At 38.2% G+C, this 72,089-nt stretch overlaps 1 protein-coding gene and 2 pseudogenes across 2 annotated transcripts; 2 read left to right on the top strand and 1 right to left on the bottom strand.

Moving 5' to 3' along the window:
* The first annotated feature begins 23,976 nt into the window (after nucleotides 1-23,976).
* Nucleotides 23,977-34,277, top strand: LOC149211641 (uncharacterized). Its single transcript, XM_089391556.1, is given in 4 exon segments — nucleotides 23,977-24,740; nucleotides 24,879-26,007; nucleotides 26,100-26,444; nucleotides 26,596-34,277. Coding segments are annotated over 4 exon segments (7,329 nt in total). The 5' UTR covers nucleotides 23,977-24,228; the 3' UTR covers nucleotides 31,939-34,277.
* Nucleotides 34,278-34,290: 13 nt separating this feature from the next.
* Nucleotides 34,291-40,163, top strand: LOC149211640 (ACT domain-containing protein ACR4-like; annotated as a pseudogene). The gene is made up of 6 exons (XR_016250003.1): nucleotides 34,291-34,437; nucleotides 34,567-34,632; nucleotides 34,679-35,334; nucleotides 35,530-35,634; nucleotides 35,776-36,890; nucleotides 39,824-40,163. The product of XR_016250003.1 is annotated as an ACT domain-containing protein ACR4-like (transcript).
* A 2,861-nt stretch (nucleotides 40,164-43,024) lies between these two features.
* LOC149211639 (ACT domain-containing protein ACR4-like) lies at nucleotides 43,025-68,879 on the bottom strand (annotated as a pseudogene).
* Nucleotides 68,880-72,089: the final 3,210 nt, after the last annotated feature.

Here is a 72,089-nt window from a genome sequence, read left to right as displayed (position 1 = left end):
ACTGTAGATGTTGATTTATGATTTGACGTAATTGGATGTATGATGGTACATTAATTTTAAAGTGACTGGATTAACGTTGTGTATTGATTTTAGTGTCAACGTTGTTTTCTAATCTTATTTGATTGCTTACATTAGATGCATTGATTTTAGTGATGTTGATTTATGATTTGATGTAATTGGATGTATGATGGCACATTAATTTTAAAGTGACTGGATTAATGTTGTGTATTGATTTTAGTGTAAGCACAATAAATTATTGACAATGTACATTGATTTTTGTGTTATAATTATTCAACCTATTAAGATTGAAGAGCAAGAGAGGCAAGGTATGATGCTTACTACAACAACTTGAGCTAAATATTTAAATTGTTTACGATTTCAACTGTCCTTTTCATATAATCAATATGAAAATATGACAAAAGTAACAAGGGTGACAATAAGAATAGTAGAAGAAAATAGTTTGAGATTAATCACAATGAAGGCTGTTTGTAATTGGCTACATTCTTATTATTCACATTTTCCATCATTCAACACTATTACATTGTCATTTTGCATTCAAAATTTGTATTTCATCATTAAAGTTATTAACAATATTTATCATCTCAACACACTGAGGTAACTAAGAAAATTTAAAATTAAAATGACCAGATTAATCGCAGACATATTTAGCATATTTAAAATGATTATATTAATATTAGATGTATTTACATATTATTGATAAAATTAATCATATCCTCAATCGATTTTCCTTGGTTAGACACGAATGAAACCAACTTAGATCCATCTTAACTCTAGATCTATCAAGTGTTGAAAGGGATCAAATCTCTCGAGGTGAAAACCTTCCTCAAGTTTTACACTCAAAAAAGAAGTTTACCTCAAGAGATTTGATCCCTCTCGGCGCTTGATAGAGCTGAAGTTATGGTGGATCTAGGATTGTTAGATAAGCCATGTTATTGGCCCATGATATTGTAACAAAGCATATTTACATAATAAAAATCTTCATTATAAAGTGAGGTGAATCTCCATAATCAAGAATCTTGTTACATGGTTTTTTTATAAAATGTATATATATGATTAAGTTATAATTTTATTTTACGATTTTTTGCTAAGTTGCGTGAGTCTTGAGATCACTGCAAGCTTAACTCCTCGCTTGAGAAACTGTGACCATGGGGCAACTACGCTGTCACCCAACCTAGGCCACACCAACCCTTAACATGGATAGAATTTTTCCCACAGAGTTTCGAACCAGTTACCTTAACATTATAGAGTGCCTTAATAGTACACCCTATCACCATTTATTGTAGGCCCCTAGGATCTTTTTTTTATGATTAATAATAATAATAATTTTATTACTATTATTCCCTGAAATGACAGACTTAGCTTGTATTGATTAGGCTCAAAGAGTAGGCAGCCCTAGGGAGTTTTCATTCTATCCGTGGTCAATATAGGAGGTCTCTACTCTTTCTTAGTCATTGGGTCATTATTATTAAATAATAATAATTATTATTATTATTATTTTAAATAAATTTATTCATAATGTTTATTGCCGCCCCTACGTCAATCAATGTGTTTGGAATTTCAATCCCATTTATATGTGTCTTGACAATTGGGCTACCTGGATCCACATATTTCTGCATGGCAATCTTTCCCATCATTATATCTGTTATTTTTCCTACCAGGTGAATTCTTTTTGTTTCTCTTGGTTTTCTCCCTGGTCTTTTGATGCTCAACTCCTTTATTGTTTTAGCTAGAATAGGAATTTCTCTAATGGCTTGTAACAAAGGTATTTTGATACAAACATTCTTTAATTCATATAGAAAATCATAATTGGGCAACAAGATCTACTTTGCTACTCCTCTATCAATTTGTAATCTCTCAGGTAAAGGAGGTGTAGAAGTAGATGTTGGTTGCTCAATGATAGGAGTTGTGTTTATTGATTCTTTTTGTTTTTCTTTTTGAATGTTTTGGTTTTGGAGGGATGTTCCCTCAAAACTATTGACTTTTAGAGAGTCTTCCTCAGAGTTATCTTGTTCTTGAATGACTATAGAAAGTTTTCCCTTTTCTAATATCCTACTAGATCTAAGCTGAACATCGTTAATATCTAGAGGAGTAATAATGTAAGTTGGAAATTGTTGTCCTTCTGCCATATAAGAATTCTGAAGGTTTTTATTATTGGGGTTTGGCAATGGTTGGGCAGGTAGCTGATTTGGTTTTTGTTGAAATGGAAGTAAGGGTTGAGGATTTTGACCTTGTTGTGGAGGTTGTTATGGAAATGGCAATGAGAGTTGAGGGTTTTGATTTGGAAATTGCTATTGGTTTTGTCACTGATTTTGTGAGGGAGGATAGCTCTGATAAGATGGAGGATATTGATAATATTGAGCAAATCTCCCATAAGGATTTTGTACCCCTTGTGCCCACGGTTGAGATTGATACTGAGATTGAGGTTGAGGCCAAGGTTGCTGCCAAGAATTCCAGTTTGGTGGGGGCTGAAAGTACATTGGATTGTTAAATCCTTGATTTTGTGGCCCCTGCCAAGGTCTTCTTGCAACAAAACAAAGAGGTTCTGCAGGATTTGGGACTGTTTCCTCTTGAAAGACAACCTTAAGACCTGGGATTGAAGGACAACCCTTGGTCTCATGACTTTTTGAACAAATCATACAAGTTTCTACAATTTTTGCATCTAAAGGACATTCCCTTAGAGCATGTTTCTTTCTACATTTTGGACAAAAGATGGCTAAAGCATCAACCTCTGTTTTCTTCTTGTTTTGAATTTTAAGGGTGTCTAGTTGCTCACTAAGGCTCCCTAAAATGTCAGTTTTAAACTCATCAAGCATATTGCCAATTTCTGCCCTACTTACAGATCCAGTTGCAGATTTGTTTGGTCCTTTCCCAGTTTTAGATTTCCCTCTTGAGAGATGAACACATAGTTCTGCTATGTCACTTAATGGAAGTTGAGAGATATCTCCCTTCCCCATCATGTTAAGGATATCTATCCATTCATCTCTAATGGCCTTTAACAAAAGAGCTTTCAAAGTTTCTTCATCTAGATTGTTCATTTTTGCTCTTTTCAAATTATAGTTGAATCTCTCAAGCAAATCCTCTAAGTTTTCATCTTCCTTTTGTATCATTTTGAACACCTCATCTTTATGATTGGTAGGCATACAATAATCCAAGTATCTATCCAAAAATGCATGTTTCATGTCATTCCAAGTTCTAATGGATTGAGTGACTAACCCCATAAACCATTTCAAAGTAGCCCCTTTAGTGTTGAAGGGAACAATTTGAGTTTTTGAGAGTCTTCTAGATAGTCATAGGTTCTACATAAGACTTCAAACTTAAACAAAAATGTTTCAGGATCCTCACTTCTCAACCCATAAAAGTTTGGGAGGTGTTGAAGCCCCGAAAATCAGGTCGACAACAAGGGGGATACCCACCCGGTCTGGACCTTGGTTGGCAGCTCCTTATCCGTTTGGTATAGCGGGTCCGACTGGGGATATTGGGACCAGTTTCCCAATCTAAGGGTGTGTGTGTGCAGAGTTGGATTATGCTGATCTAAGAGTTCTGATTTAAGCTACTTTAATCTAATTCTATGCTATTGCAATCTAATAAAAACAACACATCTAATCTATGCTAACCCGGGGTGTATTTCTTCTATTATGCGATCTAAAGAGATTTCAAACAATAACTGGTAATAAAGATCATTCAGCTATCATAAGAATAGAAATCAATTAAGATGAACCACTTTGCATAAAAAGTTAGGCAAAACAGTTGTGAACAACATATCGCATAAAAAGTTATTCATATATCAAACATAAATAAATGACTCCACCGTACAAAAGTGCCAAATGATAACTCACACATTCATGCAATAACATATAAACAACTAAAAACTGTATATCACTTCAAGAATATAAGCAGAAATGGCCAAGAGATAAAAGTACCATTTATGACTGGTCCTACTCATAAGCTTCAAGCAAAAATGATTTATCTCTACTTGTTCTAACATCTACTAAGAGTACAAAAGTGCAACATCAGTAGCAGACATCAAATGCAAACATTAATAAACCTCGATCCATCCATTCATCAAAACCTCCTCTGAGGGTGCAGAAGTGCATGTTCTGAGGACAAGTTTTTGACAAATTTCTGGACCCTTCTCCAAATGCATGAGAAGGGTTTAAATACTGCTAACTAAATAACTTAATTACATAAATTTCGGATACGGTTTTAAAATGACTTCCCTTTATCTAAGAAAACTTATTTCTAAAAATTGAATCTAATTTCTAACTAATTTTGCATTTGCTCCTTAGTGCTGTGAGTATGCAACATTTGCCTGGGAAGAGTCGGCTGGTCGTCTTCTGCTTTTGTTTGAGCTACGAAAATAGAAATGACAAGTGCTGGCACCTCTTTTTAGTAAACTGGAAGATATTTTTGAGAATTATCTCCTGGTTGAGCGAATTTACTGCGCGTATGCTTGGTAACAACCCAGATTCCTCCTAGCTGCCTCTGCTTTTGCTATCTAGGCTTCCGGACTCGTGGATGACTAAGCAAGTTAGGGACTTTTCTTTCTGAACAATTTTCTTAGCGATGCGCGATTAGCGATCAAAAACTGCCTCTGTTCTTTGATCCAAGCCTTTCTGGTGCGTTTTCCGCCTTTAGCGCTTTTTCCTTTACTGGTCATGAGCTTCAGAATTTTGTAAACATGCTGCTTTTGTGAGTTTCTTGACCTTGAGCATTGAATCGCCTATTGGTATCAGTATCTGTTCAATAACACTCTGAAATCTGCGTTTCTGTTGTATGCGGCATCCGTGTATGAGAGCATCTCTTCCCTGTTCTCCGAGCATTGGCGCTTTCCCCTTTTTCCTTAGATGTTTCCTGCAGTTCACGCAAAGGAAAAAGTAATGATAATAAATTTCGACATGAAAGCTTCAAGTTCTACGAACGTGTAAAATCATGACACCCACAGTGAACTGACTCTTTGAAAAACACAAAATTGTCCTTCATGAATACCTTGACGTACATTCATTAATTTTCTTTAAGCCGTGCGCTCAATTTTTGGTTTAGGGACAGCTTTTCTTGGGTGCTGGGCCGAGGAAAATTTGCGATGGGTTATTTCTGTGACTCGCATAGATCGCAGATCGTAGATCGCATATCGCAGTTATCGCATAGATCGCAGTATTGCGGCATCGCAGATCGCAGATATCGCAGCAATTCGTCAAGTTATTCGTGTGCTGCTTATGCGATGTTGCGATATGCGATATCGCATATCGGCCATCGGAGATTTTCTTAAGATTAGTCATTTATGGGCGCTTTTCAATGTATACGATGTGACGAATTTCGCGCCGCTTCTTCACAGTTGTTTTAATGTGCTCATAAAGGAATGCTTGACTCTTCTTCGTGCGATGCATTTTTTAGGAGTATAATACAAAAATTTTATAAAATCTTTTTGGATTTTTTATTACTAAGGGTCCCCACTTATTTAGCGTTATTGCTAATACTAAAAAAGAAGAAGTAGGGGGTTGTTGGTGGCCACAACAGGAGGACAGATGGTGAAATGTTTTTCATTGTGGTATGTGTTTCCTCATCCACTATAGGGAATCCAAATGAGTTATCCACTTCCCTATTTCCTCTGCCTCCTCCATTATTACCTCTACCTCCTCCGTTGTTTCCTCAACCTCTCCCTCTACCCCCTCCTCCAAACAGTGAGAATTCTCCATCTTGTTCTTCTTCTACCATTATAGTTTCTTCAAATTCAGTATAGGGCTCAACCTACAAGGTTATTCTCTCTTCCTTTGGTTCTTCTATTAATGGACTATGAGAGGGAGTTCCTACTTTTTCTTCCTCACTGGGTATTCCTAGTTCTTCAACTATAATAGGCTCCCCTGTGGAGGTGGAAAAGATCTTCTCTCCTAGGACCATTTTGGTGGATGATGTAGGAGAATCTCCTGATTGAGTTTCTACCCCTTGAATTCCAGGAATCCTATGGCTGAGAGTATGAGTTTGGGATGGAGGTCTGTCTTTTCTAATTCTTGGTGGAGTAGGTGGAGTTGTGGGAATTGAACTCCTGCCCCTAGGTATAAATCTACCCCTAGAATCTATTTCTCCATGTATGTCATTGTTTTGTTGTTGTTTTTTTTTATGAATGTAAGAGATAAGGCTACCTAGTTACACTTCCCCAGCAATAGCGCCAAAATGTTTGGTCAATTTAGTGTCCTAAATTTCTCTACATAAATTATCAATCCGGATATCATAAACTAATGAAGTGTAGTGCACTATATGTGCTATATGGCCCTCCCTACTTCAGTGTTTTTGAGTTTTAAGTTGTTTTGGGGTTTTGATCTTTTAATTCCTAACAAAATCTTAAATCTACTACTGCTAAGAAAATGAAATGAGAGCTAAAAGTGCTTTAAGCCAGATTTGGAAGTAAAGTTTTAACTAAGAAAGTGAAAACAGAGTTTCTCTTCTTGCTATTATGATTGTTTCCAAAACATAGACTGAAAAGGACTTAAGAGCAATCAATTACAAAACCAAAGCTTAAATGAGATATTAAAACTGAAAATAAGATTGCAACTATCTATGAAATACTAGAAAGGAGATTACAACTACTGTCTAGTCTATTGCAGAATTAAAACTTAATGAACAACTGAAAATGGAATTACAATTAAATGAAAAACTATGAAAAGCTATGATTGAAAATGAAATTGCAATTAATCTAGCATAAAAACTAAATGAAGTGTTGCATCACTCTGCTATACAATTTTGGGAGAACTACCTCCTTGTGATAGCATTTGGAGGGATTCAATACTTCATTGTTCTAAAACTAAAAATGAAATTGCAACAAAATTAAATGAAAGACTAAGATTGAAAGTGAGATTGCAACTAATCTACTATAACAGCTAAATGAAGTGTTTTATCACTCTGCTATACAATTTTGGGAACACTACCTCCTTGTGATAGCATTTGGAGGGATCCAATACTTCATTGTTCTAAGAAAAAATAGACATAAAATGCAGAGAAAGACTCATTCATAAATGAAATATTTCACCACTTAGTTTTAAGATGTACCATCAACCGAAAGGGCTTTCGGAAATATTCATTTACAACATGAGTTATCTAACTAACAACAAAAGGGCATTGATCAGTCAAATTCAAAATCTAAAGATTAATGAAAGTAAATGAAAGAAACTAGACTAATGATCAACGAATCTAAGTTACTTTATGCTACTAACATCAACTTCAAGCTGCTGATAAGAAACTAGAAAGTAATGAAACAAAAGAGCTATTCTGTGCTAATGAGAAGATGACACAAGCTGCATTATAAACAGAGTTATAAAATGGTTATGAACATCATGAAAAGAACATAATGAATTTACAGTTAATCACAAAAGACAAAACATAAATAAAATATAACCTTGACCAACGCAAGGGCCCTCTGCAAAGGTCTCGGATTCTCAGCACTTAATCAACACTTCAACAGCGCTTCAGGTATCCATTGAAACAGAGTTTTTTATATTAAACAGAGAACGAGTTCTTCAAACTACAGGGTGTAAATCTTAACTTAATACCTAAGAGAAACTGAACTTGTTCTACGTTCTCCACGCTGGTATTTATAGGAAATTATACAACTATTTTAAAGAGAGAAACAAGCTACAACAAAACACGTAGACAGGCAAGTATGCAGAATTCTTGTCCTCGGTTGCTTGGAAACATAAATCTTATGGTAATGGATGTTGGATTCTGTTTGTGTAGGTGGAAGATGAAGTCCGTGGCCTCAAGAAACTGCTTCGGATCCCTATCTCTGAGAAACGTGTGCAAAACAGAGTCCTGTTTACCATAGGTTTCTATGTTTGACTTTCCTTTGACCGGGGTCTTCTTCGTCGATCTAGGCCAGATGAATAGGATATGATCCATGCCCTGATGTTTTCCAAGCTACCCATGTAGTCCTTTTCCTCTCTTGACACGTGGAACCTGCAAAAGCGTGAAAGTAGCTGCAGAACAACCGATTAGTTGCAGAATGTGGCTGCATTTCGTAGCTAAAAGACAAAAACTTATTCAAATAGAAAACATAAAAGTATAACCTGTAAATCACTGAAATATACTCCTTGAGGCAATATGTAATGGTTTTTGATAATAAGGATGCATTTTTCATGGAAAAATAGAGAAGGAAGGATGAGAAAAGTAGCTAAGGGAAAGATAGTTTTGGAACTCAACAGAAGGATGAGGAAAAGGCCCCATGAGATCATTATGGATCAAATCTAGAGGAGAGGATGCTCTGTGAGTCTTGCCGGTGTCAAACTTTTCTCTAGGATGTTTGCCAAGGACACACCCTTCACAAACTCCTTTGGAGAAATTGATATTTGGCAAGCCTTCCACCATCTCATGATTGCTTAGCTAATGCATATACCTGTAATTTAAGTGACCAAACCTCTCGTGCCAAAGCCTACTACTATCATCAGCATGTGTAAGCAATAAGGAGGATTCAGATTCAATAAATTCAGAAAATGTATACAATCTAGCTCCATTGTTTACCTCACCGGTTGCAATTTTGGAGCTCTTATGTAGGTCATATATGTTCACTACATTTGGAGTGAATTCCACTCTCTTTCCAGTGCCAGAATGAGTGATCTGATAAACTGAAAGTAGGTTTACCGAAAGTTTTGGAACATGAAGCACATCTTCAAAGTTTCCGTGTAAAAGTTCCACTCTACCTTTTCTGGTGACCTCAATAGGTGAGTCATCTCCCATGAGGATGGGAGGTCCTTTGCATGCATCCAAAGAGGAATAGTCTTCCTTTGCAGCAGCCATATGATGTGATGCGCTAGAATCTATAATCCATGCATTAGGGGAAGAGTTAATTGCAACTAAAGCATGAAAATTTTTACCTTTCCTGTGTGGCGGATCCTCATTTTTCTTCTTGGCGCCCTGAGGGATGTGGTCCCCAAGGTTGTGCTTCTGAAGGATTTCTGCCATTTGGTCAATTTGTTTCTTCATGCAAGAGGATTCCGGATGGAATCCTCGGTGACAGTAGGTGCATTTGTCTCCTTTCTTACCTTTCTCATTTCTGGAGCCGGAGGAGTCATTGAAGGGCTTGGTGTACCCTTCCTTCTTTGGATGGGAATTAAATGTCATACCCTCTTCTCCTCTTCCAAATAGTGTATTATCCAAGGCTACTAGAGGATCAGGTAGGCCACCATCTGATAAGGTAGATGCTACTGATGCTGTTTTAATTGGGGATAGGTCAAATTCTCATATTCCTCCTTTTCTCTTGACTTATGAGATCTACAATAGAAATTTGCATAACTGCTTGATAGATTCAGGGGCTTCATCAAATATAATGCCAGCCTCAGTTTTCTCCAAGTTAAATATTGAGCCCCATAAGTCTGCAGTCCATATTGTTCAATTAGATTGAACTAAGGTACAAGTTTTAGGAGAGATAAATTCAGTTACTATCAGATTATCAGCTGATCCCAGGGTTGTCCAAAGAATTGATATATTAATTGCTGACATCCCTGAGTTTTATGGTTTGATCCTTAGCAGAGATTGGTCCGAAAAACTTCACGGTTATATTTCGACGGATTGGCCTCACATGTGGCTTCCCTATAATGGGAAACCAAATCAAATCGGAATAGACCGTGAAAAACATTTGACTCATACAGTGATTGAGTTTGAACAAGAAAATCAACCTGTAGCCTTCAATAATAACATTTTCAGAAACTATTCGGCTGAATCATTTTTTGGGAATTTTAATACTCATCAATCTCCTTTTCCTGTTAATAGTGTCATATCGCAAATCGAAAATTTCTCCCATACTGATACCTCAAAGTGTGTTAGTGTTGCAAAAGAACTTGTAAATAAGCTTGTAAATAAGCCTTTGTTTTTCTCTTTGTATTTTGATTGATCAAAATCTAATGACGGTGCAGGAGCAAGATGTATTTTAGTTAGTCCAGAAGGAGAAAAAATGATGTTATCATGTAGATTAGAATTTGAGTGTACCAATAACACTATGGAATATGAGGCATTGATTCAAGGGCTCTATAAAGCAATAGGCCTGGATATCCAATATCTGAAAGTATTTGGTGATTCTGAAATTGTCATTAAACAAGTGAGAAATACTATCCATTGTCTCTCGGGTCATCTCAAGCATTATCAATCACTTGTTCAAGATCTCATAACTCATTTTCTGGCATTTGACATTTGTCCTATTCCTATATCACATAATGCAGCAGTCGATATTTTGGCTAATGTTGCTTCTAAACTCCTTCCATCCAAGGATTATAGTCCAGATAGATTTTCTATTGAATTAATTTTTTGGCCATCTGTCCCAGATAATGTCACCAATTGGCGTGTATTTAATCATGATGAGGATATCTTAAATTTCTTGACTTCTGAAGGATCTTATGATGATCAAATTATCAATGAAAGCGATCATGATATTCAATTAAAACAAAGACTCAATGAAAATCCTATTCCTAAATTTGTGGTCAAGCTAGAAGACCTTTATGATATTAAGGATAGATTCAAAAGGGTCACTAATGTAAAACTTCAAAGTTCTACTTTAAGGTTTGAATTAGTAAATCTCAGCACTGAGGCCAAACCACAAAATGTCAATCTAGAACTTGGACTTTCATCAGATGAAAGATTTGCTTTCATCAAATTATTAAAGAAATACAAAATTGTTTTCTCTTGGAATTACGAAGATCTGAAAACTTATGATACCTATATCATTCAACACACAATTCCAATGATTTCTGATGAGAAACCTGTACAACAGAAGCTAAGGAAAATTCACGCAAATCTTGAAATTCAAATCAAAGTAGAGTTGAATAAACTCCTTAAATCCAAAATAATCTTTCCTACCAAACATTCTAAATGGGTCTCAAACTTAGTACCTATAAGGAAAAAGAATGGTGATATTAGGATTTTCATAGATTTTAGAAATCTCAACAAAGCATGTCAGAAAGATAATTTCCCATTACCAACGATGGAACAGATACTTCAATCAGTAGCTAGCTTAGAGTTAATGTCTTTTCTTGATGATTTTTCAGGATACAATCAGATACTAGTACATCCATATGATAGATTGAAGACTACATTCAGAACTAAATGGGGAACATATGCTTATCAGAAAATTCCTTTTGGTTTGATAAATGTTGGAACTACTTTCCAACGAGCCATGGATATAGCCTTCAAAGGTTTGATCAATAGGACAATCGTTGTTTACTTAGATGACATAACTATCTATTCTAAGAAAAGGAGCAATCATCTGCATGATTTAAAACAGATCTTTGAACGTTGTAAAAGATATGGGATTTCTTTAAATCCCAAGAAATCATTCTTTGCTCTTAATGAAGGTAAACTCTTAGGGTTCATTGTATCCAAAGATGGCATATACATTGATCTTGATAGAATAAAAGAGATTTATGATATCCCTTTGCCACATAATAATAAATCCATGCAATCATTTTTGGGACAGATAAATTTCATGAAGAGATTTAATCCTGATTTTTCTCATATACTTTTGCCCTTATAAACCATGATTAAGAAAAATTCAGTTTTCAAATGGGGACATAATGAAAAAGAGGCTTTTGACTCGAACAAACAAGCAATCATTAATGCTCCTGCATTGAATAATCTGATTTTTTCTAGTCATTTTATTTTGTATACTTTGGCCAATGAAACATCTTACACTGTTGTTTTAACACATATCAATGCCAGCGAGTAGAAGCACCCATATCTTTCTTTAGTTCTAATTTGAAGGGTGTTGAGCTCAACTATTCCAAAGTTGAAAAACAAGCTTTTTCTATATTTAAGTCTATCAAAAACTTTAGAACATTCCTGCTAAAAACACACACTAAAGTAATAGTCCCATTCTCTGCAGTGAGACAATTGCTAGTTCAAAGGGAAGTAGGAGATAAGAGAGCTAACTAGGTAACAACTTTACAAGAGTATGATATTGATATTAAACTAGCGAAAATTGTTAGAGGGCAAGGTTTTTCCAGGTTATTGGCAGGAGCTTCCAATATTCTAGACCATGAAGATTCAAATATCACTGCACAAGTAAATGAGATAAGTATCATTAATTCTGAATCTCAATATGCTAATCTGATCTTTTAATTGAAAAATGGATATTCTCCCCCTGAATTCAGTTACAAAAACAAACGTGCCTTAAGATTAAAATCCAAATAGTTTGAAATCATTGATAATGTGTTATTCAGGAGAAATTATGATTCAATTTTATTAAGATGCCTTGAAAAAAATGAAGCACGAACGGTTTTGCAGGAATTGCATGATGGCCCAACAGGTGGACATTTTGGAGGAGACACTACAGCTCACAAAATACTACATGTTGGATATTATTATTGACTTTGTTTAAAGATGCCCATGACTATGTAAGGAAATGTAAGATATCCCAACTGCTAGCGGAAGACAAAGGAAACTAGCCTTTCCTTTACAACCAGTAAACATTGAGAAACCATTTGAACAGTGGGGGCTTGATATTATAGGAGAGATTGTTCCACATTCTTCCAAGCAACACAAATACATCCTCACGGCCACAGACTACTTTACAAAGTGCATAGAAGCAATTCCACTAAAGGTAGCCAATTCTGATGCAATTATTGAATTTATTGATCAGTTCATCATTACAAGGTTTGGTTTACCTAACACACTTATTTTTGATAATGCATCTTATTTTTCTGGGAATAGTATAGTTGAATTTGCTTGTAAGAGAGGTTTTAAGTTAAAATACTCTGCAAATTACTATCCTCAAGGAAATGGCTTAATAGAGTCAACTAACAAAAATCTCATCAAGATTATTAAAAGAACTGTTGATCAAAATCAAAAGAATTGGCATAAATCTTTAATATTTGCATTATGGACATATCGCATAACTCAAAAGGCCTCAATAGGTACTTCTCCTTTTAACTTGGTGTATAGGAAAGAAGTTGCAATACTGTCAAATTTAGCACTCCCATCTCTAGCCCTAGTACAATTCATTGAAGAAATTCCTTCTTCCTTTATTCAATTGAGGTTTGATCAAATCCTTAAATTGGATGAGGAAAGAGAAAAGACCAAAATTACTCATGCTTAACATCATCAAATCATTAAATCTTCTTTTAATGCAAGTTCTGTCGGCTCAAAAACATTACAGAATGGTGATCTCGTTTTGAAATGGGACAAAGCACATGAAGACAAAGGTAAGCATACCAAATTTCAGAAGATGTGGCTTGTAACATTTCAGATCGTTGAAAGGATAGGCTCATCAACGTTTCTCATCAACATTTCTACTACAAGATTTATCAGGAAAGAGATTCTCTTCCTGTGAATGGGCTTACAAACCTATTTTTCCTATAATCAAGTATTTGGATTGCCATTTTGTCTGATAGGATAGTAGCCCAATCCATCACAAAAGAATTCAATGCTGCTTCTATTAACGTAACCATTTCAATGGAAAAATTAGCAGAATTAGGGCTTCCAAATAATCTACACATCATTGCAGCAGCGTAACAATATGGAGATGCTAGAGAGTCCACAGAATACATACTGGATGACTCGTGATTATGCTTGTTAGGGAAGTGCCTCCATTGTTTGATGGGGTTCGACTCTATTTCATTTTCTTTTGAGAAAGCTTCAAGGAATGATTTGTTGTAGTACTTCTGAGGCATCCAAACATTCTTTCGCTGGCTGTGAATAACGTCTTGTCTGTTATATTGATGCCCTCAACTACCCATTTTACCATGTCATTATATGGAAAAATCTTTGGTCGGGCTGCTATTCTATGAAGAAAAGAGTCGGCCAAATCTCCAAGTGTGTTCTCTGACTCTGCAGGTCCATCAGCTGTAACATGTCCCTCAGTCACCTTCGGCTTTTCTTTTTCCAACATATCATATATTCCTTCCCATGAAATTTTCCCACAGTCTTGGCATGTCGTATCTGAGATCAACACAACTTTTTCCGGTCCTTCGGCTACTGCAGGGGAAGCTTTCGCCTTTCGGGCTTTCTTTGTCATTTTAGCTGGCTGCATACTTCCAGATTCAAACTACAATTATATGAAACAAAGAAGAGCGATAAACTAAAACTTTTAGAGAGGCTAATGCTTGAACAGATAATGGTGATAATAGTACAGTCGAAAATCAGGGCAGGAGCATTTGGTGTGAAATATTTCGTATTATGAATTGATATTAACACAAAAGACAAAATCTTGAAGGACTGAAGTCATTACTGCTCTTAATGCTTTGCCGTATTAAACGATGTGAAACTTAAATGTTCAATAAATAGATCGCATCGCAGTTTTCTTAAGGCCTAATTAGAATGTGTGCCGTAAATCTCCTGATTTTGCGATGAGCGATTTCAATATGTATTATTTAAATATTCTAAGAGCCATCGCATATCACAAGTCGGTAGGTGTAAGCGCCATGTTCTAAGAGTCTTTCGGATTTCTGCGATTGTGATCAGTGATGACCTGGCACATAGAGTTGGGAAAATCTTTATTTAACCACCCGCATCATGTTTTCTCTGTATTATCATTAAACCACTTTATTATATTTTAACATCGCATCGCGTGTCCCCGAGGTGATTATCACTTATTTTTGCTAGGATTGCGATATGCGAGATGTGAGAATCTTATCGCATCGCAAGTTTTCGGGTGTGGCTTCTTTTGGTTTTCGACGATATGCGAGATGCGAGAATCATATCGCATTGCAAAGTTTCAATGTTTCGTTAAACCTATCACTTGGAATCTGCGATGCGATAGGTGATATGTGATTGCTTTATCGCATCACATGTTTGTCAATGAATTGTTTTAAGAAGCCCAATGATTAGGATTTTTGCGGTAACTTCGCATCGCTACATTAATATTTAGATTGAATGTTTTTTTTGGTCTTAAGCGCATGTGAAGTGCGATGTTTGATTTTTTAAAGAGTTTTTTGAAGCACTTTTATTTAAAAAGCAAGAAATAAAGCAATTTATTTCTATGTAAAGGTTTTATTTCTTTTTTACAAACTAAAGGGACCCTATTTCCTATTTAGTATTTAAGAATAAGATTACAGAAAATTTGAAATGGGGGGGTTGTTGTATAGCACAACAAGTCCAAAGGAGGATTTCCCATAATTCTCTTAGTCCAAAATTTTATTGATTTCCCATTTCCTGGAATCCAAGTCAACTTAGTTCTAATTAAAGGAATATAAGCCAACATCAAACACCACATCTAGGAGCTAGTACCTCTATTGTGATGGATATGATGAATACAAGATTATCTCACCCCATTAAGACATTTATTGTGAGGCACCTATTTCCACCGATCATTATCCCCTGTGATTAACTGCCAAACCAGGTTTTCCCCAAGGGCTATATTCATTAGAAGGGGTCTCTTATTCCTAACACCCCATGGATTTTGGAAGCCTAAGCACCTTCCAATTCACAAGATGAAATTTTTTAGAGTTTGTCTTGCCACCTTGCTAGAGAAACCTTTTGAGTTCTTGAGCCATTTGTTGTGTGATTGAGATGGGGGCCAACATAGCTAATATCTAGAATATAGGAAGGGTTGAAAGGACACAATGAACTAGAATTAATCATCCATCTGGATTTATCCAATGAGCCCCCCATTGTTCAAATTTGGATTTAAACTTGTCAATAGTGAGACCCCAAGAAGGATGAGGAAATGATTTGTGCTATATGGGAAAAGCCCAAATATTTGAAATTGGTCCACTCATCCCTTCTTGTTATCCCCAAAATCCTTAAGATCATTCCATGTAATAGTTTGTTGACATTCCAAGAATACAAATGACCTTCACGCTCATTTATCAATCCTTGTGAGACTCGAACAAAATCATCCAAAACAAATTTGAAGCACCACACTATAATGAAAGAGACACTACTAAAAAGGATCGCGTCATCAGTGAACTAGGTATGATTATACTTTGTATACCTTTGGAGAATCAAATTCTAGGAAGGGAGTGGCATCTTCATTGAAATTCTGTTGGAATTCAGAGGCACAACAAATCAATTAAAACACACCGCAGAATATCAAGCACATATGACACAGTATTTAACGTGGTTCACCCAACCAATCTGGGCTACGTCCACCAAACATAGGCATCAGGAATTTATTAATAAAATCAGGAGATTACATCATGAAATCCTCACAAAACTCTCACACTCTCAGCAAACCATCCGAATGATTGCTTGTTATATAGCACAGAGAATCTAACAGCCTCATTAACTCACTCACATCAAATATAGGAGGCATTAACTCCCTCCCAACAACCTGGAGCTAATCTAGGAACTGAATTCCTATTGTTGTCACCTACAGAGATTTCTGCCTATTTCACTTCAAACAGAAAATCTCAACAATCTCCACCTTGACAACAATTCGCCTGATGCCCTGTTATTATTATTTTATCTTTTCTGCAAGCCAAGAGAAGCCAAACACCAGCGTAGCTTCTCCAACAAAACTGGTTTCGTGAACATGTCTGCACAGTTTTCCCTTGTATGCACCTTTTCAAGAGAAACTCCCCTTTCAGTGATAACCTGTCTTACAAAATGATATTTGATTGGAATATGCTTTGATTTACGATGATAGGCCGGATTCTTAGCCAAATGTATTTCACTTTGACTGTCACAAAGTAACCTGATGTTGTCCTGTAACCTACCAAACTCACCAAGCAAACCTTTCAACCAAACCGCCTCTTTGCAAGCATGAGAAGCAGCAATGTATTCTGCTTTAGTAGTGGATAAAGCAACAATATTCTGTAACTTTGACATCCAGCTTATAGCTCCACCTGCAAGAGTAAAAACGTACCCTGAAGTTGATCTTCTCTTATCCAAATCACCTGCAAAGTCAGAATCAACATATTCGCAAACAGATTCACTACTCTTATTGTAAGAAATACAATAACTACTTGTGCCTCTCAAGTACCGAAGCACCCATTTCACTGCTGACCAGTGCTCTTTACCAGGATTTGCCATGTACCTGCTGACAACCCCAACTGCATGTGAAATATCTGGTCGCGTACAAACCATCGCATATATTAAACACCCTACTACATTGGCATACGACATTCGAGACATATAATCCTTTTCTTCATCTGTATTAGGACATAAACTCGAAGAAAGCTTAAAATGGGAAGCTAAAGGGACTGACACAGGCTTCACATTGTTCATACCAAACCTCAAAAGTATTTTCTCAACATACTTCTGTTGTGATAGCCACAGCTTACCATTGCCCCTGTCTCTGAAAATCTCCATGCCCAAAATCTATCTTGCCGCTCCTAGATCTTTCATATCAAACGTCCTTGCCATCTGAGTCTTCAACCTGTTGATTTCTTCAATGCTTTTGCTTGCTAAAAGCATATCATCAACATACAATACCAAGATAATGAATATGCCATTATTCAACTGTTTGAAATAAACACAATGATCATATTCACTTCTAACATATTTCTGACTCAACATGAAAGAATCAAACTTCTTATACCACTGCCGAGGCGACTGCTTCAGGCCATATAATGACTTCTTGACCCTGCAGACAAATTTCTCATTGCGATGCTGAACAAACCCTTCCGGTAGTTCCATATATATTTCTTCATCTAAATCACCATGTAGAAATGCAGTCTTAACATCTAATTGCTGCAACTCTAAATCAAGCAAAGCCACTAATACTAACACAAGTCTAATTGAAACAATTTTAACCACTGGTGAAAATATCTCATGAAAGTCTATGCCAGCTTTCTGAGAAAACCCTTTTGCAACCAGCCTCGCTTTGTACCTGTCTTCTGTATCATTCACACCCCGTTTCAGCTTGTACACCCACTTACATCCCACAGTTTTCCTGCCTTTGGGAAGTTCAACCAGATCCCACGTGCCATTCTTACCTAAGGCCATCATTTCTTCCTTCATGGCTGCTTTCCATTTGTCACTATTTGAACCTTCTACAGCTTCCTGATAACACAAAGGTTCATCATCATTAGCGATCAAAGCAACTGAAGTAACATGATCATCATACCTTCTCGGAGGGCGTTTGATCCTTGTAGACCTCCTTAAGAATGTTTCTGGTGCTTCCACAATTGGCTGTCTATCAACTGTAGGAATTTCTTCATGATCGCCATCTGAGACCTGTTCATGTCCTCCATCTGAACCCTGTTCATAATCTGATTCTGAAACCTGTTCATGACTAGAATCTGAACTATGGTCGTTATGACTATCATTAGAAATGTTGTCAAACTGAATATGCTGGAAATCAGATACATCATCCTGTTTCAATCTTCTATCTACATCTAACTGTACAAGAGAGGATTCATTAAACTTTACATCTCTGTTGCGGGTAGTAGGATCCCACAATCTATATCCCTTTGTTCCATCACCATACCCAAAAAAGACATACTTTTTCGATTTCGGATCTAATTTAGTTCGCTAATGTTTAGGCACTAGAGCATATGCATCACAACCAAACACTCTGAGTTTAGAATAGTCACAAGGGTGTCCTTTCCATACCTCTTGCGGAACCTTGCAGCCTATCGCCGTTGATGGAGATCGGTTTATCACATAACAAGTTGTTGCCACCGCTTCCGTCCACAACTCCTTCGGCAACCCGGCGTTACTTAGCATACACCTTTCTCTCTCTAGAAGAGTCCTGTTCATGCGTTCAGCAACTCCATTCTGCTGAGGAGTATAAACCGTGGTCTTATGTCTTTCGATCCCTGCATCATTGCAATAGCTGTCAAACTCCTTGGAGGAAAACTCACCACCATTGTCAGTTCTTAAACATTTTATAGTTCTACCAGTGATGTTTTCTACCAATGCTCTAAACTGTTTGAAAACTGTAAAAACATCAGACTTCTTTTTTCAACATGTAGACCCAAACTTTCCGAGAAAAGTCATCAATGAATGATACAAAATAAGACGAACCACCATATGACGCTGTAGGGGCTGGACCCCAAACATCTGAATGGATATAATCAAGTATGCCTTTACTAGTATGTTTGCCTGTTTTAAACTTTTGTTTACTTTGTTTACCAAACAGACAATGTTTACAGAAATCCAATTTTCCAGATCTTAGATTAGGAAGTAACTTTCGGTCAGCCAAAATTTTCAATCCTCTTTCACTCATATGCCCCAATCTTTGATGCCATAAGTGAATGGAACTACTGTCATGTTCAGACACAGACACATGATCTGACCCAGTTCTACCTTCTAACTGAAATAGATTTCCTACTTTCTTAGCTTTCATAACTAGTAAGATGCCTTTGTAAATTTTCATTACTCCACCTTGAATTACAGTTTTATATCCATTTGAATCAAGTGCTCCTAATGAAATCAAATTTTTCCTTAAATCTGGTACATGCCTCACATCAGTTAATATTTTTGTTGTCCCATCAAACATTTGCAGTTGTATGCTCCCAATTCCCACAATATTACATGTTACATCATTACCCATGTACACAACACCATCATCAATTGATTTATATGTTTTAAACCAATCTCTATGAATACACATGTGGTTAGATGCCCTGGAATCTAACAACCAATGTTGATCATGTTTTGAAACATTAACAGACAATACCTCATCACTCATACCTGAACCTGATACTGAACCTGTATCTGTGGTATTGGCTTCCTTCTTTTCTGTCGAAGAGCCTTCTTTAGCAGCATGCTTTCGCTTCCAGCAATCCTTTTTCAGATGTCCAGCCTTGCCACAATGCCAGCACTTCACCTTTGGCTTCTTTCCTTTGGACTTTGAGCGAGAGTTGCTATGCTTTCCCCCGGAGTGTCTCTCTCTTGAGCGACCTCTGGCCATCATTACCTCTGATGTAGAGGTGTCTGCATTCAACCTCTTCCTTGTCTCCTCAGCCAAAAAGGCTCCAACAACATCGTCAAACTCAAGGATTTCTGATGTACTAAAACTTATGGAAGTAACAAAATGATCCCAGGATTCAGGCAAAGAACATAATAGAGTTATTGCCTTATCCTCTGAATCAAATTTCACATCTAGACTGTCTAATTGCACCAGTAAGGTATTAAAAACATTCAGGTGATCATCAATTGAGGTACCTTCTTTCATCTGCAAACCATAAAGCTGCCGCTTCAGGAGAATCCGATTTGTCAAAGATTTCGTCATATAGAGCTTCTCAAGCTTCGACCACAAGCCTGCGGCGGTTTTCTCTGACACAATGTTGAACAGAACATCGTCCGCCAGACATAACCGAATTGCGCTCAGAGCTCTATCGTCCATCTCATCCCATTCATCCTCCGTCATGGAAGAAGGTCTTTTGTTTTTCCCCAACAGTGCTTTTGCCACACCTTGTTGAACCAGCAGATCGTGCATCTTCACCTTCCAGATCTCAAAATTATTCTTGCCATTAAATTTCTCAATTTCAAACCGGGCACTTTGAGTTTTCGCCATTTGTATCAACAAAAAACACAATAATCTCCAATATCCAACCAGCAATTTAAAAAAAAAATTGCCTATGCCTTTGTCATAACAAAGAAAAAACTGCCTATGCCTTTACCAAAAAAAAACTGCCCTTTGCACTTATTTTTCTTGTACTTGTGCAAATTCCACCCTATAAAAAACAAAATACATACACTTCTTGTTTTTTATTTGCACCAATAAACCAATCTTTTATTTACGGTTTTGTTATTTACTGTTTCGCAGAGAATTGCAAGTACTCAGAGTTCGAATTTATGTTGAAACCACCATGAGAATTATTGAACCTGGAAGTGTTTTTGAATGCTGTCACTGCGTTTTTAAAAATTGACTAACTGGCACTGCGTTTTTAAAAAACGACTCAACTTGTTTTACGCTGCCATTCCCTACGACAGAGACTATTCAATTAATTTCACTTTAAACTGCGCTTTAAACATTCCCACTGCGTTTTAAATCAATGGCGCTATTCTGCTGGTTCACTGAGAAAATGAAGTAAATGAATGTCAAGAAGAAAATATTTGGTTTGAAAATCTCGGTGAGGAGATCTTTGCACCATTTGCACTGTTTAGTGACTAAGAACCGCGAGGATTTCCATATTTCAAATGGCATCAGATCATTCGATTTTGTAAGATTCGGACCTTTCACTGCGTTTGCGTTTTTCTGAGATTTTAAATAAACACCAGCACGCACACTAATACGCAGCTATTTAATACGCACCAGAAATTTAAATACCACGCACCAGAAATTTAAATACCAGGTATCAGCGCTCCGTTCATTGCTTAACATACCAGGTACGCACGCTCTACGCACCGTTCAGCTCCACGACAGGTTCCCACACACCAGCAGACTCGTGGCAGGCAGCAATCAATTAGCAGGTTCACGCACCAGCAATACCATATCACCTCCAGCGCTCCGGTCAACACAAGTCCGCGCTCCAGCAATATACAGCTCCACGCGCGCTGCCAGCAAACGATCCAGGCTATCCTCTCTGCACCAGCACCTCCAACATGCTCTGATACCAATTGTTGGAATTCAGAGGCACAGCAAATCAATTAAAACATACAGCAGAATATCAAGCACATATGACACAGTATTTAACGTGGTTCACCCAACCAATCTGGGCTACGTCCACCAAACATAGGCATCAGGAATTTATTAATAAAATCAGGAGATTACATCATGAAATCCTCACAAAACTCTCACACTTTCAGCAAACCATCCGAATGATTGCCTGTTATATAGCACAGAGAATCTAACAGCCTCATTAACTCACTCACATCAAATATAGGAGGCATTAACTCCCTCCCAACAACCTGGAGCTAATCTAGGAACTGAATTCCTATTGTTGTCACCTACAGATATTTCTGCCTATTTCACTTCAAACAGAAAATCTCAACAAATTCTAGCTTCTTACTAAAGGATTCAACCATGATAATGTAAATAATGGGGGAGACGAGCCAATCTTGTTGCCCTTGGAAGCTTTAAAGGAATCAATCGTAGATCCATTAATAAGGGGGGACAATCCAGAGCCTAGAAATGCAAGCACTAATCTGAAATATAAAAATAGAAGAGATTTTTTTTTAAATATCAAAGAGGAAAGAATGACACACACAATCAAAGACTTTGGCTCTATCTAACTTTATGACAATCCCTTTGTCTCCTCTGGACTTGTTGGAGTGTATGGATTCCTGTACTAAAACAAAGTTGTCCATTAAATGCCTCTTACTAATGAACCCTCCTTGATTTTCAAAGACCATAATGGGAAGAAGAAGAACAAGTCTATGAGCAATAATCTTTGTAATAATATCATATGTGAAATTACAAGAGAGAAAAAGAAGAGGGTCTTACATCTTTAGAAACCAAACCAAGGAAAGACAAATTAAGAGAGCCCCCATTCGTTCGGATTTTTGGACAAATTAAGAGAGCCCCCATTCGTTCGGATTTTTGGATGAAGTCTGCCATTCTGATCAGATCATATTTAATTGTGTTCCAAAATTTATGATAAAAGTGTCCCATGAATCCATAGGACTAGGAGCTTTATCTAAATTGAAGGACCAAAGCACCTTTCAGATTTCTTCTTTCATGATAAGGAGTAAAAGCTTTGTTCGATTCTAGAACTCCCTGGGGAATATGGCCTAAAAATTCTTTCACTAAATCTGCAAGAGGGCCTCCATCTTCTTTATATTAAGCCTCAAAGTGATTAAAAATTGCATCATTTATTTTATCCAGATCAAAATAATCTCTCCATTAAATTCCATATACTTGATTCTACTTTTCCATTTCCTCAATATAAAATAGTTAGGTCTATTCTAACTAATATATATTTTCATTATTTTTATAATAATTTGAAATAAAATTATAATTTTTTATTATTTAAAATGTATTTTTAAATATATAAATAAATTTAATTTACTAAAAAATATTTAAATATTCAAATTTTATAAATTTTACCACCCAAATTTAAATTTATATATATATAACGAAATCTACGGTAAATTTGACTTAGAAACAATACACAGAAAATAAAAGGATCTGATCTGTTAGCAAAATTGAAATAGTCAATATTTTTTTGATTGAGAGAAGTGGTCGGCTACAAGAAATGAGGGCGACTGGCACTTGCAATACAAATTCCCCTACTGCTTTACATTTTTTACGTACGCGGTGGGTAAAGCATCTTCATCTTTTCATTCCTTTATGTTTCAACAATTCTTGGATCTCTCTGCTTTGCTCCAATCAACGATCTTCTCCCATGTGAAATTCATAGACATCATTATTATTTGAATATTCAATGGAAAGTGGCAGAAAATGATAGGAAATTTTAAATTTTATATTAAAAAGAATTCTAAGATAAAGGAAATTATATTTTTATATTAAAAAGATTTATAAAGTAGAGGGGGAAAATAGATTAGTGTGAACGGGTGGAATATATAAAGAAGTAACATTAAAGAGTCAATATTCTTTTGATTTTGAGAGGGCGACGGGCACTTGTAAAGCAAATTCCTTTCCTACGCGTTTGGTGGGTTGGACCATCTCACTTTTTTATATGTATCTGTGTCCTTATGTGGTTGGTTGGAGAGTTTTGATCTAACCTACTCTCTCTTTTTTCTTTGTATGCGTGTCAAAGTTGCAGAGCATACGCCGCGCAGCCTACAGTATACTGCGTGTGGGGCCGCGCACATGTGATGATTTTTGTCCAGTTTATGTGTTGCTGACAAATAGCCAATGCTCCTTTCATTTTGAGAAGAAATTTAGTCGGAAGTATCGAAAAGTATTAATGATGTTTGAATACTTGGTAACTATGGTATTTACCGTTGTTCCCTGGGTAAAATTATAACATGTTATAAAGTAAAAATGAAAAATCTTTAAAGGTAAAGAAAAATATGATATAAACGATGATTTATTAAATTTTTGGATATTAAAGTGAGAATTAAGAATCATTTAAGGTAAAGAGACACACGTTTAATAGTGAATCTAACTCTACGCATTGTCAAGTAAAATCAAATTTTTGGATATTAAAGCGAGAATTAAGAATCATTTAAGGTAAAGAGACACACGTTTAATAGTGAATCTAACTCGCTGGTATTCAACTGAGTAGTAAATGTTGAGATACATTTCTGCACAAAAACAGAGGCTTTACATTGCAACCCTCCCTCGAATTTATCCGCCATTTCGAAGCACTCTTAACTAAGGTCCTCCTTTGCGCTTTGTATCCATCTCATCTGCTAACTCAGGCCCTCCTTACCAGTTTGTATCCGATCTCATCGATCATCCGACAATTTCCAATCTCTGTTTCTATTTTTCATTCGACAATGGCTGCTTCCACCTCCACCGCTGCTCATTCCAACAACAATAGCTGCTTCGACGTGTTCATCAGCCACAGAGGGCCAGACGTTAAGAAGACCTTCGCCAGTCATCTGTACCGCCGGCTCATCTCCTATGGACTGCGAGTTTTTCTCGACTACCAGGAACTGCAAGAAGGAGAAGAGTTTCCTTGTCAAATAAAAGGCGCTATCAGAACCGCGTCCGTCCAGATTGCAATTTTTTCACCCACATATGCCGATTCACAATGGTGCCTGGACGAGCTGGTGCTCATGTTGGAGACGAGGGCTCCTATTATTCCAGTGTTTCACCATGTAAAGCCAACTGAACTTCGGAGGACACAGGGCGAAGGAGTGTATGCTACATCTCTACGCAATCTCGAAAAGAAGAGAAAGTATGATTGTGAACCGCGTTACGACTCCAAAACTATCGAGAACTGGAGAAACGCTCTTTCACGGGTTGCAGACATAAGTGGGTTTGATCTGGATGAGGGGTTTAACGGGTAAGGACCTCGACTCTTCTCCCTCTTCCTATTTTAGTTTGAATACAAAATGCACCATGAAAATGATACTTTAGCTATAGTTTTATTTATTTGATAATCTTATTAATAGTTATATTTATTTTTCTTGTAAATAACTAGCGATGAAGGGGAACTACTGGATCAGCTCGTGGAAGTTGTATTGAAAAAAGGAAAAAAAAAGTTGAATGTTGCCAGATATCCCACGGGTTTGGAAGAGAAGGTGGAAGATTTTGAAAAGAAATTATCATTGCAGTAGCACAGTGAAAGAGTTCAGTTTGTTGGCATCACCGGCTTGGGTGGAGCGGGGAAGACAACGCTGGCTAAAGAACTCTTCAACAGAAAGAGTTCGAGTTCAAGATACAGTAAATCCTGTTTTTTAATTGATGTACGAGAAAATGTTAAAATCTCTATACCTTCGTTGCAGAGAAAACTTCTGAAAGACTTAAGCGCATCTGAGGAACCAATAGACAGCAAGGATGAAGGATTGGAGATTCTCAGGAAGCATTTCTCAGTCTTATCTGATCCAGTCCTGCTAGTTCTAGATGATGTAGATCACCAGGATCAAGTATATGCACTTCTGCCGGTTACAGATAAAGGTATCTTACCGCTACCCCCTAGTAGCTTAATTTTGATAACATCCCGTGACAAAAATGTTCTCGCAAGGTCGGGAGTACAAGAGTCTTCAATTTATAAACTGACTGGCCTTGACACAGAACGCTCGAGAGAGCTCTTCTGTCGGCATGCTTTCTGCCAGCCCCATCCGCTGTCGGGATTTGAAGATCTGGTTAATCAATTTTTAAGGGCTTCCGATGGATTGCCTTTATCCTTAAAAGTCTTTGGGGGGCTTCTTTATGGAAATACCGATAAATCTTACTGGGAAGATGAATTGGATCAACTTAGAAAAACACTTCCCTCTGAGATACAGAAAAGGCTTCAGATTAGTTACGATGCACTTCAGACAGAGGAAAAACAGATTTTCTTAGATATTGCTTGCTTTTTCATAGGAGAAAGCAGGGATTCCGCCATAAGAGTCTGGGACGGGTCAGGTTGGAAAGGCTCGCGGGGATTTCAAAGTCTACTGAATAAATGCCTTGTCGAAGTAGACATTGATCTGGACACAGTGGAACATTATATAAGAATGCATGATCACCTCAGGGATATGGGGAGAGATCTTGCTAATAGTTCAGGATTCCCGTGTCGTCTGTGGCGTGGGACAAAGCACATTGAGGATTTGTTGCAACAATCTTCTGTAAGTAGTCAATATTTCAATTTTCTATGGACAATTCAATAAAAATCCAAGTACAGCTGCTTACTTCGTCATTGACTTTTAAAAATGTACAGGAAGCAACCAAAGTCCGGGGAATTAGAATTCCTCGTCGGAAACAGTTTTATCTTCGTGGATACTCAGGTGAGGATGATGATCGTGTATACTCAGATGACGATGATGAGCGTGCATCCTTTTCACGCTACAAAATGAAGAACTTACAACTTCTTGATATCGACATTGAAGAGGAAGAAGATCTCTTGAAATTCCTTTTGGAAGGGGTCGACTCACCAAAGCTATTGTGGTTTCGCTGGCGCAACTGCCCCTGCTCTTCCCTCCCTCCTTATATTCCAATGGAGAAGTTAAGGGTGATAGAAGTGGAGGGGTATACACTGGAAACATTGTGGCAAGAGGATTCGCAGGTAAATATAAATCTGTCAATAATTAAAAGGTTCGTATGATTATCTGCTATTATTAATAGGGCACCACAGAACTCAAATGAATGAGAAGGGTTATGAAGTGGACAATCATCTAGTATATTTATAACAATTGGAACACATGAACATACTGCAGGCACCTTTGCAGTTACGGGAGTTGCGGATTAGTTTTGGTGGACTCTTTAAAATTCCGAAGTCCATAGGGCAGTTGAAGCACCTGGAACGGATGGAGGTAACTTCATGGTGTGATAGTATGATCGAAATTCCAAAGGAATTCTGCGATCTGCGTTCTTTGAAACACTTGGTTCTGGATGGTACAAATATGAGTTCCCTGCCAGATTCCTTCGGGAATTTATCGATGCTAGAACACATCAACCTGTCTGGCTGCAGAGCCTTGGAGAGGCTTCCCGACTCCTTCGGGAATTTATCGAGACTACAACACATCAACCTGTCTGGCTGCAACCGCTTGCAGAGGCTTCCCGACTCCTTTGGGAATTTATCGATGCTAGAACACATCGACCTGCCTAACTGGATCCTATTGCTTCCCGATTCCTTCGGGAATTTATCGAGGCTACAACACATCAACCTGTCTGGCTGCTACTGCTTGGAGAGGCTTCCCGACTCCTTTGGGAATTTATCGATGCTAGAACGCATCGACCTGCCTTGCCGCATCCTCTTGCTTCCCGATTCCTTCGGGAATTTATCGAGGCTACAACACATCAACCTGTCTGGTTGCGACCGCTTGGAGAGGCTTCCCGACTCCTTCGGGAATTTATCGATGCTAGAACGCATCCACCTGTCTGGCTGCAAGGCGTTGGAGAGGCTTCCCGACTCCTTCGGGAATTTATCGAGGCTACAACACATCAACCTGTCTGGCTGCGACCGCTTGGAGAGGCTTACCGACTCCTTCGGGAATTTATCGATGCTAGAACGCATCGACCTGTCTGGCTGCAAGGCGTTGGAGAGGCTTCCCGACTCCTTCGGGAATTTATCGATGGTAGAACGCATCAACCTGTATGGCTGCAAGGCCTTGGAGAGGCTTCCCGACTCCTTAGGGAATTTATGGATGCTACCATACATCAACCTGTTTGGCTGGGACCCCTTGGAGAGGCTTCCCGACTCATTAGGGAATTTATCGATGCTACCACACATCAACCTGTCTGGCTGGGACCACTTGGAGAGGCTTCCCGACTCCTTCGGGAATTTATCGATGGTAGAACGCATCGACCTGTCTGGCTGCAAGGCCTTGGAGAGGCTTCCCGACTCCTTCGGGAATTTATCGATGCTAAAACGCATCGACATGTCTAACTGCAGTGCCTTGGAGAGGCTTCCCGACTCCTTCGGGAATTTATCGATGCTAGAACGCATCAACCTGTCTGGCTGCAAGGCGTTGGAGAGGCTTCCCGACTCCTTCGGGAATTTATCGAGGCTACAACACATCAACCTGTCTGGCTGCGACCGCTTGGAGAGGCTTACCGACTCCTTCGGGAATTTATCGATGCTAGAACGCATCGACCTGTCTGGCTGCAAGGCGTTGGAGAGGCTTCCCGACTCCTTCGGGAATTTATCGATGCTAGAACGCATCGACCTGTCTGGCTGCAAGGCGTTGGAGAGGCTTCCCGACTCCTTAGGGAATTTATCGATGCTAGAACGCATCAACCTGTATGGCTGCAAGGCCTTGGAGAGGCTTCCCGACTCCTTAGGGAATTTATGGATGCTACCATACATCAACCTGTTTGGCTGGGACCCCTTGGAGAGGCTTCCCGACTCATTAGGGAATTTATCGATGCTACCACACATCAACCTGTCTGGCTGGGACCACTTGGAGAGGCTTCCCGACTCCTTCGGGAATTTATCGATGGTAGAACGCATCGACCTGTCTGGCTGCAAGGCCTTGGAGAGGCTTCCCGACTCCTTCGGGAATTTATCGACGCTAAAACGCATCGACATCTGTAACTGCAGTGCCTTGGAGAGGCTTCCCGACTCCTTCGGGAATTTATCGAGGCTACAAGACATCAACCTGTTTGGCTGCGGTCACTTGGAGAGGCTTCCCGACTCCTTCGTGAATTTATCGATGCTAGAATACATCGACCTGTCTGGCTGCAATGCCTTGGAGAGGCTTCCCGATTCCTTTGGGAATTTATCGATGCTAGAATACATCGACCTGTCTCGCTGCAATGCCTTGGAGAGGCTTCCCGATTCCTTTGGGAATTTATCGATGCTAGAATACATCGACCTGTCTGGCTGCAATGCCTTGGAGAGGCTTCCCGACTCCTTCGGGAATTTAATTAAGCTTAAATATCTTAGGTTAAGTGGCTGCGATAAGTTAACCATCCCTGGTGGAACTTTTCTAAAGATTACGCTTGAAGACATGACTCTCCCCCAATGGCGCATGGAAGTGTTGCCCCCCCAAGTTGTTCATCAGTTGTCTCTGAAAAAAGTACTGGTGGGTCTTATAAACTTAATAGAATGGCCAAGTGCCACAGGAGAGTCAAGCCATGTGGAAAAGTTGGTATTAGAAACGCCTTTCTTAGAAACGTTGCCGCCTTCTTTCGGACGTGACCTAAGGAACTTGAAGTATTTGGAGCTGCGGAGCTGCCGGAGTTTGAAACGTTTACCGGATTCCTTTCTCCTCTTGAATCAGTTGATTGAGTTAACAGTGGAAGACTGTTCCTTACGAGAACTGCATGTTAAAGCGGTTGAAGGCGAAAGTAAAACATTGACAGATTCAGGAGGGCAAAGAACATCGAGTAATTTTGAGAGTTGCTTGCATCGGCTCCAATACTTGAAAATGCACAAAACACAAATATCAGAGATATCATTTTCTACAAGTGTTTGCCCGCGCCTTCAACATCTAGAGATCAGGGAATGTCGAGATCTGGTGGAGGTTGGAACTTTGCCAGATGCCCTCATAGATCTGCAATTGACTGGCTGTCCTAAATTGAGCAAAATAGAACGGCTATGTGGTTTTCCAAAACTTCAGACGTTGGACGGAAGCCTGTGCAAAGAAGGGGAGGAGCTGCCATTGATGGAAGACAAAAGTAGAGCATTAACAGAGTGGAGGGGGCAAAGAGCATTGAGTGATTTGGATTCTTCATTTGACAAATACTTGCTTCGTCTCCAACACTTGGAACTGCACAGCACATCAATATCAGAGGTATCATTTCCTACCGGTGTTTGCCCAAACCTTCAACGTCTAGACATCAGGGAATGTCGAGATCTGGTGGAGGTTGGAACATTGCCAGATGCCCTCATAAATCTGCAATTGACTGGTTGTCCTAAATTGAGTAAAATAGAACGGCTATGTGGTTTTCCAAAACTTCAGACGCTGGACGGAAGCCTGTGCAAAGAAGTGGAGGAGCTGCCATTGATGGAAGACAAAAGTGGAGCATTAACAGAGTGGAGGGGGCAAAGAGCATTGAGTGATTTGGATTCTTCATTTGACAAATACTTGCTTAGTCTCCAACACTTGGAACTGCACAGCACAGCAATATCAGAGGTGTCATTTCCTACCGGTGTTTGCCCAAACCTTCAACGTCTAGACATCAGGGAATGTCGAGATCTGGTGGAGGTTGGAACATTGCCAGATGCCCTCATAAATCTGCAATTGACTGGTTGTCCTAAATTGAGGAAAATAGAACGGCTATGTGGTTTTCCAAAATTTCAGACGCTGGACGTAAGCCTGTGCAAAGAAGACGAAAGAGGAACATTAACAGAGTCGAGGGGGAAAAGAGCATTGGGTAATTTGGATTTTTCATTTGACAAGTACCTGCTTCGTCTACAACATTTGGAACTGCACGACATAGCGATATCGGAGGTATCATTTCCTACCGGTGTTTGCCCCAACCTTCAACATCTTGACATCAAGGAATGTCGAGATCTGGTGGATGTTGGAACATTGCCAGATGCCCTCATAAATCTGCAATTGGCTGGTTGTCCTCAATTGAAGAAAATAGAACGGCTATTTGCTTTTACAGAACCACAGACGCTGTACAGAAGAGTGCATAGAACATTTAGTAATTTGGACCCTTTGTTTGACAAGTGCATGCTTAGTCTCCAACACTTGGAACCGTGCAACACAGAAATATCAGAGGTATCATTTCCTAAGGGTGTTTACCCCAACCTCCAAGGAAAAAAGGAAACATTAACAGAATCAATAGGGCAAAGAACATTTAATAATTTGGACCCTTTGTTTGACAAGTCCATGCTTAGTCTCCAACACTTGGGACCGTGCAACACAGAAATATCAGAGGTATCATTTCCTAAGGGTGTTTACCCCAACCTTCAATATCTCTCTATTAAGCATGGTAAGAGTACGGTGGAATTAGGAAAATCTCCAAATGGTGAATTCATGAAACTGGAAGTGCTTAATTGTTGCAACTTGAGGAAAATAGAAGAGCTTTGTGGTCTTGCAAAACTTCAAGTTCTGGACACTTCCTCGTGCGAAGGAGTGTTGCTATCAAGCATGGAAACATTAGTATCTTTGGAAAAATTGCAGGTGCTTGGGTGTCCGAATCTGAAGAGCATACATGGTTTGGCACATCTGACACACCTACGAGAGCTAAACGTTTCTGGATGCACTGAGTTAGAAGAGTTGCCAGGACTAGACCATTTGACTTCGTTGGAGACGTTGTTGGCAGGGGAATGTGTGAAGCTGGAGGGCATACAGGGGTTGGCAATGCTGACACAGCTTGGAGAACTAAGCGTTTCTGGAAGCTCAGAGTTACAAGAGCTGCCAGGTCTCGAACATTTGACTTCGTTGAAGAAGTTGTCGGCAAATAAATGTGTGAACCTGAAGAACATAAAAGGGTTGGAACAACTGACACAGCTTCGAGAACTGAGCATTTCTGGATGCTCCAAGTTACAAGAGCTGCCAGGTCTAGACCATTTGACTTCGTTGGAGATGTTGTTGGCAGGGGAATGTGCGAAGCTGGAGAGCATACAGGGGTTGGCAAGGCTGACACAGCTTCGAGAACTAAGCGTTTCTGGATGCTCCCAGTTACAAGAGCTGCCAGGTCTCGAACATTTGACTTCGTTGAAGAAGTTGTCGGCAAATAAATGTGTGAACCTGAAGAACATAAAAGGGTTGGAACAACTGACACAGCTTCGAGAACTGAGCATTTCTGGATGCTCCAAGTTACAAGAGCTGCCACGTCTAGACCATTTGACTTCGTTGGAGATGTTGTTGGCAGGGGAATGTGCGAAGCTGGAGAGCATACAGGGGTTGGCAAGGCTGACACAGCTTCGAGAACTAAGCGTTTCTGGATGCTCCCAGTTACAAGAGCTGCCAGGTCTCGAACATTTGACTTCGTTGAAGAAGTTGTCGGCAGATAAATGTGTTAAGCTTAAGAACATAAAAGGGTTAGAACAATTGACACAGCTTCTGGAAGTAGATGTTTCTGGGTGCTTTGAGTTTGAGCTGGAAGAGATGCCAGGTGTTGTGTGTTTCCAGCCATTGGTGGAGTTTCTGACTATGTGAAGCTGAAGAGGTTATGGGGTTTGTCGCGGCTGGCAAACATCTCAGTACTAGAACATACGGGTGTACCGATGAGAGTTTTTGGGTTCGATTCCGTGTCATAGGAATGCCCAACCGGCCAACAGTCCGTTCCAGAAGTATCCTCCTGGTTTAGCCCAAATATCTGTGTATGATTCTTATTTTATTTTATTTTGTTAAAAAACTCATCAATCCTTCCCTCACTGGACAGTGGGACATGGTTTTGACAGGGAGGTGGTATGCTTGGCATTAATTCCCATATTTGTCTTCTTAAATTTTCTTTTAAGATAGTGTGTGCACTGACAATATTGGCGCTCTAGGATGTTAAGGGGGTAAAAGGTTAGCTGGCGGTCATGGCTTTGATCGTTTACCGTTGTATGCAAATTTAAAATTTAAAGTTGGTTGTTTTCTCTATTGTTTTTCTGCTTTGCTCTTTTAAATCGATTCGTAAATGTAAAAATCGTTTCATAAATGAAAATCAGTTATTAAAACTTGAAAATCAGTTATTAAAACTTGAAATTTAGGTGGTAAGAATTATGGCCAAATGCAATTGCATATGCATGCATGTAGGGTAAATTCCACCAATGAAGTACACGGAACAAATTCTACTTTTTGATGCTGTGTAATATTGCTGTGTAATATTGTGGAATATATAGAGAATAAATTGAAGAAATCTTGATGCTTAAAAAACACTGGTATTGGTGCGTTTTCCGAGATTGTTCCAAAAAATTATATACCAGCACCTGTTCCCTTTCCCATGCTTTCTCGTGCTAAAGGAATGCTGAAATATTTAAACATGACAATATCTTGTTAAACAAATGCTGAAATACTTAAACATGACGATATATATCAAATGAGATTCAAAAAATGCATTTGATCATAAATACAGATAGTTTGCTCAGTTAATCATAAAGACTAAATAACTAAGAAACCACATTCTAGGGAAGTAAAATAGTGCCCTCGGTGCCCTCCTCTCTGAGGGTATTTTCTTCCATATATATAAAATTCATTAGTCTGTACGATCAGTTATACCCTTTTTTTTGACAGAGAGTCAACAACTAAATTGGATTCCATGAAAATATGTTGAAAAATGATGTGTTGAAAGGATTGTTTGAAATGATGTGTTGAAAAGACTGTTTGAGGCAGTAGATGTGAGAAATCCAGCCATTGAGAATTGGAGGAAAATTCATTGAAAAATTATTGAATTGGCCATAATCCCATGGGTGAGGGACTTGAGTCAGATTTTTGTTGTGCCAAACCAGCCAATTATAAAGAATGATATTATTGGGAAAATTCAATTTCCATATGATATTATTGGGAAAATTCAATTTCCATATCTTGTAGAACTAGACAAGTTGAGTTAAAGAGAAAGAAGTAGTCATTATGTACCTATAGGAATCCGCTACTACCACTGAATTGTTGTTTAGCCTTCCATCTCGTGTAATGTGATCTACCTCTTCTGTCCTACAAAGGCCCACTCTAGTAAGGGATTGTATGTATGCTTTCCATTCCTCTGCACAGTGGCCTACCATTCCCATGTCTTCAACTTTTCTCCAGATAGGAAAATGACAGCGCCATCCCATAGTGATCTGTTCTAAAATGAAGTATCCTCTATAGTGTATTTTGGACAAAATATACTCAAAGAGATTATATACCTCCTCAACTCTGAGAATGTTATTAATGTCGATAACAATGTGATTTCCTCCGCCAAACGCCCATGTAATTTTTCTGAGAAACTATTCTTTGACCTTTTAGAAACTGTTCCATATATAAGATCCAGCTTTGATTCCAATGTAACCTTCTTTAATCTAGTCCTCTGTTGTCCTATTCAGAAGATATTTGGGTGTGATTATTGTCTTGCCAGATGTTGTCCTGGGAAAGTGCTCTCTAGATAGATTTGGTAATGAGAGCCCATCCAAAAACTTAATGTCCAGAATTCCTTATCGTTTGAATTCTTTAGGTATAGTGATCTTCTCCGATGAGGCGGAATTTATGTCTTGTATCCGAACACTTTTGATTTTGTTCACAACTGTTGATAGTAGAACATATAGATGTTCCCAATACACCATGATCTGTTGGAGAACTGCTTGTGTCAAGATATATCTATCATCAAGTGACAACCATCAATAGGACCAACAAGAAAGTTTCTTGCGAAATTTGTCTAACAGCCACTGCCAGTGAGTAAATCCATCCCCAAAGGGTTGTGTGCGAAAATGAAGGAGTTATACAATCGATGGATCGGCGGGGTTCTAAACTTAAAGGGCCTCGCGAGTTGCGATCTTGCAATATAGTCTGACATCGTCGAGGAGGGCCAAAATTCATTTACAAAGGACAAGCATGGAAAAACCAAGGCAGGAGAGCATACAGGGGTTGGCGAGGCTGACACAGCTTCGAGAACTAAGCGTTTCTGGATGCTCCCAGTTACAAGAGCTGCCAGGTCTCGAACACTTGACTTCGTTGAAGAAGTTGTCGGCAAATAAATGTGTTAGGCTGAAGAACATAAAAGGGTTAGAACAATTGACACAGCTTCTAGAGACTAGAAGTAGATGTTTCTGGGTGCTTTGAGCTGGAAGAGATGCCAGGTGTTCTTGACAAATTCTTTTGCTGTGGCAGTGTTCTATGTCACAGACGAAAATGGCAAAACTTACAGATGAAGGCGTAATTGGGTACAGTGAGAAGGTATGTATAAATTTATTTCAAACCAGGGTTAGCAATAAAAGAGTAGTTCTCGTGTTCCCTGAATCATCCATGCGTTGTATTGCAGAGGTTGGCAACAAACCCTTGCGTAGTGCCTTTGTTTGGAAAACCAGTAGGTCTAGATGCAGCCGCTGAACATACGACAATTGAATTAACAGGCACTGACCGACCGGGACTGCTATCTGAAATATTTGCCGTACTCGGTGACCTAAAATGTAACGTTGTGGAGGCGGAGGTCTGGACTCACAACAGGAGGGTTGCCTGTCTTGTATACGTTACTGATGAGGACACAGGTGCGGCCATTGAAGACCAGCAAAAGATTTGTAAAACTGAAGAGCTCTTGTTAAATGTAATGAGAGGAAACAGCACCATCAGAGAAGCTAAAACGGTGGTGTCAATGGGATTCACTCACACAGAAAGGCGGCTTCATCAATTGATGTTTGCTGACCGTGACTATGATAAACTCGATGGAACTGGAGACAGGGCATCTCTTTTTCTCAAGGACAACGACAACGCCAAGCCTCTTGTGACTGTTGACAACTGTTTGGAGAGGGGTATTCTGTGGTGACTGTTCAGTGTCAAGACAGACCTAAGCTTCTCTTTGATATTGTTTGCAGCTTGACAGATATGGAGTGTGTTGTCTATCATGCCACTATAGACTCTCAAGGCCCACAAACTTTTCAAGTATAGCTCCAGCAACTACAAGGGACTTGATTTTTCATAGGATCTTTGTTCTTTTTCAAATGTTTATTTCCTAATTTGATTTTGTTAAACCAGGTATAGGTGGTTTCAGATCACATCCCTAATGGGATTAATATTGAATCTAAATTAGGTTAAAGAGTTGGGTTTTTATTTCCATTCTTCTCTTTTGTGATACAGGAGTACTACATCAGGCATACTGATGGTTGCCCCGTGTATTCAGAAGCAGAGAAGCAGTGTGTGATTCAGTGCTTGGAGGCTGCCATTAGACAAAGAACATCGGAGGTATGAGTCCAAGGATCGAATCCATGGTGGAAATTTATTCAAAACCCTAAGACTTGGGATTCCGGGTGCATTCAAATTTGATCCTTTTTAAATTTTAGTCAGCTTAGTGTGAATTTTGTTGATGATATCTTATGAATTCAGGGTATGCGACTGGAACTCTGCACCAACGACCGTGTTGGGCTTCTGTCGGAGGTGATTCGCATATTTAGAGAAAATGGGATGTCAGTTACAAAAGCAGAGGTGTCAACGCAGGGTGATAAGGTAGCTGATGTGTTCTATGTGACTGATATAGCTGGAAACCCCGTTGATGCCAAGGCAGTAGAAGCTGTTCGCCAAGAAATTGGACTAACAATCTTGCAAGTAAAAGACGACTGTATGCATACAAAATCTCCTCCAAGGGAACCTGCGATCCGATTCTCCCTTGGTGATCTCTTCAAATCACAGGCAGAACGTTTTCTGTACAGTCTTGGATTGATAAAATCCTATTCTTAGATGTTGTATTTTGGGCCTCTTGCAATGGAATTAAGTAATCGCCTTTGGAGGTTGTATGTGTGGACGATGGTTCTCTAAAAACCATCGTCGTTCATCTGTTTTCCACTGTGACAATTACCTTGCTAAAGACAGAAATTGGTGTGATTCCAACATACTTCAGACTGAAATTCTCTAATATATTGGTACAACAATGCCAGGATCTGGAAAGCACAATACCACTGGGATTTGCCAAATATGATTTGTTGATCATCGAACAGAAGACCAGCAATGGAGAACTATTCACCACACTGGCCGAACATGGCCCTGTCATTTGATGACCCAGGAATTGCGAAATTGACCTCATCATAGAGAAGTATGCAAAATTGGTAGAACTGAAAGAAGACCGCGCTAATTACAGTGGTGGTAGGAGAAAGGAACTAAATCCACCTAATCTGGAATTGCTTATACAAGTTGTAAAAATTACACGCTGATAAATAGTCTTTGTTCTACAGAATGACAACTCTTCAAACTACACAGGTAAAGACCATTGATGAATCACAGTGTTAACATAGATTCTGGTGCTTGACATAGATTCTTAGCACTTCTTGGCCTTGTCGGAAGTAAATTACTCCTTTTAGCCACTGGAGGTTTCCTTTGAAAAGTAGAAGGCACGATCCCAAGTCTATCTGCAAGAATTGGGCAGACTGATGGAGAAGGCGTTGGATACTACTGGACTTCTTGCTGAACATCTGAATTTGAAAGGAGTGTGATTTGGTAGGAGATTGGTACTATTAAAAACATAAAACTCACTAACTTTATTCATCATTTACTCAATTACACTTCACTTATATAGGAAACTCAATTCTGTTCAATAACTACTTCAACCAACTATTCTGTTCAACTCATAACTAACTATAACTAACTAATCCTATTTCTTCATTATTCTCACATCCTCCCTTAATGGAGAAATGGATTTTCTACCATACCTAACTGACTTCTAGAACTTGTACTTTGAACATTTGCTGTATTCTCAACATCTGCTGTATTCTCTATCTAACTACTGCATTAACAGAGGGTAGTTGGGATTAATACCTTAAAAACATAAAACTCACTAACTTTTTATTCATCATTTACTCAATTACACTTCACTTATATCTCAATTCTGTTCAATAACTACTTCAACCAACTATTCTGTTCAACTCATAACTAACTATAACTAACTAATCCTATTTCTTCATTATTCTCACATCCTCCCTTAATGGAGAAATGGATTTTCTACCATACCTAACTGACTTCTAGAACTTGTACTTTGAACATTTGCTGTATTCTCAACATCTGCTGTATTCTCTATCTAACTACTGCATTAACAGAGGGTAGTTGGGATTAATACCTTTCTACCACTCCCCCTTAATTCCAACTATATAACAAACTATATATATTCTTAATGATGACGACTTAAACTTTAACTTGCCTGCTGGTCTAAGTCTCAGCTAGGCTTACAACAAAACATTTCATTTTTGTCTTCTTATTAAAAGGTCCATGCTTGTTCCTTTTCCATTGCTGGTGCAGTTTCATCTTCACCTTTTTGGATTTCCTGATGAAATTCCTTTGCTCCTTGCTTACATACTTAACGTCAACAACCTCTTTTGGATTGAGAGGCAATGCAAGATCTCGAACGAGGTAATTTAATTCATGTTCTCCCCACTTTCCATGAGGAACCAAAATGCAGTCATCTTTGAAAGATGATCCAATAAAACTTCTAACAACCGGGCAAGTTTTAATCTCAGTGATTTCTTCAACAGCTTTAATCTCAGTGATTTCTTCAACAGCTTGATTCTCAACAACAGAAGTGATTTCTTCAACAGCTTTAATCTCAGTGATTTCTTCAACAGCTTGATTCTCAACAACAGGAGTGATTTCTTCAGGGACATGATCTTCAACAACATGAGTGATTTCTTCATGAAACTCTTTGTCAATGTACTCAAAAACACTGCTAATCCCAAACGGGTTCATGAAAAAATGATCATTAAAAGAATCATCGTCAAAAAAGTCTAAAATAATAGACATATCAGTTAGCTTTATCTCACTTCAAACAAAACGTCGTTTCTACGGCCTCTCTCTGCTCTCCTTGGCCCTCCGGGCTCCTCCAATCAAACCTTACACGATTTTTGCAACAAAACAAAGAAAACCGGGCCGACTGAAAAAGAATATGACCTCGGTAGTACAAACCTCACTTCTTGGCAGCACGCGGATGATTGGTTCTTGACAGCAACTCACTTCTGATTAATGAATAAAACAAGGGCTTGGCAGCAATAGTTCGCTCCTCAACGGTTCTCGACAGCTCCAGTGGGTTCTGGACACGACGGTCTTGCTTCTCGACAGAGGTCTGGTTACGGCCACACAGTAGCACCAGCAACTCTTCGACAGCACCCCTTTCGGGACGCACTTCACGCAGCGAACACGCAGCCTTTCTGGACGCCTTCTTGACAGTCAAAAATCCAATATTCGATAACCTTTTCCGCAACTTTGCTTGGCACGTCGAACAGAGGAGGTTATATTCCGTGATCGCTATATTTCGTTCGGGAAGGGGCTCATAGAACAGGATTTTACCATTTCCTAAAACGATTTTAACACTTCACCAAGCAAAAGTCAGGAACGGCGGCTTCCTCGACAAGGGCAACGGCATCGGGTTTACAGAGACTCATTCCCTTTCCTTTACTGAACTGTAGCTCGCTTCAATCGACAGAATTTTATCCCCATAACGGATTCTGGGATTGCTACGTCTCTGCATGCACAACCACAGGTACAAATTACAGGTTTTAATCACAGAGCAGGACTCCTCTTCATGCGGCGGCTCTCCACACCACACGCCAACACATAGCCACAGCAAACCAACAGCAAACCACGCCAGCACACAGCAAACTCCGCCTACGCTTCAGGTTCCACACGCCAACACACAGCAAACTCCGCCTCACGGCTCAGGTTCCACACGCCAACACACAGCAACACGCAGCTCCGCCTTTCACGCCTCCTTCCCGCAGCAAATCAGAAGGAGAATTACACTCAAGACTTTCAAGTCCACACACAGCAACGCAGGGAGGTAGGTCCGCCTCCACCAACACTTGGTAATTGGAACACACAGCAAGCAGCAACCTCTCACGGCTTTCACGCTGCACCACGTCCGCCTCACGCAGGATCTTCCACCAACACGACTCCGCCTCGGCAAGCAGCAACCTCTCACGGCTCTCACGCTGCACCACGTCCGCCTCACGCAGGATCTTCCACCAACACGACTCCGCCTCGGCAAGCAGCAACCTCTCACGGCTCTCATGCTGCAACTCAGCGAAAAACAACAAACCTCTTTCCTCACGCACAACTGCTTGACCAGATTGTGAAGAAGACCGGTTCTGCTGGGCTCCACGCAGGTGGCACAAACAACACGCCTTCCTCACCTGCCCTCTCACCCCAGCTCAAACCCTGAGCTCTGATACCATATTAAAAACATAAAACTCACTAACTTTTTATTCATCATTTACTCAATTACACTTCACTTATATTAAAAACATAAAACTCACTAACTTTTTATTCATCATTTACTCAATTACACTTCACTTATATAGGAAACTCAATTCTGTTCAATAACTACTTCAACCAACTATTCTGTTCAACTCATAACTAACTATAACTAACTAATCCTATTTCTTCATTATTCTCACAGGTACAGCACGAGGTGACAATTTGGGGCAATTGCTGGTATTTTTTGCTTTCTTTCATCGAATAGGAACTGCACCCCACCTTTCTGTTTAGAGATTCCTGGTCAGTGGTATGTTTTCGCTGGATCAGCTAAGACAAGGCATCCCCTTCTTTCTTAAATCATTTGAATCCATTGGCACCTCTGATCACTTGCACTTCTTATACCGTCACCTCTGATCACTTGCACTTCTTATACCGTTGTATTGATGATGTAAAATATGTGAATAATTGTATAGCAAATTCAATGGAGTTGGCCTCTGGATGATCATAGTTCATTGTTTGTGATCGACTTGACTGCGGGTTGGCCTCTGTATAGTTCTGTATCCTCTGTTTCTTTATCAGCCCATAATAATAAAAGTTTATTACAAATGTGTGTGGTGCTTCTTTGTGCTATTGTTCTTTGTATTATGTTTGGCACTTTTATGAAGTAATCGTGATGATGATACTTCAGGTATTTCGTGGCAATGTTGATTTGCTCTGTCTGGTTTATAAGATTTCTGTTGTTATTTCACGGGAGGTTGCGCATATATTTCACGGGAGGTTGCTATGCGCTGTATCATCTCCAAGTGCAGCTGAGGATAGTTAACAACAAATCGTGAACTCCTATGGAAAATGAGCTTTCAAAGGATCTAAAGAAAGTGAAATTCTCAAGGAATTTATGTCTTATTTTTAAGATTAGGGTTTTAAATATATCATAATGTTCTTTAAATGTCCTCAAGTCAATGGTAATGGTTGTTAGAGAGCCGTGGACTTACATGAACGAAGAATAATTAATTTCAAGAAAATGTTGTGTTTAAAGATATCTTTACAGTGTTGAAGTACAAGTAAGCTTTGCCGGACATAAAATGGATAAGTAAATAATTTTAATTATAAGACAATTGGTATATCAAAGTAAATAATTTTAATTATAAGACAACTGGTATGATCAATTTATATGTGACTTAAAATTAAAAGTAACTCATCTAAAATAGGAAAAACAAGGAAAAACAATCAACGTTAATCATCTTAAATGTATTTGGATCTTAAATGCATTTGGATCTTCATCTTAGATACTTTGATTTGCAAAGCTTGGGGACCTATCTTAGATACTTTGATTTGCAAAGGTGGGGACTTGCATAACTTGGGGACCTTGGAATCAACAACCTTCCATTGTGAATCAACAATATCCATAAAAAGTCAAATTGTATGATGAAATTGATGTTTCAAAGCTCATTTGTCAACACAACTATTTGAAACTTTTTAGAGGTGAAATTGTCTTACCTACACTCTACCGTGATTGCAATTTTTTAAATCCAAAACATAGTTCAAAGTTTCGTAAACTTGTCTTTTGTTAATGACTCTGCAAAAATATTAATGATGTGATCACTTATCTTGCAATAAATAAGATTCACAATATCTTTATTTTGTCAAATAATGGGCATGAAGCCTCCACATACACTATTTTACTATGAACAAGAAGATTCACGATATCTTTATTTTGTCAAATAATGGGCATGAAGACTCCACATACACTATTTTACTATGAACAAGAAGATTTTGTATTGCATAATACATTGAAATCTATTGCTCAAACGAGAAGCCAACCTCATCCATTATGTGGATTCACATTGATTTTGTCAACATTAAATGCACCCTTATATTCAATTTTAGTGGTCAATAGTTCTGCCCGCGTCTTACAAGACCAAAGTAACAGACTAGTTTCATATCCTTAATGCTGTACTTCATACTGTGCTAATATGTATCTTTCATAAACAATCCTTTTTGTGACCTCTAAGCAGATCTCTTTCATATCCTACATGAATTTATAGACCACACTAACATCAAATAATATATCAAATCCGCTATGAATCAAGTAAATGAGGCTCCAGTAGTCTTCTTGTAGAGAGTACCATTAATTTTCAAAGGCACACTTAGTCAATTTCTCTCTTGATTGATATGGTGCCAAAAATGGTTTATAGTGTTCCATCCTAAACATGTATAATGAATGACATTTATATTTAGGTAAATAAATATATTGTTATCCATTTGCAAAACTCGGCTTCCATAAGGAAAAATACAACACACTCACGTTTGTAATTCTAAATATCTCTATTTATTGTTTTTTCAAACCCAAAATTAGGTTGACACTACTTCAATTTATGATTAAGTCACCAACATGTAAGTATTATCACTTGGAAATTTATGATTAAGTCACCAAAATGTAAGTATCATCATTTGCAAAATATAAACACTACAATCAAATTCATGATGCTTGAAACCAAAACTAATAATCAATCAATCTTCTTATACCACACTATGGAAGCTTGCTTCAAAGTGTAAAAGGATTTCTTTAGTAGATAAACAAGATTGTGGCCCTTCTCAAAGCCTTGGGTTGCTCTATATAAATCTCCTCGTTGAAAACACCATGTAAAAAAATTACTCCATATAAATCTCCTCAGTGAGAACACCATGTAAAAAAACACCATTGACATTCAATTGATGTATGTTATAACTCTTATATAGAATGAATAATGTGTGAAAGAATAAGTAGATAAGAGTTCATATTTGCAATAGGTGCAAAGATTTAGCCATCCAATAGAAACATAAATTTACTTATGACAAAAATCTTCTCTCAACAAGATCATATTCATATTGACTACACTATAATTAGCGCAGTAGTTTGAAGCTTTGTCATTCTGTAGAACAAAGACCATTTATCAACTTGTAATTTGTACAACTTGTATAAACAATTCTAGATTAGGTGGTTTTAGTTCCTTTCTCCTACCACCATTGTAATTAGCATGGTCTTCTTTCAGTTCCACCAATTTTTCACACTTCTCTATGATGAGGTCAATTTCACAATTCCTGGGTCATCAAATGACAGGGCCATGTTCGACCAGTGTGGTGAATAGTTCTCCATTGCTAGTCTTTTGTTTGATGATCAACAAATCATATTTGGAAAATCCCAGTGGTATTGTGCTTTCCAGATCCTGGTATTGTTGTACCAATATATTAGAGAATTTCAGTTTGAAGTATGTTGGAATCACACCAATTTATGTCTTTAGCAAGGTAATTGTCATAGTGGAAAACAGATGAACGACGATGATTTTTAGAGAACCATCGTCCATATATACAACCTTTAAAGACGATTACTTAATTCCATTGCAAGAAGTCCAAAATACAACATCTAAGAATAGGATTTTATCAATCCAAGACTGTAGAGAAAACACTGTGACTTTGATTTGAAGAGATCACTAAGGGAGAATCAGATGGCAAGTTCTCTTGGAAGAAATTTTGTATGCATACAGTTGTCTTTTACTTGCAATATTGTTAGTCCAATTTCTTGGCGAACAACTTCTACTGTCGTGGCATCAATGGGGTTTCCAGCTGTATCAGTCACATAGAACACATCAGTGTCCTTATCACCCCACGTTGACACCTCTGCTTTTGTAACTGACATCCCATTTTCTCTAAATATGTGAGTCACCTCTGGCAGAAGCCCAACACGGTCGTTGGTTCAGAGTTCCAGTCGCATACCCTGAATTCATAAAATATCATCAACAAAACTCACACTAAGCTGACTAAAATTTAAAAAGGATCAATTTTGAATGCACCGGGAATCCCAAGTCTTAGGGTTTTGAATAAATTTCCACCATGGATTCGATCCTTGGACTCATACCTCTAATGTTCTTCGTCTAATGGCAGCCTCCAAACACTGAATCACACGCTGCTTCTCTGCTTCTGAATACATGGGGCAACCATCAGTATGCCTGATGTAGTACTCCTGTATCACAAAAGAGAAGAACGGAAATAAATACCCCAACTCTTCTTTAACCTAATTCAGATTCAATATTAATCCCATTAGGGATGTGATCTGAAACCACCTATACCTGGTTTAACAAAATCAAATTAGGAAATAAAAATTTGAAAAAAAAACAAAGATCCTATGAAAAGTCAAGTCCCTTGCAGTTGCTGGAGCTATACTTGAAAAGTTTGTCGTCCTTGAGACTCTATAGTGGCATGAAAGACAACTTACTCCATATCTGTCAAGCTACAAACAATATCAAAGAGAAGCTTAGGTCTATCTTTACACTGAACAGTCACCACAGAATACCCCCTCTTCAAACAGTTGTCAACAGTCACAAGAAGCTTGGCGTTGTCATTGTCCTTGAGAGAAAGAGATGCCTTGTCTCCAGTTCCATCGAGTTTATCATAGCCACGGTCAGCAAACATCAATTGATGAAGCCGCCTTTATGTGTGTGTGAATTCCATTGACACCACGGTTTTAGCTTCTCTAATGGTGCTATTTCCTCTCATTACATTTAACAAGAGCTCTTCAATTTTACAAATCTTTCGCTGGGCTTTAATGGCTGCACCTGTGTCCACATCAGTAATGTATACAAGACAGGCAACCTTCCTGTTGTGAGTCCAGACCTCCGCCTCCACAACGTTACATTTTAGGTCACCCAATACGACAAATATTTCAGATAACAGTCCCGATCGGTCAGTGCCTGTTAATTCAATTGCCGTATGTTCAACGGCTACATCTAGACCTACTGGTTTTCCAAACAAAGGCACTACGCAAGGGTTTGTTGCCAACCTCTACAATACAACGCATGGATGATTCAGGAAACATGAGAAATACTTTTTTATTGCTAACCCTGGTTTGAAATAAATTTATACATACCTTCTCAATGTACCCAATTACGCCTTCATCTGTAAGTTTTTTGCCATTTTCGTCTGTGACATGGAACACTGCCACAGCAGAAGAATTTGTCAGGAGCAGGACTGAAACAATGGTAAGAGTATTAACCTACAAAAACATAAGACATAATATCATTAATTACAACATACCGTCCATGAACCATCTCCCATCTGAAGAAACATAAGCCTTGTTGATATTAAGGTTCAGAGTAGTCTACCTAGGCAGATGAATGAACCTGAACCTGAAGGTCACGTCCCCTGGGTGGTGAGCTGCAGAGCGGAGGAATTGCCTGGGCTGGAGTTTTGTGTTGAGCTGCAAGTGCCGAGTCGAGGAGGAAGGTGAGTGAGCTGCAGGGGCCGCCTCGAGTTGGTTGGAGGAGCAGCGTGCGGTTTCCAAATTCCTCCATTTCGAATTGGAAATTGCATTAACTCTCCACGGCAACAATTTTGTCAGGAAATTAATGCGGAGCAGTGGGCGGAGGGTGGCAGAGCTAGGGGAGGGTGTCGGAGGGCGGAGGGATTATCGACGGCCGAAGCCGGACGTTTTTCCGGGCGGTGACGGAAACCAGGGAATTCCTCCGCCTAGGTAGACTACTCCTTTGTTCTTTCCTCCCTCTCTTTCCCCCTCCAACTCCATCTCTCTCTCCCTACCATCACTCTCCCTCTCTCTTTCTCTCTCTCTCTCTCTCTCGACCCTCTAACGTTGTCACTATCTCCCCCTTCTCTCTCTCCCTCTTGCCCACTTCTCTCTCTTAAGTTTGATTCCATGATATTGTGTTTAAGAAAGTATGCAAATTAGAAAACTCAGTTGTATGTAAAATATTAAACCTATATTTTGGATCAATCATGTCAATGAAAATACAATAATGAAAAACATAAAACATTCATACACTATCTTTCTTCTATTAATGTTAATCAATTTCATTAAGCTAATCGCTTGGATCCTTATTTAAGATGGATCTATGCCAGTTCCTAATAATAGTATTTATACGACATAAATTTCACATCTTTATGTTTAAAAATATTTACATTTTTAATTTTATTAAAACTTTGATTTAATTTCTATGGTTTAGATATATCTCAAAAAGTAATTAGAACATTTTTCCTTTTAGATTTAATTAAAAAAAATGTTATAAAATTAAATTAAACAAAATATTTTGATTGTGAAACAAGTTATGTTTTTTAGGCATGTGGTATTGATAAGTCATGGTATTGGCCCATGGTATGGTAAAAAAACCTATTTATATGTTAATAATATCCACTGTAAAGTGGGGGTGAATATCCATGATTTAGAATCATGTCATACTGCTATAAAATAGTTTGATTAATAATGGTCTCTACATTTTTATCTATATATTTTGGTTCCATGATTTGATTCGCCATCTATGTTATTACTTGAGTGAACATTTAAATTTTTATAAGCATCGAGCTTTATATTACTTTTAACTTTTTATTTACAATTCCATTGGACATATACCACACACTATGTTATTAATTGAGTGAACATTTAAATTTTTATAAGCATCGAGCTTTACATTATTTTTAGCTTTTTATTTACAATTCCACTTGACATATACCACACACTAGGCTATAGACTGCTTTTGCTCGATAATTCTAATTACATGATTTTTTTAATTGCTGAATTGAGGCTTCTGTGATCCATATCAGGTTTACGATAGATTTTTCGGCGTAAATCACATGATATTTCATTTGTTGACGCGTTTCGAACCAACCAGTGTGGTTCATTGTCAGGACAAGTTGAAGAATCAGATCAAGCTTTGCATGTTAAATAGTATGAGCAGAACCTCCAACGGCTAACTTGACCAACGACTAAATTTAACTTAGGACCAGGGTCATAAAAATAAGTTATTTAATAAATTAAAATGGAAGTTAGTTATATTAAGCGACCTTACTTTTATATATATATATATAAAGTAATTTTAATTGGTTGTTAAGTTAATAGTTAGTTAAAAAGTATTAACTATTTAATAATACATAAAAAAATATAAACATTAGAGTGAGAAAGTAATATTAAGTTAATTGAATATCTAATTGTTAAATTCACCTTAAAAAAATAAAATAAAATAAAAAAATAAATTTAAATTATCTAGATTTAAATTAATGGTATATATGAATATACCTAAAGGATTAAACTACTTTATAAAAATTAAATTTATAATTATATAATTATATATATATATATATATATATATATATAAAATAAGAAACCAATCATCATGTTTGTATTGAGAAGGCTAGTGTTGTTGCTAGAGTTTCGTAGTTCCATCATCGGAAATTTAGGGAAGCATTGGAGATTGAAAAGAGGCCAAGCAATCTCAATAGAGAGGATCGCTGGAAAATGAGTAGTTGTTGAGCACCAACACTCTCTTCCTAGTCGCTTTCTTCCTTCCGCCCTCTCTTCCCCCCTAGCTTTTTGACTCATCTAATTATTTGAGCTGTTAGAAAATTATAATTCTTGTATAATAATAATTTAATTTAACATTTACAATTATTTTATTTGATTAATTAAAATATTTTTATTCTTTCCACCCCTTGGCTTATTTTAATATTTTTATACTATTAGTACCTTTTATAACTAACTATTATCTTAATTAAATTAATATATATATATATATATATATATATATATATAAAAGGTAGTTTAATGCTTTAAGTATATTCATATATACAATTAATTTAAATCTACATAATTTAAATTTATTTATTTATTATTATTATTTTTTTAAGGTCAATTTAACAATTAGATATTCAATTAACTTAATATTATTTTCTCATTTTAATATTTATATTTTTTATGTATTTATTAAATAGTTAATACCTTTTTAACTAACTATTAACTTTAACAACCAATTAAAATTAAAATGATAATTTAGATAATATATATATATATATATATATAATTAATTTAATATATATTTAACTTAACTTTATATATTTAAAGGTAAGGTTACTTAATATAATTAACTTTCATTTTAATTTATTAAATAACTTATTTTTATGACCTTGGTCCTAAGTCAAATTTAGTTGTTGGTCAAGTTAGCCATTGGAGGCTCTGCTCAGACTATTTAACATGCAAAGTTGGATCTGATTCTTCAACTTGCCCTGACAGTGATCTACATTGGTTGGTTCGAAACGCGTCGACAAATGAAATATTATGTGATTTACGCCGAAAAGTCTCTCGTAAATATGATTTTTTTAAATCATAAAAACCTTTATTTTTACATTTTCATTTATTATGGAAAATTATTTTTAATATCAATTATTTATTATTATTTACTATATTGGAAGACTTTATAACAATAATTTATAAATTAAATGTGTTTCTTAAATAAAAATAAGTTAACATTTAATCTAAAATTAGATGCATGTGAAGGTTGATTGGTGGAAAAAGGGTTTAGTGCAGCATGATCGGATTTAAGATGCTTCGAAGTATCTTAGAATCTAGGATAACATCAATACACCACTCCTGATTAATGGTTGTAAATTATTGTTGGTCCCTAGCATAGAGTTCAAACTAGTGTTAAGGGTTTCCACTACAATTATTTTGGTTAAATTGGTTTTGCAGGTCAGTGCAGTTGTGGTTCTAATGTTGAAACCTTGCCCACTAGAATACTTCCCACTATAAGGAATTGCAAATCGTTATTTTGTAGCAAGTATTCATATGAATGAACAACCACTCCACCGTAACGTGTTGGAAATAATGAGGGTAAATTAGTATTTTATTTCATTTTAACTTCACAAAGGAGTGATTATGGTTGGCATTAAATCAAAACAAATAATCAATAACACATTACATATAAATGATACACAATAAAATCAAAACAAATAATTCACAACACATCACATATAAATGATACACAATAAATTTAAGGTGGAATTTTTAGGTGGAATAATTTATGTTGGAAGTAATGGAGAAAGCTAAACTTAGATTATTATTATGATGATGATATGTTTGAGACTCTAATCTTAGACTTTATGTCCTAATATCTAGGGAGTGGTTGAAACCATCATGTTAGTGTGAAAGCCTATATATTTGAGGCTCATCTAACTCATTGTAAGCGAGCTTATACGAGTGTTTGTACATTCTCCATGTATCTCCCCTCGAGAGCCATTTAGGTAATATATTAAGATTTTATCATGGTATTAGAGTTGCAGGGTCAAATAACCTGCATGCTGAGTGAAGGATTTGCTCGGCGTGCCTAAGGCGAAATTGTTGTGTGGTTTGGGGGAAAAATCACGTCGATCCCACTGTGAGACGCCCGTGCATTTTATTTTGACATTTTGGCGCCACTGAAGGGTGGAACGGCTCGAATGAAGGGTTGAACGGTGCGAATCCGCTGTGGTAAATCGCGCTGACCGCGCGGAACAAAAAAAAAAAAAATTGTGCTGTGTCGCTGATTCTGCTGTGAAGAGATCGCAAGAGGCCAGACTTGCCCGGAGGTTGTGAGGAGGAGGCTGGATCTCTATTTTTTGTTTGCAGGCCGCACGGAGATCGACAACAGCTTGGATCGTTGGATTGCCAGAACGCTAGATTGTTGGATTGCCAAATCAAGCCGTTGCGTGGAATTCCATGGAGGCGTGCAAGAGCCCATGAAACCGCCAGAGGCTGCAGAATGTTGCTATGTTGAATCAAAGAAAAACCTTAAACATTTGCCGTAAGTGGCGTGGAGGATTGCGTTGAAGTGGTGAACACCATTCAAGGTGATTTGCTCCCGGTTTTGAGTGTTAATTCTTGAGGGGCGGAATTATATAATTAGCTTGAGAGGATGAATTCTTTGCCTGGTTTCGAACCAAATCATCATCCAGGCCATAGATCTTGTATTGCTGTCAGCGTCATCTAGTAGATTTGTCCTGGAAATCTTATTGTTTGAGAAACCTAGAAGTTGCAGGGTGTGGAGATCCCAAAACCAATTGGGTTAATTTTCTTTTAAGTTATTATATGCCACAATGAAAATGCAAAAGGTCATGCTGATTTGAACCCATCTTTAGAAATATGTGTTATCAGAAATTGCTAATTACATACATCAGAATTAGATATTGATAGCGTTTCCAGCTTGTGAGAGGTTATTTTGTTGCTCGTCGCCAGAGCCGAGGGCACTAAGACTTGCGTGGCGCAGAAGCCACAGTCTACAAGGTTCTACAGTTGAAGAGCTACCAAAAGGAGAAGTTTCCCACTTGCGTGGTATTGGGGTTGTTGGAGCTCGTTAGAGGACCATGTGGAGTCGAAAAGAAATATCGAAGCAAGATAAAGTGAGATACGCTGGACTTTAACAACATGTCTATATTTTTAGATATTTTTTATTCTGATGATGATGATTTTCTCATGTGGGCATTTGGAGGCATTAGCATGAGTAGTATGTTCGAGTCAGAAGAAATTTCAAAAAAATAATGTGGTTCTGTTGATGACCACGAGAATCAAGAGGCACAGTCTGTTGTGCAAGATCCTGAGATTGAAGACACACGAGCTGATCTTTAGGAAGGGTGTAAAGAGGAACAAAGTGTTGAAGATCAATTGGACGAGCCACATGAAGCTGATTGCAAAGACGTGGCAGAAGAAGACAAAGCTGGAGAGAATTTAAATTGTGATGATCTCATTAATATTTATGTGTGTAGACATTACATCAATGAATGATGAATACATCATATTTGATGTTTAGATGGTTGACACCGAAAATAGTGAGAGGGAAAATTCTCCTATTCAACCTGTCATAATCTTGAGAACGGTGAGAATAAGAATTCAAGCTTTCCATCAATGGTGAAGAAATGAGGTGAAGATACATCATTACCTCATGGCGAGGAAAGTGAAGATGAAGCCTCGACTCAAGATGAACAAGCATGGACTCACAAGCAAAAAGACCAAAATGAAAACCTTTGTTACCAATTTTTTTCATGTTTTAATTGTAAGCCTAGTTGAGACTAAACCAGTAGGCGTATGTTATTGTTCAGTACCCTTTCTCCATTAAGGGGGAGTGTTGGAAGTAATGGAGAAAACTAAACTTAGATTATTGTTATGATGATGATAGGTTTGAGACTCTAATCTTAGACCTCATATCCTAATATCTAGGGAGTGATTGAAACCATCCGGTAAGTGTGAAAGCTTATATATTTGAGGCTCATCTGACTCAATGTAAGTGGGCTTGTGTGAGTGTTTGTACACTCTCAAGGTATTTCACCTCAAGAGCCATTTAGTTAATATATTCAGATTTTATCAATCTAGGATGAAATAAGTGAATTATCTAAGAGGTTCTTAGATGATTTGGATGAGAACATCTCTTCATGTTTGTCATTATTTTGGTCAATAATAAATATTGATTTTATATGGTGATGGATTTTATTTTTAATTTCACAGTAAGCATGGAATTGTTAGAAAAATAGAAGAGAGCATAGAGAGATTCATCACACAACAAAAATCACCCAATAATTTATTGATCACATAAATAAATTACATATATAAGACTTAGATCATTGACTTGGACAAATTATGACTCACACATGACACTACTGCAACTCACAACTTAGGAATCAACAACTTCTAGATTGACTCCTTGTAAATCATAATGAAAACTATACATGACATGGAAACATTACTTACAACACCCTCCTTTAATGCTTACATGTAACAAATATAAAAAACAAATATTACAACAATAAATGAATCTGCCATTTGTCTGATATGGTCATCATTAGCACTCATATCCACTCTGAAATTTCACGGTTTCTTTTCTTTTCTTCACCACACTTTCGAGCTTCCCACTTGATCCATGTAAGGCATAACTGATTCAGACCATCATTGACGTGCTTTGTGGAATTGATGCTTCTCAATCTCCCAGAGCGCAACAGGTCAGTCTTGATATTGAACCATCCTCTGAAACTGCCACCATCTGTTGAATATATGGCCTTCTGCTATATTCATAAGTTGTCTAGGATAACATTCTAGGTATAGAATGTCCTCAAAAGACAATTCTACAACTTGACCTTGTACAAAGTAACATGTATTGCTATATTCATAAGTTATCTATGATAACATTCTAGATATAGAATGTCTTGAGTAGATAATTCTACAACTTGACCTTGTATAAAATAACATGTACTATGCTCTGGGAACATGACGGATCACACCAACATTAAGAACTACCTGTAAGTGATACTCTGAAACATGACGAGTCACATTAGTCTGTTAAATAATTAACCTCTTCTTTAAGGTTCTGCATATTTGATCATCTCATAACTAACACCAACCTTCATAAATGCATTAAAAAATTTACACCTATCACTCCATCTTAATTATATGAACAACAAACACTCACAAATATAATATATATAAATCTCCATAACAACCATTCTAACTACATGATTAATTAGCATATTAAGAAATATTCTCATAGGCCCAACCATACTATTATGGCATGCAAGTCTTAATGCTAGCGATATTCTTTTAGGATTGTTGCCTTCTCTTTTAATGCTCAAGCACTAAAAGAATTCATAAACTTTTCCTGCATGAATTCCAAGAGTGTTCAACTCAACGAGGTCAAAAGCTGAGTGTTAGCTGACATGTAATATGCTGAACTGTGAACACACAATTATGCAGGCGACTACGGATTCTACAAATCCATGGGAATGTTAGACCCAAATTGAAACACATTAAGACGACACCAGAGAATTTACCCTACCAATGGAAACAAAAATAGTAGAGTGGCTCTTGACAAGGACATTAAAAACAAGTGTTTAGAAGATGCAATAGAAAATTAGGCATCACAGAGAAATCATGATCATGGCATTTTTCTTCCTACACGTGTCCGTGTTGGGAATTTTCTGCTAAATTCCAAAACAAAATAACTGAACAGAGAACAATGCTCTGTTTTTGCCACAGGATCTTTAACACAGGGAAGCATAAAAATTGTTTTGCTGAGGAACAGAGTTTCACACACCAAAAATAAACTTGTATTCATTAATTAAAGACAATTGCAGTTACAAATTCTTCCTCTCATAGAGGGATTCTCCAAGGACTTCCAAAAAACAAATTACTCTGTTTCAGCTCCAAAAATTTATTTTTGCACTACTGTGTGTAAAAATAAAACTTACATTCACTGCTGTAAAAACAAATCTCTTACATATGGTGCTGCATTTTTAAATTCGTTATCTCAACAGCAAAACAAAAACATTTTACATAATCTGTCTCTGCATACAAAATGTTACGCTGCTGTGTAATTTTCCTTACAAACTCCGCATTGCTATGCGTTAACAAAAAAGGAACACTTGCATATACGCTCTGCTTCCCCTTACATTACATATACAATACATAATAAAAAAAACAATACATTTTTTTACCTATGCTATACTCACATGAAAATAAAAAACAATATAATTAAAACTTCTACCTATGATCTACCAATCACAAATAAATTTCATTTAATTTCTTTGCTGACAGAACCGGTGGTCAAAACACAAACTTTCACTTCATGTTAAGAAATAAATGCTGTAGGTCTGTTGCTGTACATCAACCATTGATCTGCCCTCAAAAAATCGGACGACTGTGGTCTATATCGGAGGGCCTCTTCTTACCAACCTTTACCTTCTGGGAAAAAAGTGGTTTTGGAAATTTGCTGTGGACACGTGTCAGCTGATGTACAATCTCGCATCCCCTCTAGAGAATACCACTCCGCGTGAAAGGTGGTGCGGGAAAAAAACTTCCTGGTTTCCGGAATTAATACGCGATAGTTGCAAATTATATTTCAACACTCCCCTTTAATTTCAACTGCTGGGTTATCAGTCATACCCAAACACTTCCTAAAAAATTCAAAACTTTTCTAGTCCAATGGCTTGGTCAGAATGTCTGTAATCTGCTCTTGAGTCCTGCAATGTTTTAAAGCAATTTCTCCATTGCTTACCAATTCTCTAATGTAATGAAACCTTGTGTCAATGTGTTTCATTCTCTTATCAAACATGGAATTCTTAGATAATGCAATAGCTGAACTATTGTCACAAAAAATCACAGTTCCTTTTGCCTACTCTTGGCCTAAGCTCCTTAACGTCCTTCTCATCCAAATTGCTTAACATGCTGCCACTGTAGCTGCCACATATTCTGCCTCTACTATAGACAATGCTACAATAGGCTACTTTTTAGAAGCCCATGAAATGGCTCCTGAACCCATGTGAAAAACATAACCGGATGTGCTTTTCTGATCATCTACATTTCCAGCCCAATCACTATCAGTGTATCCAATTAAATCTGAACATTCTGAGACAGTATACAAAATGCCAAACCTTTTAGTACCTTTAACATACCTCAAAATCCTTTTTGTTTCCTGCCAATGTGCTTCTTTTGGCCTCTCCATGAATCTGGAAATTAAACTAATAGCAAACATTATATCTGGGCTAGTTGCAGTCAAATACATGAGGCTGCCAACTATGCTCTTGTACAAACTAGGATCAAAATCCTTGCTGCTGTCCTCTTTGCTGAGTTTTAATCCCATCACAGTGGGAGTGATTGCTGCTTTGCTGTCTTGCATATTAAATCTTTCCAACACTTCATTAGCATATTTTTCTTGTGAGATAAAAGTCCCATTTTCATTTTGTTCTACTTCTATTCCTAAGAAGTATCTCAACAAACCCATGTCAGTCATTTCAAATTCTTCTTTCATGACTGTTTTGAAATATTCAATGAGGTAATCATCATTACCTGTGCAAATAACATCATTAACATATAACACAACAACTAGTATTTTACCATCTTTTTCTTTGATGTAGAGGGTGGGTTCTCCCTCACACTTTTCAAATCATTTTTCCAGTAGAGAGGAATTTATCCTACTATACCATGCTCTTGGTGCTTGCTTCAGCCCATAAAGAGTTTTCTTCAATCTGCACACTTTGTGATCTTGGCCTTTCTTTTCATAGCCTAGAGGTTGTTCAATGTAAACCTCTTCCATTAATACTCCATTTAGGAATGCTGACCTCACGTCCATTTGGTAAAATTTCCACTTGTTTTGTGCTGCTATGGATAACACTGCTCTCACGGTTTCCATTCTTGCAATCGGTGCGAAATGTTCCTCATAGTCTCTCCCATACTGCTGCTTATACCCTTTGACAACAAGTATTGCCTTGTGTCTTTCTATTTTGCCTTCATCATTACTCTTATTCTTGTAAACCCATTTAACTCCAATGACTTCTTTTCCTTTAGGTAGTTCAACTAAATCCCATGTCTTGTTTCTTTCTATGGCATTGATCTCCTCATCCATAACTTCTATCCATTTCTTATCCTTAATTGCATCTTCGAAATGAACAGGCTCATCAACATGACAATATAAAGCAAACAAAGAGTTCATACCTTCATCATAAATGTCACTTAAATTTATGAACTTCTTACCTCTTTCATTTGGTGTACAAGTGCTTGAAGAAGCACTTGATTTTCCTCCTTGTGGTGTGCTTGGAGAAGCACTTTCGTTTCTCCTCAAGGGTGTCTCTTGCTGCCCTTGTGTTGGTGCTGCTGTTTGGGGATGTATTTCAGCCATCTCCTCATCATCTTCATCATGAGACAAACAGTGTTTAACATTCACTGTTTTCTTAATGCTTCCATCCCAAGCTTCCTCCTCAATGAACTGAACATCTCTACTCACGAAAAACTTCTTGGTAGATGGGATATACAAACTATAAGCTTTGGATTCCTCATTGTATCCAATGAAAATACATTTCTCCCATTTTCTGTCCAACTTCTTCCTTAGCTGATCTGGAATGTGTGCATAAGCCACACATCCAAAAACATTCATGTGGGTGACTCCTTGCTTTCTCCCACTCCATGCTTCTTCCGGCACTCTGTTTATGACTGCTTTTGTAGGACACCTATTCAAAATATATAATGCATAGTGTACAGCTTTAGCCCAATAATCATTTGGCAAATGCTTTGCCTTTAACATACTCCGCGCCATATCCATGGTTGTCCTATTCTTCCTTTCAGCAACACCATTTTGCTGCGGAGTGTACCTTGTGGTAAACTGTTTGTGAATTCCATTTTCTCTACAAAAACGCAGAAATTATTTGGAGATATACTCACCTCCTCTGTCAGTTCTTAAAATTTTGATATGCAGCCCACTTTGGTTTTCTACAAGTGCTTTGAAATTGCGAAATTTTTCAAACACTTCACTTTTGTTCTTCAGAAAATAAACCCAAGTCTTTCTGGTGAAATCATCAATGAATGTTAGAAAATATTGGCTGCCTGCTAGTGATGGAGTTTGCATCGGTCTACATAAATCTGAGTGGACAATTTCTAAGGGTGCTTTTTCCCTTATGCTTTTCCCTGATGGAAAACTTTCTCTGTGTTGTTTCCCCAAGATACAACTTTCACAAAGGTTGTCTGATTTCTCTATCAAATTTCTTTTCTACTCAACAAGTTAAGACCTCCAAAGTTGAGATGTCCAAATCTCAAGTGCCACAACCAATTTTCATCCTTTGGTACGCTTTGGAAAGCCTCTTGTGTAACTGCTGCTATTACTTCTTTATTTTTCAAATCTGCCTTTATTCTGAGAGGGAACATCCTGTTCCTTGTCATCTTCACTTCAAAAATACATCGTTTGCTAGGTTTTCTATCCATTATGGTGCATACATCATTCTCAAAGAAAACATTGTACCCCTTTTGAACAAGCTGTCCAATACTTAAGAGGTTACACTTCATTCCAGGAACATAATAGACATCTGCTATGGTTTTCTTTTCACCTTTCTTTGTAAATATTTTTACTTCTCCTTTTCCCATAACAGAAACTTTACTATCAGTCCCAAGTGTGACTTGTGACTTCACACTCTGATCTAACTTAGAAAACAAGGCTATGTTTCCTGTCATATGGTTACTGCAACCGGAGTCTAGAAACCATATATCTTCACTGTTTTTTTAAGCCATGTTACATGCTAAAAGCACATTATCTTCGCTGATATTTTCTCTATTGACATTTGCACTAGATCTATTATTTATATCATGCTACTTCTTTCTACATTCATTTGCATAGTGCCCATATTTTTTACAATAATAACATTGGACATTGGATTTTTCATACCTTTGTCCTTGAGCATGATGTTATCCACTTTGTTGGCTGCTGCCTTGGCCTTGGATCTGATTTGGATTGCTGCCTCTTCCTTGAGCATTTGCTGGACTGTTCCTTCCACCTCTGTTTTGGCTTCTGCCTCTTCCTCTCTTGTTTCCTCTGCCTTGACCTGTTCTTCTTCCAAAGGACATCTGGGTCTTGAAGGCTTGCTCTAGAGATGAGTTTTAATTTCTACTCAATCTTTGCTCATGTGTTATCAGTGATGCATGGAGTTCATCAACAGAAAAATCTGTGAGATCCTTTGTCTCTTCTATGGTGGTGACAATCACATCGAACTTTGAGGGTAGAATCCTCAATAGTTTCTCCACAATCCTCCTTTCTTCAAGAATCTCTCCATGAGATCTTATTTGTGTGACCAGACTAATCACATGTGTGAAGAATGAGTCAATATTATTTGACTCCTTCATGCATAAATTCTCAAAATCTCTCCTCAGCAACTGTAGTTTTGTTGTCTTCACTTTCTCCATGCCTTGATAGGCTGTCTTAAGAGTTTGCCATGCTTATTTGGATGTCTTGGCTGTTGCTATCCTTGGAAACACACTCTCATGCAGTGATTGATACAAAAATATGAGGGCTTTGGAATCCTTCTTCCTATTTCTCTTCAACAGATCTTTCTCTGCCTGAGTTAACCTGTTAAACTCATTTTCATCTGCTGGTTCTTCAAAGCCATATTCAACAAATTCCCATAAATCTTGTGAGGCAAACAAGGCTCTCATGGTTATTGCCCAATAGTCATAGTTTTTCCCATTAAACTGTGGGAGCTGAGTATTAAAAATACGCATGCTAGTGATGGTGCCGGTGCTGGAGCCAGCCATTCCTGCACTTATTTGACTGAGTGTTTAAAAATAACTGAGAAATACCTTGGATTCTTTTGCCTGAGACTTCACTCTGCTGGAGAAGTTGTTGCAGCAAAAAAAAAATCCTTCCTTCAACTTCTTTGACACCTTCAAAGAGCCTGGAAAAGCTCTGATACCACTGTTTGGAATTTTCTGCTACATTCCAAAACAAAATAACTGAACAGAGAACAATGCTATGTTTTTGCCACAGGATCTTTAACACAGGGAAGCATAAAAATTGTTTTGCTGAGAAACAGAGTTCCACACACCAAAAATAAACTTGTATTCATTAACTAAAGACAACTGCAGTTACAAATTCTTCCTCTCACAGAGGGATTCTCCAAGAACTTCCAAAAAACAAATTACTCTGTTTCAGCTCCAAAAATTTATTTTTACACTACTGTGTGTAAAAATAAAACTTACATTCATTGCTGTAAAAACAAATCTATTACATATGGTGCTGCATTTTTACATTCGTTATCTCAACGAGCAAAACAAAAACATTTTACATAATCTGTCTCTGCATACAAAATGTTACACTGTTGTGTAATTTTCCTTACAAACTCCGCACTGCTATGCGTTAACAAAAAAGGAACACTTGCATATATGCTCCGCTTCCCCTTACATTACATATACAATACATAATAAAAAAACATTACATGTTTTTTACCTATGCTATACTCACGTGAAAATAAAAAAAACAATATAATTAAAACTTCTACCTACGATCTACTAGTCATAATTAAATTTCATTTAATTTCTTTGCTGACAGAACCGACGGTTAAAACACAAACTTTCACTTCATGTTAAGAAATAAATGCTGCAGGTCTATTGCTGTACATCAACTGTTGATCTGCCCTCAAAAAATCAGACGACTGTGGTCTATATCGGAGGGCCTCTTCTTACCGACCTTTACCTTCTAGGAAAAAAGTGGTTTTGGAAATTTGCTGTGGACTTGTGTCAGCTGATGTAAAATATCGCATCCCTCTGGAGAATACCACTCCGCGCGAAAGGTGGTACAGGAAAAAAACTACGTGGTTTCCAGAATTAATACATGGCAGTTGCAAATTATATTTCAACAGTCTATTCATTTGATATGTCCTTACGATTTCACTTATATGTCCGCATCAATGTAATGACGCTCGACAAATAAGAATCATTCCATGTGGTATCTGCCCTTTGGACAAGAGAGTTCCTTCCATCTGGCCACTAGGAATCGACCTCTGACCAAAACAACCAAACATATGCATTATGCAGAAATATGGCGATACATGCACAACGTTCGACTTGACAGAACATGTGGAGGGAAGGTTTAGATAGAACAATTGGAGGGAAGCCAGACAGTAGGTAAACAAACCTTCTAGATCTCACCAGTCGTAGATCTCCTGATTAGTCACAGACCTAAAAAAAATTCTCCTTAACTTTGCTGGCAAATAAGAAAATCCCAACAGAAACCCCAACATCTCACTGTCTTGGCAAGCATTGGTGTAATGACGCTCAACGACCGAGTATCCTTCCATGCGGCCATTGGAAATCGACCTCTGATCACAACAACCAAACATATCCATTATGCATAAATATGGTAATAGATGTAAAATGTTTGAAAAAAATACGAGACTCTGGCACTGTGGGGACTACTTCAGTTCTCCAGAATATTGGTTATGGACCACATTCACATATTGACAATATTCATATATATGGGAACTCTGAGTCCCTCATCCATGGGATTATGGCCAATTCAATAATTTTTCCTTCAATTTTTAGTGACTGGATTTCTCACATCTACCTCCTCAAACAGTCCTTTCAACACAACATTTTTCAACATATTTTCAGGGAATCCAATTTAGTTGTTGACTCTTTGTCAAAAAATAATAACTGATGATACTGGCTACATTAATTTTATATATATGGAAGAAAATACCATTAAAGAGAAGAGCACCATTTTACTTCTCTAGTATCTGGTATCTTAGTTATTTAGTCTTTATGATTAGCAGAACAAACTAAACTATTTTTGTTTATGATCACATGCATTTTTTGAATGTCCTCTGAGATATATTGTCATGTTTAAATATTTCAGCATTTCTTTAGCAAAAGGAAGGGGAGAGTTGCTTGTATATATTTTTTTTGGAACGATCTTGGAAAATGAACTTGTACGAGTGTTTTTTTTCGGTCATATATATATGTATGTATAGGCATCAAGATTTCTTCAATTTATTCTCTATATATTCCACAATATTACACGGACATCAAAAAGTAATATTTATTCTGTATATGTCATTGGTGGAATTTATCCTACATGCATATGCATTTGGCCATAATGCTTACGACCTAAATTTCAAGTTTAAATAAATGTTTTCATTTATGAAACGATTTTTACACTTATGAATCAATTTAAAAGAGCAAAGAAGAAAAACTGTTACACAAAATATTGTCACCATGACTATTTGCAGTCAGTATGGGTCCATCATCATCCATACTATCCTCCTTGGAAAGTCTCAGACCTTAGCTCTTCATGTCAAGCTTTAAAAATGAGAGAAAGTCCTTTAAAAATCAATAAATCTCTGGTTCCGCACTTTCTCTTACTGTTGCCTGCGGTCTCGCACCCCTTGTTCGTGTTACCTGCGGACCTACCCACTCTGTCCCTAAAGGGGTGGGTGTGGACCCCTGTAAAAGTAAAAAAGGCGCAAGTTTATCTTCAAAAAACTTACTTATGGTTGATTCTAGATGATTCTAGAAGGATTCTTGACGTGGATGGTTCGCTCCTAGGTGGTTCATGCATCCCAAAACTAAAGGAGCTAATCCCTTGATGAGAGGAGTTATCCCTTTGAAGGAGGAGCTTATCCCTTCAAAGGTGGACCTAGTAACTTCCCTCCATTGCACTATAAATTAAGGCAGTGGGCTGGTTGCTGGAGAGGTTAGAAGCTGAACATTTCTAAGGGTAAATTCTGGTGGAATTGAGGCTCCCTAGTTAAGCTTGAGAGGAGAGATCACATACCTTTTGGCTTCATTGGGAAGTGAGTGAACTTGTCAAAGTAGAGGAAACTTCTTGCTGGACCCTGGGAGGAACTTGTACAACATCAAGGCACAGGTTGTAAAGTTCTTCTTGATTTAAGTTAATACAATCAAACTCATTTTTCTCAACAAATTGTCTTACGTGATTTGTTTCATAAATTCCTTGATCATTATGATGGATATGCTTTATTATATTGGCTTTCCAGGTGCTATTTAATGTGTGTGCTTGTTTGTGTCTGCAAATTCTACATAAAGGAGCTCATTTGGATCAAAGGAGCGAGGCTTCTACAAACTTGCACTGGACCCAAGGTAGGCTTAAAACACTTTTTTGCCTGTATTTATAAATTTCATATTTAGTGAAAGATAGAATTTGATTGGTTTGTTTGTCGCTAGATATCATTAGATACTAGGGAGGTCAATCTTGTTCGCAAGAACGACTCATTCCCTGTGATAAAATGGCAACTCCTAGTTAAGCTTGAGAGGAGAGATCACATACCTTTTGGCTTCATTGGGAAGTGAGTGAACTTGTCAAAGTAGAGGAAACTTCTTGCTGGACCTTGGAAGGAACTTGTACAACATCAAGGCACAGGTTGTAAAGTTCTTCTTGATTTAAGTTAATACAATCAAACTCATTTTTCTCAACAAATTGTCTTATGTGATTTGTTTCATAAATTCCTTGATCATTATAATGGATATCCTTTATTATATTGGCTTTTCAGGTGCTATTTAATGTGTGTGCTTGTTTGTGTCTGCAGATTCTACATAAAGGAGCTCATTTGGATCAAAGGAGCGAGGCTTCTACAAACTTGCACTGGACCCAAGGTAGGCCTAAAACACTTGTTTGCTTGTATTTATAAATTGCATATTTAGTGAAAGATAAAATTTAATTGGTTTGTTTGTCACTAGATATCATTAGATACTAGGGAGGTCCGTCTTGTCCGCAAGAACGACTCATTCCCTGTGACAAAATATAGTATACCATAATAGTGTGTCAAATATACATCGTCTTCGATCATAGGTTGAAAAACACCTTATGATCGGCAAAAATGATAGTACAAAAAGCAAAAAATGTCATATGTGTCTACATCAAGCGATCATCCTATCACTGGTGATGATCACGATATGAAACCACTATACGAGCCACCCTACACAAGAACCTCCTAAAAGGTCCTGGGACCCCGATCACATAGCGCTGCAGCTGGAGAGGAATATCATCTATGGTGGTCTCCGGGATGTCTGCAGTCAGTCGCTCTAGATGACTCTCCAACTCGGCTAAAGTCTCAGTGGCTTCATCCTGTGGGGCTGGTGCCGCTGCAACTGGTTGTCTTCTCTCGTAAGGCTGGAGAGTGGCTGGTCATCGTGGACCTACATCTGCATTTGAAACTTTTTACTATCAATTTTGGGACGAAATAAAAACAAAAAAAATTATTAAATTAGAAAATGTTAAAAATGATGTTACCCGAGTCATCCCATTACTCTCTTGGTAGAAGAGCCATGTCTGGGTCACCTCGAAAATCTACCCTGGCATAAGGAAAGTCCTGAATAGCGAATATTTGGTTCTCTAACCAATGAAAATACTCAGGAGTTAATTGAACAACTTCCGTCCCCTCAGGATGACGAGCCATAACTGCGACCCATCACATCAGTTTGGGCTCTCGAGGAAGTCCAACCTCAACGGTAAGATGCTGTGGGACCAACATTGGGACCCTCTCCAGACCAAAGCTCATGACTAAAGCACCATATCCAAAGGTCTTCAGTTGTCCGTTTTTGACTATGGTCAGTTCGCCTTTTATATTAGCCAACACAACCACACACCAGTTGAAGATGGTGCCTTGAAAGCAATCCACTACCATTCGCATCTGGGATCCAGTGGCCACATGTAGTGCTGCGCTCCCGCAGAGCCTGGTAGCTGTAAAAGAAATAACCATAAGTTTAGAACGAGATATGGTCTTGATATCTATCCCTTTGTCTCTGGTTTGGACATTGCACCACTCTAGCCGGAGGCTATCAACAGATTGGTCACCTAGCCTAGTCCCGAACAGAGTCAAATGTTCACCTTTCTTAGGCAAACCAGTCAGAAAGTAAATGTCTTCCAACTCCATTTCAAGTTGGTGACCACCTATAAAGAAGCATTGATCCTCGACATTCCATCTGTCTACTAGCCACTGCAAGAAATCCACCTGGGCCCTCATGCCAGGTATGGCCCAAAATTTGTACAAGCCGCACACCTTCAATGCATCAATTGAAGCTTGATGATTAATGGCGGCCAAATCTACGTCCTCGTGCTCCCGTTCTCGCTAATCAAGCATGATGTGTAACCTACAATCAGTAAAAAAGGTAGATTAGAATACATAAATTTGAAATCTCTGGGTGAATTTTGAGTTTCTTAGGTTTTAAAAACCTTTGCGCGGGGTCCTCACCCTCTCTTATAGAGACAGTGCGTGGGTCCGCACCTTGCCTTAAGGGCAGGTGCAGACCCCCGACTTTTTTCCTTATACGAAAAAGTCGGGGTCTGCAGGTCCCCAGTGTTACACTTGCGGACCCACGCGTGGGTTTTTCGCCCTAAAAACTCCCAAAAAATCAATCTAAAGCCCTAAAAATCAAATTGAAATGGATGAAATTGAAGAGTAGGATGATGTGGATTACCTGGAGGAGATAGCGCTTGATTTCAATGGTTGGATTTTCTGCAATCTTCTCGGGAATTTTCTGACCAAAAGCCCTCTTTTCTCACCTCAAAAGTTAAATGGTAAAAATGAATTGATAAAACTCCTTTTTATAAGTTTTTTTGATAAATAAATTGTTAATTGGTTTATTTTTTACTTTGAAAAGGTAATTTTTGAAGCATTTTTATTTATCTTAAACAGGTATGAGTAATTTTTCGGTTTTTGTGCAGGATAATGGATTTCTCTGGTAAAGTTGATCATTTTTGACGAAAAATCATTAGAGTAACCTTTAAGCTCTTTTATGACTCCTAAAACATGAAAATATCGCCGAGTTTTTCTTTTTAAACTCGTTAAAACGGAACTAAAAAGACGGTCCACTTACAACCCTTTTTCTGACCGTAAAAACACGAAAAGATTGCTGGATTTTTGTCGTTTCAAATTCAATATTGGTAATGAAACGATGTGTCCTTGATCGATTTTTTACTTTTTCAGATCAGAGACACTAATTATGAAAAGTACTCCTTGGTCGTAATGATCAAGCGGTTCTCTCAAGTATTATTTTATACTTTTTTCGGGCTTGGGAGACACAAATTTACAAAAAAAGATAACCATGGAGTTTTCTTAAGTTTTTTCAGACTCCCTAAAATTGAAAAACGCCGAGTTTCTCCTATACTGGACTCTTTAAAATTTAACAGTAAAGGAGCTGTTCAATTACAAACAGGAATGGACCACTCCTTCTTAGGGTTCGAATTTAAACTAAGTTGGACTCATCCAAAGGATGAGCTTATAATCAAGCAAATGTTATCCTCCTCAAGCTTGTTAAAAAATAAAGAGGTACTTGCCAGAAATGGTGGGGGAAAGGAGAGCAAAATGAGCTTGTTTGTCATACTTTGTCTCAGAAAAACCTTTTAACCACTCTTGAACACGACACTTTTCATTCACCTAGGTTGGGAAATCCTTTGCCTAACAGTTGATCAAACCATAATTGAAAGTATTCAGCCGGTTTTTGGGTATTAAATTTGGGTCAATTGTCACCAAACCATCTATTGTGTCGTTATGTGTTCGAGAGGTTAGTGAAAATAAGCCATTCACCTGCAAAATATCTGTCATCCATCTTGACCATCCCTGAGTTAGTCCTTGCAACAATATTTCTTCAAACTTGATCTATGATTTCGTGTTGTGGGCATGCCTATGACGGATCACTTTCTATCGACTTCAGCTCATTATCTAGAAAGATGATCTAGAAATCATCAGTACCTTGGGATCTGCATGCCTCAATGGCCGGTTTCTCGCCTTCGAGGATAGGTTGCATCATTGACCTTCGATCAAAGGACTCCGTGACATGTTCGACATCAACACATCTAACCACATCTCATGGATTGTACTGAGTACTTTGAGAGCCATTGACATTAATGGTAGTTTCTCTCACACTTGTTAACAATTTACATCATAACTGGTAATCAAGTGGTTTCTACCATGTTCAACTTCGATACATTCATTCACATGGATAGGATCGTACTATTTCAGGAAGTAGAAATCAAGACCCTGGATCTAGTTTCCACCATCCAGGCTGCGAGGAATTTTGTATTCATTATACAGTCGACTATTCGTAAACAGATGGTTGCGTCCATACTGTGTCTACATGTGTCTAAACTTATGATGTATTGCAAGATCATCCTTATATCAGAGCAGTAGTTAGTTTGCTAGTTAGATTTGATCTGAGTATGGGAATGCCTACCTCAGCGATGATATGATCTCATATATATTTTTTATTGAATGTTTATAGGTTCCGACTGAGCTCTCCACAAGATAATCCTCGAAATGATAAAGTACTTCAATCTTTTTAGATGATACATGAAACCCTACTCTACTACAGACTTCACACTTTAGGGGGCAATATGTTACAAAAAATATTGTCACCATGACTATTTGTAGTCAGTATGGGTCCATCATCATCCATACTGTCCTCCTTGGCAAGTCTTAGACCTCAGCTCTTCATGTCAAGCTTTAAAAATGAGAGAAAGTCCTTTAAAAATCAATAAATCTCAGGTTCCGCACTTTCTCTTACTGTTGCCTACGGTCCTGCACCCCTTGTTCGTGTTACCTATAGACCTGCACGCTCTGTCCCTAAAAGGGTGGGTGCGAACCCCTGTAAAAGTAAAAAAGGCGCAAGTTTATCTTCAAAAAACTTATGGTTGATTCTAGATGATTCTAGAAGGATTCTTGACGTGGATGGTTCGCTCCTAGGTGGTTCATGCATCCCAAAACTAAAGGAGCTAATCCCTTGATGAGAGGAGTTATCCCTTTGAAGGAGGAGCTTATCCCTTCAAAGGTCGACCTAGTAACTTCCCTCCATTGCACTATAAATTAAGGCAGTGGGCTGGTTGCTGGAGAGGTTAGAAGCTGAACATTTCTAAGGGTAAATGCTGGTGGAATTGAGACTCCGTAGTTAAGCTTGAGAGGAGAGATCACATACCTTTTGGCTTCATTGGGAAGTGAGTGAACTTGTCAAAGTAGAGGAAACTTCTTGCTGGACCCTGGGAGGAACTTGTACGGCATCAAGGCACAAGTTGTAAAGTTCCTCTTGATTTAAGTTAATACAATCAAACTCATTTTTCTCAACAAACTGTCTTACGTGATTTGTTTCATAAATTCCTTAATCATTATGATGGATATGCTTTATTATATTGGATTTTTTGGTGCTATTTAATGTGTGTGCTTGTTTGTGTCTGCAGATTCTACATAAAGGAGCTCATTTGGATCAAAGGAGCGAGGCTTCTACAAACTTGCACTGGACCCAAGGTAGGCCTAAAAAACTTGTTTGCCTGTATTTATAAATTTCATATTTAGTGAAAGATAGAATTTGATTGGTTTGTTTGTTGCTAGATATCATTAGATACTAGGGAGGTCGGTCTTGTCTGCAAGAACGACTCATTCGGTGTGACAAAAACAATAGAGAAAACAACCAATTTTAAATTTTAAAATTGCATAAAACAGTAAATGATCAAAGCCATGACCGCTAGCTAACCTTTTACCCCGTTAACATCCTAGAGGGCCAATATTGTCAGTGCACACACTATATTAAAAGAAAATTTAAATAGAAGAAAAATACAAATATGGGAATTAATGCCCACCATACCACTTCCCTGTCAAAACCATGTCCCACTATCTAGTAAGGGAAGGATCAATGAGTTTTTAATAGAATAAAATAAAAATTCTACATATATTTTTGGGCTAAACGAGGAGGATACTTCTGGAACGACCTGTTGGCTCACTGGGCATTCCTATGACATGGAATAGAACCCAAAAACTCTCGTTGGTACACCCGTATGTTCTAGTATTGAGAGATTTGTTAGCCGCGACAAACCCCATAACTTCTTCAGCTTCACATAGTCAGAAACCCGCAACTCCACCAATGAATGCAAATATACAACACCTGGTATCTCTTCCAGCTCAAAGCACCCAGAAACATGTTGTTCTAACCCTTTTATGTTCTTCAGCTTCACACATTATTTACTAACAACTTCTTCAACAAAGTCAAATGTCCAAGACCTAGAAACTCTTGTAACTCGGAGCATCCAGGGGTCAGCCTTGCCAGCCCCTATATGCTCTCCATCTTCACACATTCCCTTGACAAAAACATCTCCAACAAAGTCAAATGGTCTAGACCTGGCAGCTCTTGTAACTCGGACCTTCCAGAAACGCTTAGTTTTCGAAGCTATGTTAGCCTTGCCAACCCCTATATGCTCTCCAACGTATTTTTACCTGCACCTGCATACCAAGAAATTTTATAGTGTGACTTGTGATCTATTTTAAGCCATACAACACATCCGAAAGCACCTCTTTGTGTCACTCCATCAAAATAACCTACGGGAAAAAGTATATCAAGTGGGATGTAGCAAATCAATATATCCTTGTCCCATTGTGTGCCAAATCTGAGGGTAGCCATCCACCTTTCAACTTTGAAAATCATTATGTAGATATCAATTATGTAGTCTTCCAATATGAAACCATTTCTGACCTTCCATATTTCCTAGAAGATGAAAAGAGGAGTGGCCTAGAAATTACCCCTGTGATCTATCCACCACCGAAGGCATTGTTCTATGGAGTGGAAAATCTAAAAGGAATATTGTGTTGTTGTAGTATGTATCTTCATACCTGTATAGTTATAGGACATTCCAAAGATATATGTGCATTTGTATCCAATGAGAGCCTAAAAAGCGAACATCTACCAGGCCCTTGAATGCCCCTTTTTTGAAGATTCTCCCAAGTCATTTTTGTTATGCCAAACCAATGAATTATAAAGAACGAACATTCAATTTCCATATCTTGTAGAACTAGACAAGCTGAGTTAAGAGAAAGAAGTGGTCATTATGTACCTGTAGGAATCCGCTACTACCACTGAATTGTTGTTTAGTCTTCCAGCTCGTGTAATGTGATCTCCCTCCTCTATCATGCAAAGGCTCTCTCTACTAAGGGACTATATGTATGCATTCCATTCCTATGCACAATGGCCTACCATTCCCATGTGTTCAACTTTTCTCCAGATAGGAAAATGGCTGTTCATCACATATTGATCTGTGCTAAAAAGAAGTATCCGTTATAATGTATTTTGGACAAAGTATCCTCAGAGAGATTATATACCCCCCCAACTCCGAGAATGTTATTAATGTTGATAACAATGCGATTTCCTTTGCCAAACGCCCATGTAATTTTCTAAGAAACCATTCTTTGACCTTTTGGAAACTATTCCATATATAAGATTCAGCTTTGATTCCAACATAACCTTCTTTAATCTAGTCCTTTGTTGTCCTATTCTGAAGATCATGTGATTATGTCTTGCCAGATGTTTTCCTAGAAAAGTGCTCTCTAGATAGATTTGATAATGAGAGCCCATCCAAAATCTTGATGTCCATAATTCCTCATCCTTCGAATTCTTTAGGGATAGTGATCTTCTCCCTGTTACAGGGATTAGTGTCCACACGGATCTACTCTATCCCACTAAGGTATGGTAGTGCCTTAGAAACAAAACCACAATAAAGTCTAACTTGATTTCCTTTTATATGAATAGATAGAAGAAGAAAGAAGGGGCCAACCTGTGTCTTCTGTTTGAACTCCTTACTTGAATCTTCCTCCTTCTTGTAGCCGTTCGGTTCTTGTCCGCTTATATGCCCAGCTTTTAGGAATACCTGCGAAATCAAAGCAACCAGATACTATGCAAGAACAAAGATCTATCATATAAGTAATCTAGGGTCAGTGTAGATTAGCCATTCACATGTATAAGCAAAACATATATTGCACAAGTAAATGGAAGGAACAAGAATAACTTTATTGATCAAATAAGTCAGGAGAGTTACAACCAGCTGTTCTGACCCAGCATCATCCTCTTGACATGAAAGATTTCTCTTAGAACCTCATACAAAAGCAATCACCCAACAAGCTCAAAGATCTCCTCAAGAAACTATCAGCAATTCCTTGCAATAAGCCCAAATTCCAACCTCTGGATCTCATGGAAAGGGATCCATTTATAGCCATTTGACAAGGTCATGAGTCAGCTTCTTTGTTTTTGATTAGTGTCCTCCAACTGATAGTCCATGCTTCCACTTGGTGAATGAGCATCTATGACTCATCCAAGGTCGAATTCTAGGTAGCAAGTGTCACAGGAGAGAGTTATGGAAGATTCCATGACTTTCCACCTTGCAAACCAACACTGCCATTTGTCACTTTCCCGCCCAGCGCACCCTGTAGAAGGGCTACCTGCTCTTAAACGCAGGTGCACAGTGTATCTACCTGCTCTTAAACGCAGTTAGACCATGGAGCAAGTGCTCTTATCCTGAATTGACCTGTTTTGAGTGGTTTTTCATGAAGGACTTTCTGGGAGGAGCTATAATCCTTTGACCTTTCTCCTTTAGGGGTTGAAACAACATCTTTAGGGACTAAGAATCCCTTGAATTATGGATATTTGTCGCTTGGAGTCGCAGGACCCAAAAATATCTATAACAGCTGCCCCCTAAAGCATGAGGTCGATATTTTTCTTTTTCCTTCCTTTAAAAAATGTCGGGTGAAATGCTTTATAATGAGGATTCAGAGTTCTTTACTAGCCAAGAGGAGACCTGTAATAAGATACAACACAATACATTATCTTCATAACATTTTTCATGATCTAGCTGAGGCGGGCATTCCCATGCTCAGCGTTATAAAATCATACTCATGTACATAGGACAGATAACTGTCTGAAAATAGACTGATGATTCTGGTAGAGCCATCATCCTGATTGGATGATTATCTGTGCCGTAATGCTGTACATCTGATGTTTTTATTTTCCTGAATATATCGCAGCCCGGATGGCTGAAACTAGATCCGGGGTCTTCAATCTCTTCCGATCTTCACTCAAAGTACAAGTCGATCCATGTGAAAAGTGAACTGGAGTCGAACATGGAAAGACATCGCTTGATTACCAGCCAATAATGTAAGCCGTTAACAAGCGCGAGAGGAATCACCGATAATGATGATGACCCTCAAGGTACTGCAGTACAATCTACGTGGTGTGAATAAATGACTTGGCGTCGAACACCACGCAAAATCTTTCGGTCGAAGGCCAATGATGTAAACCTATCGCCGAAAGTGAGAAACTTGCCATTAAGGCATGCAAGCTTCAAAGTACTGAAGGGGGTATTCCTAGATCGACTTCTTGGATAATGAGCTGATGTCGACAAGAAGCGATCCGTCACAGGAGGGCCTTAATGAATCCCACATCAGTGACACGGAAAGGAGAAAATGATTTTATGGAGGTGAAAACTGACTGACGATATGAAGTTCAGGATGGCGGTCATGAATGGATGGAGCATAAGTGTATTGTGGTGGGTGGATCAGGGCGAACTCTCTGAATGACTTCTCTTGAACATATCGGCGACACTGACATGATGGATTGGTAGCATTACCCCAGATATGGATGGTGTGAGGAGACCATGGTGATGTGACCGGTGAATGAAACAACCCAACCCGACATGGATGCGGAACGAAAGTGTCATGTTCAAGAGCGACTTGCTACCAACAAAGTTTCTTCAAGTTACCTTCCCAATTTTTCCCCAGTCATTGCTGACCAGTACCTCTTTATTTTTGTCAAGCTTGAGGAGGATAACATATGCTTGTTCTATAATCCGCCCTTCGGGCGAACCCATCGCTTCGTTTTAACGAGCTTAGCGATGGTGAAACTCGTTCTTGCCTGCCACAGACAAGTTTGTCGCTATTAGTTTTTTAACGAGTTTAACGACAAAGACAACTCGGTCCTTTTCAATTTTAGAGAGTCTGAAAAGGTACGTAAAGTGAACTCCAGTATTCCTTTTTCGTCATATAATCCCTTAAGTCCGAAAAAGTATAAAACAATACAGAAGGGATGGATTTTCGATCTTTTTAACGAGCCGAACAAAACAAGCGCTCGATCTTTTTGTGTAATAATCTCTCAAATCCAAAAAGATTAAAATTTAGAGGAGAGATAGCACTTCCGGTCCCTTTAACGAGCTGGAGAGGCTAATAGCTCGGCTATCTTTTCATGTTTAGCGAGTCCATTGAAAAGAGCTTAAAGAGGACTCGTCTTTTGAGGAACGAGTGATGAAATGGGTAGCAACTGATTCCAGGTAAGGCTTGGAATTTTCCAATCACGGCAGTGTTACAAGGATGGATATAAATGATCACTCTTCGCAGTTGTTCCTCAAAAAGGGTAAACAATCAAATGGAGGTGAACGATCGGCCAATATAAAAGTGGAGGTGGTGGCGCAAAACACATCCAAGGGCTTTAAAAGGCTGAAATTTTAAATTCACGATGGTCATTTACCGGTTCATTTTTTCTGGATGAGCTTGAACTCTAGGGGAAAGCTTGCTCACAATGCTTAGGTTTATTTTTTAACGAGCATGAAGTCCGCACTAAAACTGCTCGATACAATGGTCATTTTTCGATATTACCAAAAAGTAGCCTCGTTCTGTTCAAAGGATCATACTGCATAGCTTCATCAGATTAGTTAGACATGAAAATATATTTGAAAAATGAACTAAGACACTAATATTTTACTCGAAATACGTACAAGTAGATTAAAAGTGTTCTTTTACCTTTCATTTTACCATTTTCATTTGAACCTTGAACTGTTGGAGCTTTGGAGGTGTTTTCCCTCCCAATTTTCACCAGCTGATTCCAGGAGATCCTGTGGACGATTTTCGGTGCCGTCTGGACCAGGTAGGAGCTAATCCCTAACTCTTTCATCTTATCCTTCTTTTTCCTCATTCTGTGCTAGTTTTCTTGGTGTTCAGAGTCCCAGGGGTTTCAAAAACGCCCTAGCCTCCCAATGCACCCTCTTAGTATCGAAAGGTGTGTTGGAAGACAGTCCTCACACTAGCTGCCTGCTCTTAAACGCACCCAGGACACTGTCTAGGTGCGCTGGGCGCATAAGAGAAACTTTTTTCACAGTTTTTCATGAGAAATTTTTGCCTGTTTTCCTCCAAAATGAAATCTAACTCCTCTCTTGTTGGCTTTCAGAGATTGATTGGAGCAAGATGACTATCACATGGCGAGAACATGAGCATGAAGAAGAAGATATGATTGCCTTACAGGATCTGGCTACCGTGACTGCACTGCGGAACTGTGGCTTACTGAAGTTTTTCCGTATCTCTAGCATGAGGCAGCAAATCAACTTGTTGCAGTATTTGCTTGACGTCTGGGATCCTACCAGCCAGGTATTCCAGATTAGAGGCAAAACCATCCCTCTAACCATGGAAGGCATCTACTTCTTGACCGGCTTGTCAAGGCGGGGTGCCCCCGTCTCTTTATCAGGTCCATCCCATGGGGGTGATTCCATGAGAGACTATGTTCGTCGATACTGCAAAGAGGGATCTCAGCCGGGTAAAGACGACATGATCATTATCCGTGATGTCAC

The sequence above is a fragment of the Pinus tabuliformis genome, chromosome 1_1 (assembly GCF_031772625.1).
Source record: "Pinus tabuliformis cultivar Carrire ecotype Pingquan chromosome 1_1, CPIR1, whole genome shotgun sequence".
NCBI lineage: Eukaryota > Viridiplantae > Streptophyta > Pinopsida > Pinales > Pinaceae > Pinus > Pinus tabuliformis.
Note: the sequence above shows the minus strand (reverse complement) of the source record. Positions and strands in the feature narration are given on the sequence as shown.